This window comes from Neolamprologus brichardi, chromosome 12 (genome assembly GCF_056152115.1).
Source record: "Neolamprologus brichardi isolate AB-2024 chromosome 12, ASM5615211v1, whole genome shotgun sequence".
Classification (NCBI taxonomy): domain Eukaryota; kingdom Metazoa; phylum Chordata; class Actinopteri; order Cichliformes; family Cichlidae; genus Neolamprologus; species Neolamprologus brichardi.
The window spans coordinates 36,488,102-36,560,190 of NC_142115.1; the positions used below are offsets into that span (position 1 = coordinate 36,488,102).

Sequence of the window (72,089 nt, forward strand, 5' to 3'; positions counted from 1 at the left end):
ATTTTTTTTGTTGCTCAGCAGGTAACATGGAAAACTGAAAACACCACAAGATGGCAATCACAGTCCTCCACAAACGCCACACAAGCCTAAATCAATTTTAAAAGAAATACTATGATATTAAGATGAGGCAACATGTGCTAATAAACAGCTGACAAGTAGATCTGAGATCAAGACAAAACAGGAAAAGGAAAGAGAAAATATAACCAGCGTCCAATAAAAGCAAAAGTTTAAGAAAGTACAGCGAATTTGTAGCAAAGCAGCAGGAAGAAAAATCACAAGGGGCAAAACAGAGACACGAGGAGACCGACGGGGAGGTGCAGAACTATGATTGGCTAACAAGTCACAGGCGAGTTTACAGGAAGCAGAACCAACTGAGACACACGAGCACGTAGCAAACAAAATAAATAGTAAATAAGAACAAGAGTGACACAAAGCTCACACAGACAACAGGGAGGGAAACACAGGAGATATGGTTTAAAAACAAACGTGTTTCATGATGAATCCTCACATATCAATAAAAGACGCAGCAATAACTGTTTGACTACGACAATCGTCACAAAAATCATGATAACGTTTATCTCACTTAATTGGTCGCTTTGGGCTTCAAAGATAAAGAATCTAAGGGTAAGGCAGCCAGGAGGCCGCCACTAACGATGCTTCTGCAGGTTAGATCTTGTTGTTCAATAACTTTCTCAATGATTCAGACTCGAGCCAAATCAAACATGCCAGAGCCTGGGGAAGAAAGTTTGGGCTTTTAACTGCAACGCTTTCTCAGTGTGTACGCAGCAAAACAGCACTCTCTCCTGCCATCTACAGGGGAGCATGCTGTGTGCTGCACACGCTTCATCATCAGAGTCCAAAGAACAAAAAAGAAATAAAATACAATAAAGTGGGAATTTGCATTAATAGAAGCTGATTTAGAGACAGATTAATACTTTCTTAACATATTAGCACAATGAAAGGAACACATGCAGGAGAGGTCCACAGCAAGATTCAAACCAGTAATTTCATAGTTAAATTATTTGACCAACACATTAAACCCACAAGCCACAAAGAAGAGAAGTGACCCTGTTAGACTTAGTAGAACAATCCCTTGATGAGGCAACAGTGAAGCTGTTGGAGCTGAAGCAGTGCATGCAGGCACTTTTTATCACAGCTCCTGTCCAAATCCCGTTTCCACTCTCATATTCTCCCATTTTAAACCTGCTGTGGTGGTTTTAATGCAGCACAGCAGCTACCAAAGCAGAAATACAGGTTTTTAATGTTGGGCTATCAAGCCGACCGCATTTGGTTCAATTTGATCTCACGTGAGCCACACCAGTAAATTATAAATAAATCCATCTATACAAAAGCAATAAATGCTACTTTTCATTGTTACACACTTAATCTCTTTTTACATTTGCATTCAATTATATGGTTCACAAATAGACCTTTAAAAAAAGCATAACAACACATAAAAATCATAAGTTGTTAGTTCTTAATAATCCAAAACAACAAATGAAATACTGTATGTACATGGATTTCCACTCCACTTCCACAGGACTGCAAAGGCATTTTATTGATAAAATCTGAGGTTATTATTAATTCTCTGCAGGGAAGTTCGGCCTCAGTCACACAGGTTTAAAGATTAGATGACAACAAAAAATTGGGTGGCAAGTTTCACCTTTCAAAACATGTTGGCTGCAGCGTTAAGACACTTTTACTTTGAAATAAGTGTGCGTCACACTTTTTCTAGTTTCACTATTGCTCGTTGATTAGTTGGTGGGGGCAAGTTTCTGTCTTCAGTGCAAACTATGGGCAACCAAGTAAACTGCTAGCACCCAAAGCAATTGCAAGGTTTTGTTGTGCAGCACCCTAATTTTAGCTAGCATTCAGCAACAGACAGCAACCGCTCTCCAACTGGTTGGGGAATAGCCAATTTTCCTAGCGACCAGTGGTTGCTAGGGGAGTGCAGACTTAATAAATTCTGGCATCTCAGGGCTTCCATAAATTTGTTGACCGTCGCTTTCAACAGTTTTAGAAAACATCCACATGACTATATGGGGTATCCTCAGCAGTGTGCGTTGTGTGACGGTTCCTGAGGCTATGTTTTACTGCACAGACCATCTGTGTTCTGCCGCCACACTTCCACCATCACAGACAATGACATTTAAGAGTCAGCAGCTGGGCGAGATCAGGGCGATATCACTCAACCATTAGCCCGTTCATCCTCATCCTCTAATCCCACCCCTGCGCCCCCGACGTCACAGCATCAAACACGGCTGGATCCGCACAAATCCCACACTTGCGCTCTGAGCGGCCGGCAGAGCGCACCATGTGCCACAAGAAGCGCGCTTTCAGGCGACGCGCTTGAACGTGGATTGTTACGGAGCTGAGAGAGAGAGAGACTGGCTTCTTTGTTTTTTCTTCGGTTTCATACAAATATGTCTCATTCGGAGAAAAGTAGAAATTTTGACATTTTCTTTAAATGAACGCTGTCCGTTGAGGTGAAAGCAAACAAGGTAGGACAACATCATAAATAACGCAATGGTGAACTTTTTCAGTGTTTGGCAGGGCGACGTGAATCTGTAGAATTGATTTTCAGTAACTTTTACTTATCTTCAAACTGAGTCGTTAAAATTGGACCGTGTTTAAAGCTCGTTGGAGCGTGTAGAGGCAGGGAACAAGTGCGCATCCAACCATCATCACCGCGCTTTTGTCCACTGCCTGACAGGACCCTCTTTGTCCAGGAGCGGTCAGTCATTCAGCTCCTGAAGTCTGCATCCAAGTCCCTCTCGTGTGAGATTTACTGGGAATCTGAAGGAGCGACATTGTGTCCCGATTAACTTTAATGTTTCATTAAGTGATGTGCGCATAATGGTTGCACAGTGTGCTGTCTGCTCGCCTCGATGCATCAGGCAGAATGCTGCTGGATGGACGCGAACTTAACGAGCTCCTGTGTGCGTGTTATCATTAGTGCTGCAGGTGGGAATAAGGCTCATGCAGTCATCACTGAGGACCTTTGGAGCTCCATTAGAATTACATTTGAATTGTTTGATTAGTTAATTTAAAAAAAAAGGTAACTTCTTTTCACCTTTTTCATTAAAATATAAAACTTAATTGGGTTTGACTCTAATTAATTAACTTCTAAACACGTAATGAGCTCCTCTTGTCTCATGCAGACGAAGCTGGAGCATTAAAATCTGAATACAAACGTGCACAATGCAGCTCTATCAATGCCATTACAATGGCTGCTTTTAATGCATGCTTAATGAATGATGAGAAATGCAAAGTCTGGGGTTGGTGAAAGATGATGAAGGACTGGATCTGACATTTAAGTTCATTTTAAGCTGCGTGTTTGACAAACATTGGAGAAGGCAAAAGGATCGTATTGGTTTTTGAGCTACATTTCCAGTTACGCCCTGGATAAATGCACTGTGATCGCAAGTTCACCAAAAAATGATCAGTGGCACATTAGGCACATGAACACAGTCTGAAATTCCCTTGTGGCTCCCAGCTCATATTAGAGAGACCGAAGGCTGTGATAATGTCACATGCAAGTGAAGAGCATGTTTAATGACAGCAGGAGAACCTCCACTGTTTATTGTAATAACTTTATTGTTTAGTGAACATGAGTCAGAGGGGGAGCTGCTCTGAAAGTGGTCTCCTGCTAACGGAGAAGCAGTTACGGTTGGTTAGTGAGATTAGTGTTTAATTAAGAGGTCATGATTGGTTGATTGAATTTTAGAGGGTTTTTTAACATTAAGATGTAAATTTGTTTTTTCACAAAATGTAAATGTTTTAACATGATAAAATGTATTGTTGGGCTACTGTGGACCACTTGACACAGTACCTCCCCAGTGCAGTAATGTAATTAATAAAAACTAGGGATGCATCGGGGCCGATACTGTAAAATGTGTGTGTACTCATACTCGTAAAAGTTAACCGATACCATGAACCGATACTAACTTATTTCATTAATCAGAGGGTGGCTTGTCATTTTTGTTGTAGTTTTTTAGATTGGCCACTAGGGGGACATCCCCTAGAGACAGTGCCAATAGTTCAGTGATATTCTGTAAAATTACAATGTGGAGACTCTGCAATAATTTAACAGAAGTGCTTATTTTTCAATTGAAATTTTTTTGTGGTCATTTTTATTAAGATATTATTTATTATCGGCAGAGAATAAAATAAAACCTGTCTTCCAATTCATTGCATTTGTGTGTGTGTGTGTGTGTGTGTGTGTGGTAGAAGTATCGGTTTTTGTACTTTGTATCGGTATCGTATCGGTTTGAAAAAATTGGTATTGTTGCATCCCTAGTAAAAAACCTTTCAGGATCAGTGACTACAGCAAAGCCTTATTTTAACGCAGATCTTAGTCGACTGAGATGAGGCTCGTTTTGGTGGTCAGCTCTTCCCCTTTCATACTTGTGCTGCTGAAATACAGAGAATTACCCAGATAGAAGGATTGATACACTTTTATGTTGAAGTTGAAAAGCTTTTAGCACAAACCAGAACACAAAAAGTTATTACGTGATTCCTGAGATCTTTATTCCCAACATAACAGTGAAAGCATCTAAAACCATATATATATTTCCAGCTTACAAAATCCAACAATGTTTCTGACTGAAATTTCATATAGAGGTGCTTTCTTTTATCTGCAGTATATCTGCTGTGGAAGTAATTCACTGAAGGAGGAAGACACTTCAGTTGCACTTTATTTTACAGTTCCCTGGTGAAGTGTCACACAGTGTACCAGCTGCCTCAAACAGAGAAAAACACTCATATACTAACAGATTCAGACACTAATTAGAAACTGATCTCCAAAATGTACTTGACTTTGTTGGAGGGTGGGCTGCTTGGAGTGGCTGATATATCTCTGTCCACAGCACATGACTGTCCTGCAGAATTCAGTCGTTTTCACACTTTTCTCATCATTATAGGTAATTGGTGGTTGACATTGTCAACATAGTGTGAAAAGATGGCTTCATAGCTGCACAGTGAAGCTTTAAAGTGTAGTGTGCATTAGTATGTCCCCACCAATTATACTGAAGGCTCAGCTGCTGTGGGTTAGCACATTAGTACAGTGACACTGAAGTCCTTGAGTGCTTCTGTGTCATATTTTGCTTCTCATATGGAAATTGGCATCCAGGTCTACCATAGCTTGGAGCCTGTAACAAGCATTGTTGCCTCCTGGTCACAAACACTAGCCTGCTGAGTGCGGAAAAGCTCTTTTGCCCTTTTCGGCAACTTCCTTCTCAAAGGTTCCTTAGAGCAAGTGATGTCCTTTTAAGGTAACTGGGGTAACCTGGGGTAACTGTTGTTCTTGGAGCCAGTATGTGAGAGATTTGTGCAGACCAGTGCACAAGTCCACAGTGTGTAACATGCACAAGGCAACCAAAGGAGTTTTCTAAGAGTTTACAGGTGATAGAGCAGCCCTGATTACGCTGGAGCTTAGTGCTGCTGTTGATACTGTGGATCATAACCTTGCCCGAAACACTGGGTTAGCCCTAAGCAGCGAGTTCTTCTCAGTTCAGTTTCCATCTTAAGGATGAACGTTCTCTGTTTGTCAGATTTTCTCATCCTCTGCTCTCGTCCAGGTTTGTATCGGTTTCCATTTGGTAATATTATTAGGAGACACAGCATCTCCTTTCTTTTCTATGCTGATGACCTCCAGTTTTATCTTCCACTGGAACCTCAGGATTCCCTACAGCTTCTTATGAACTATTATGAAGATATTAAAGCCTGGGTGATTAATAACTTATAACTAAGTTATAACTCAGATCATCATCTTCAGTTCAGCTAAATCTAGACGTGCTTTTGCAGGCTATTTAAGTCATTTCACCTCATATTTAAAGCCTAATGCAAAAGACCTCGATGCAATTTTTTAAACCCATTTGTTCTCTTGTTAAAAATCATCTTTAAACTCAAATCTTTTTTGGCTTTTCATGATCTGGAAGTTCATCCATTTCTTTATCACTTTACGTCTGCTTTTTTGGAGATTCCTGTACCTTGGTGTCACCTGTGTCTTTTAAACACGTTCAGCTAGATTTTATTGCTGATTTCTTACATTTCCAATATCACATTTGGAGTAACAAGGTAACCATCTTTGCAGTCACTGCTCCACAGCTCTGGAATCAGTTAATGCTTGAGATAAAAGGAGAGTCTAGGCTCAAAACCCCCCTTTACTCTCTGGCCTTTCCAACCCACTAACCTCTCATTTGTTGTTATATCTGTAACCCTGCTGTCTTCTGGTTGTTGTAGTAGTTATGTATCTGCTACTGAAGGCCACTTAATTCTGTATTCATTGTATAAAAGCATCTCCACTGTTTACTTTACATTGCACAGTGGAACCCCGACTTACGTAATTAATTTGTTCCCGAGGGTCTTTCGTAAGTTGAAAATTTTCGTAAGTCGAAGCACCCATCGCGCCTTTTGAGTTGAACGATAGGCTATAGGCTAATTGCTAATTGCTAACTAGAACAACAAAACGTTGTTCAAGTGGAACAGCGAAGCGCAATTATGAAAGCCAAGGGGTTGTCACATGATTTGGAAGGCATTCTGGGCATTCTGGGCTCGGCCAATCAGAGCCAGTGGATTTCGTAACACGGGCAGAAATATTGCCGTTCAGTGCCTTCGTAACTTGAATTTTTTGTTTAACGGGGTATTCGTAAGTCGGGGTTCCACTGTATTTGTATGTATTTTTTAATGTAATTACATTTAATGTAATTGTAAATCTGATTTTGTTATACTAGTGAGAGGAAGTAAGAGATGGCCCCTTTTTAAACTTTCTTGGCTGATTACATTTTGCTTTTTAAAAGTTACATCTGCCTATTACAATTTTTTGAGGTTTCAATTTTCTGAGAACTATAATTCACAGCATACCTAAGATTTTTATAACAATCTGCAGCAGCTATTAGAACCTGGACTCAAACCTCAGAAAAACCTCAGGTTACTGGACTTTTCAATTAACTTTTGTTGATTGATCTAACTGAAAGTGTAGCCAGCTTGCATGAGTCTGTAACTATGTTGCAGTTTAGTTTGCACTGGGCTTTCTCTGCGGAGCTGGGCTTTTTTGTGCATTTCAAACAATGGCAACTAACACTGAGGTGATCCACCTGCTGTTGGGCTGATTAAATGTTTAATAAGACTTACCATTAAAAAAGGGTTAGAATCGACAGAGTATATACATGCATTGGAAAAGTGCAAAACAGAAATCAGGATGTGGCTACACTGGCAGATTAATGACTATTGCATTAGCATTATGATTTATTTGCAGGCTATTAAATCCTACACTTTTTTGAAAATAATATCTTTGCACAAATCACAGAAATGCAGAGACGGATGAAGAAGAGCTCGATACTTCTATCAAAAAGGTGTTACAGAAACCATCTGTCAACAACACCAAATGTGATACACTTAACTGAAGGGGAATTGTTGATCTTGGGTTCAATGATGCAATTGTAAAAACTGTGATGCATCATAAAGGAGACTCAGAAAATGATGGGAGGATGACGGTGATTGGAGGAATCAATTTAAGACATCAGCAAAGCACAGGAAGTCAGCTCCAAAGTAATATTGTGTTTTCTTCCATCTAGACTTTCATATTACTCCATGTACGTAACATCCAATCATGACCAAACAGTTCAAATCAGACTTAATGAGCAGGATTCTCAGCAGCTACCCTTATCTGATCCAAATCTCTTCTATATAATTTCTTGAGTAGACGCTATCACAGCTGTTAATTTGCTGTCTGCTTGAAGGCACACGAGTGTGACACTCAGACAGCTGAGAGGAGACCGACCTTTTCATTTGTTGTTCACATATAAACAGTAGTTATTTTATTTTTCTTCACGTGTGTCAAATTCAGGTGGACCTACTCTTAGAAAACAGATTAAGTTCTGTACGAGCAGACAGTAAAAAATGAAAGTGGATTGAAAGTGTTAAATTCATAGCTTTTCATTCTAACATCAAACATGATATGAGATAGCAGTACAAGGGAGGGAGGCTGTCAAAAGGTTTAAGAAACTGTCAGCCTGTCAGAGAGAGAGAAAAAATCAAAAAAAGCTGAAAGACTGCCGAAAGCGCCTCGATGAGACTGTTGTTGTGATTAAATAAAACTGAATTAAATAGAGGCCAACTAGAGTGGATGACATCTAACCAAGGCAAGACCCTTTTTGTGGGGGTAAGCGTGTCACTGTCAACATTTCCAAACCAAAGTTGGCTTAATGAATAGAAACAAATTCAGGGTTTATTACAAAGTATAAACCACTGGTTTCACTGAAAAACAGGAAGATTGCTTGAAACGCTCTAAAAGAGGCTTCACAGTTCAGACAAAAAAAAATATCTGGACAGATGAAACCAGGATGGAGAAAATCATGGCGGAGGAGTTGAACTGGCTCGTGATCCACAGCATACCTGTCCAACACGTTCTCACTCCCACAGCGTAACATTTTACGCTAGGTGACAAATCGCCAACATATTACGTTTTCGGCTACCCACCACGTTCCTAAATGACGACCTCGGAAAAATGAGGAAATATGAGAACCGTATGGACTCAATCTACACATGTTCGCTCTTTTTCTTCAAATCGCTTAGAAACACGCTATTTAACATCATTACAGTCATGGTTAAGGTCAGGAAAAAGGTTATGGTTAGGGCTAGGGATAAGGTTAGGTTTAGGGCTGGAATACAGGGCTGGAACGTCTATTACCGCAGGAGCGTCATTGCACTGGATTTCAGCCATAACCCGCCGCGTACCATAAGCACGCCGAAGGTCTCCTTTTGCGTTCATCAGGAACGCCGCGGGACGTGACAAAACGTCGGCATGTTACGCCTCGGGAGTGAGAACGGGCTGGCCTGTCAAATATGGTGGAGGTGTTATGGCATAAGTATGTATGGTTGCCAACTAAGAACGGATCATTTAACTGCTGATAAAGGTAACAGGATGAAGTGTGAAGTGTACAGGACTATATTCTTAGATAGACTTAGACAAGTGCTGCAGAAGAGTGCATCAGATAGTGCTCACAGCACAAATGGATAATGATCCGAAGTAAACTGCAAAAACAACCCAAGAGTTTCTCACAGCAAAGAAATGGCTTCAACCCAGCAGAGCAGGTTTTCAGTTACTGAAATGATTAGCCTCTACTTACAACACGTTCACCTTTGAAATGTTTTCGACAGCATACGAACATAAATTCACAATTGAGAGTTTGTTGACTTGGTGGGTAATTTTTTCTTTGGCATTTTCTTTTCCCCTCAACAACCAAACTCATCTCGTTTTATAAAACACAATCAGACAGCGACAGCAGGATCCCACAACAAGAGCTGCTCCAGTGTGGCAAAGCTCGGGCTGAAAAAGTGAAGGGGGAAGAAGTGCTCTTTTCAAGTAGCAACGCAGATGGAAAATAGGACAGTGAAGTAGCGCGCTGCCGCTGGCACGGGGCCGGTTTGACATGTATTGAAAGAGATGCTGATTTATTTATTTTTTTAAAAAGGCTTAAACAAAATGTTGAGGAAGGTCAGAGACTGAAAAGATGCACACAGCTTGGGGTCTGTAAAGTGAAACAAGTGGTTGTAAAACCAAGTCCAGCTGTTAAGAGGACGACTGGGAAAACTTAATCCATCAGCTTTTCCAATAACGAGTTTGATTGTTCAAAATGGAGTTTATCATCACCGCCATAAAATAACAAATAAAACACAGCGGGTAATCAGATAACCATCAGATATATCAGCCGACTCGAGCTTTTTTGATAAGAAATGATCAAAATCAAAATGCATCTGCTCACACTCAACATCTGGTATCATGCAAAAATGCAGCATTGTTGTAACACAATAAAAACCCAACACGCTGCACTGATGTGAGAGTGAAAGGAACGAGGTTTCAGCACAGATTTCGCTGAACTTTATCATTCAGCTACAAAGGCAGAAAACCTTTTCATGCATCTCTTTGAAGAGGTGAGGGTATTTCTTTTTATTTTTAGAGGAGCATTATCTTTCTTCATTTTGATTTCTTCCTTTTTTTGTGTAATGTTACTATAATCTGACAGGATGATATGCTTTTAATGTATTTTTGTACTCCTTAATGGGTGCTTTTTCAAAACTTTTTGATGAAGCTTATAGTTAAGGCTGGATCAGGTGACCTGAATCCTCCCTTAGTGATGCTGCAGTAGGTCTAGTCTGCTGGGGGATTCTTCTTCACTCACATCTTTTTTGTTCGTTTTTTTTAAATGCAGCTCTCTGCGTTTAATCATTAGTTACTATTAATCTCTGGCTCTCTTCCACAGTGTCTTTTTCCTTTCTTCCTCCCTAACCTCCAAGCAGTTGAGGCAGATGGTTGTCCCTCTCTGAGCCTGGTTCTGCTGGAGGTTTCTTCTTGTTTTTCCTTCCCACTGTCACCAAACTTCCTCATAGGGTCATCCGATTGTTGGGGTTTTCTTTCCAATATTGTAGGCTCATACAGTATGATTAGGGATGGGTATCGTTTAGGTTTTTTCCCGATACCGGTGCCAAACCGGTGCTTAAAGAATATAGAACACAAACTTTGTCCAAAAACCTCTCATGTTTTTATTTTTAGAAGTCTCTTTTTAAGTTAGCCTTTTCTGTTGATACAACATACCTCCTTTGGTTGGAACCGGTGCTTAAACAATGGAAAACACAAACTTTGTCCAAAACCCCCTCATGTTTAGCTGTTTTTTTTGTAAAAAGATACCAATGTTAGCCTTTTTTGCAGCTATAGGGCAGATATGGTATCACTCTATCAAACATTTTTTAATCTGTAGCTCTGCTCTAAAAGAATGTACGTACCTGGGCCCGCCTACTATCCTTGGAAAAGTAAAATGATTGGCTAGAATCCAAAGTGTATGACATCTCAGGAAACAAAAAGCACCGAAATGTGCGCTGCTTTTCGGTCTGGTTACTACTGTTTATGTCAGAACCGGTGCCATGATACCGGCACCCATCCCTAAGTATGATGCACATTCAGGTGACTGTGATTTGGTGCCATGTGAATAAAACTGAAATGATTTACAACATTAGAGAGGGATTCAGCAGTGGTCAACAAAGATTGGGCCACATGTTTTCACCAAAATTCCTTTAACAAACCTACGATTGCAGGATTTTACTTAATACAAAACTAATCTTAAAATAAATAAATAAATACTCCAGTACCTTCTCACTTTTCTAACGACTTTTCATGTTACAGGGTTAAAATGAACGAAGGACTTGAAAACAACTTGACTCAACTGAATGACAACTGGACCTTTTACAACTCCTCCCTGGAGTCTGTCATACCCAGGAGCAACATCACTTATGTTGGATTTTACCTGCACCAGCCATCCACGGCAGCCATCTTCATCGTGTCCTACCTGCTGATTTTCCTCGTGTGCATGGTGGGAAATGGAGTGGTGTGCTTCATCGTGCTGAGGAGCAAAAATATGCGGACTGTTACCAACTTGTTCATCCTAAACCTTGCCGTGAGTGACCTGCTGGTGGGGATTTTCTGCATGCCAACAACGCTTCTTGACAACATAATTACAGGTGAGCAGACAGTAATAGAGGTGTGTTGCTCTTTTGTGCTATGAGTGGCAATACTACCCAAAAACTACCTGGTGAAATTGCATCAAATTCGGTTGAGAGGTTGAGCATGGAGTAGGGAAGAAACTATTACCTTTTAGCACAGAGAGGAATCTCTGCATGTGGATTCTTATAAATTAGATGATTTATTGCTTCTTGCTTCCTGATAACCCAGATAGAGGACAAGCTTCTATTGTGATTAACATCCCAAAAGGTGTATTTAAGCTTCAGTGTGTAGCCCAAACAGCAATAATGGACAACAAAATAAAAGGTTGCCAACATGAAAGTTAAAGTCTAATTTCATTGATGAAGGTTCTGCAGATTATCTGCAGAACTCAGCAAATACTAATGAACATAATCATAACCAGCTACTTAACAGGTTCTGAAGCAGAAAATAACCACTTTTTGGTAGCGATAGAACATCTTAGAAATATCCAAGATTTGGTATACCCACTGCACACATAAACCTAAATTACAAATGAATGTTAAGGTTGTCAGAGTATGGTAAAATCCAGCCTGACCAGCAACAGCTGAGTCACCGCAGTGGAACCAGATCTGATTCCTGATATCCTGAAACGGCCACCGAGCAGAAGGGTTAGGGTTTTTCTGTCGTCTTCACTTTTGCCCTATTTTACCAAGACTTGCTTCACATTTCAGTGATCACAAAGAAAATGCTGTATGAAACTTTTCCAGAGTTCAACCAGCCATTTAGCTTTCTACTGTGAAATCACAGCGTCAGAGCTGCTAGCCTCATTAATCCTTTGATTAACCTTGAAATCAAATCCACAACAGTTTTTCCACTGACTGCAAAGCTGCCTTTGTATGTTGGCTTTGAGTTGTATTAATGTGGACTACCCGAGTTCTCTGTAGAGCCATCCCTTGCTAAATGAACCTTGTGAGCACTGAGACGTGACCCACCGTTTTCTTATCGCCTGTGGTGGTGAAAACCAGAGAAGGCTCGGCAGAGTTGAAATTGTGAGCTGAGATGGAGAAACCGGGGCTTTTTCCACATTGTGCTCCGATTCCGTTTGATGGTTGGTTGCTAATGACTAAATCACGCATGAGCAATTTTTAAGGCGAGGTGTAGTAGCTGGGGGTTCAGATACTGTCTACAGTTACACATTGAAATTAAATGACTAAAATCAGACAATGATTTTATGATAATTTACTCTTGGAAAGTGTTTTCAAATTCCTTTGATTCTGATATGAAATGACAGTTTCAAACTAAAGCCCACAAGCTTGTTTCTTTTGCTAACAATAAGAATGTCAACTGAGTGACAGCGAAATTGCTTTACTCATTTAGAGCAACAATTTTGGATGTATAACGAGAGCAAAATCTACAATTAGCGATTACAGTTACAGACCAATTATACACATCTTTCCTCTTTGTAAGAGCAGATATTTGGTATGAAAAAAACCCATCATGTCTGAATCAAGAGCCAAACCAGACATGTGAACGTCCAGCTGGCTGGAATTCTTTGTGTGATTAAATTCCTGCTGCGATGACATAACAATGAATTTAATCCAGAAATGTAAGAGACGGCTGCACCTACCAGCAGGAAGCATATTCCAGATTAGCTTTCCAGTAGATTATCGCATTAAAAATTATGCAGAGTTTTAGAAAAATCTCTTCCAGTGCGAACCTCTAACCTCAACAGTTCAAGAATACACCAGTGGGTAAACATTTGCTGCACTATGAATGGCACTGGAACAGCTAAAAATAATAAAAACATTTAATAAAATAAAGCGTGTATGCAATCCCAGTGTCATGCATTAATAAAAGAAACCTGGAGGGGAGACATATCGACGGAGTAGAAATTGAGCCCTGGAATCAACACCTGCCGAGCACAAAATAATAGAAATAACAGGATAATAGTAATAATAGAAAAAACATCAGTAAAAATTATTTTGTGATGTAGCTTATTGGAGAGAATGATGATTACATTTGGCTAATAATAGCAAGATTTTTGCACTTGTGCAACTTGGATATATCCATATCTGCAGGGGAACAAACTTCTTGCACAGAGGAAGCCTAATGTGTAAACACTGAACCCAGGAGATACGAGTATACCGACGCTTGCTCGCCACCTCTCACCGAGGACGACTTTACAGACCCTCTTTAGGACATAGGCTTCAAAACCTGAGCTGTGCGTTGAAGAAAGCATGACTATATACAACTGGCATCTCTCAACCTCGTGCAATAGCTCCAGCTGCTGCTGTTCGAAGTGCCAAGAACCAGTTTGGATCTGACTGCCCAGACCTCCCCCCTGACTGCTTCCCCATTCATATTGCATCAGACACCAGTGGACCCCCCAGCCAGTAGGAAGGGTGTTTGGCAGGGCTGGCCCATGTGGCTGTCTCTGGTTGAGGTCAAGTATGGACCAAAGGTCATCTGCAGAGCACGTCTCCATACAGAAATGTAAAATATTTGATTAGGCTTCATCAGATATGGATTTTAAAAAGATTACACTTGGGTGGGAGGTGCATGCTTATAACTCATAATTAAGTGGGGATCCTGATTGCTTTCCAGAATGCATTAGCCTTTGCAAAGGATGTACCAACCGAGAGCTTTACATTACCCGACTCTCTTATCAGCAAGATTATTGAAAAATTGAAATGTGGATATAGAGATTGACAGACCACGTGACTTTCGCGCATTGCATGCCGGTAACTCGTGGCAAAACAATCCAAGTACCGCATCAAATGCAAGCATTTGCAGCACCGCAAAACGTTCATTCTTTGGTTCCAATACCTTCTTGATTTTTCTTTGCCCCCCAAAAAAGTTATGTACAAAACGAAGGAGAACAATGCCGGTCCGTAAAAAGACAGACTTGATGAAAAGTCAAAGAAAAGATACGAGGAAAAAATCAAAGGAGTGAAAGGTTTATACCCTTACGAGCACACAGAGTGGACAAAATACGTTAGCGTGCTGCCCAACTTTCACCACGCTCATATTTATAATTATACGGTTCTTGGAGTGAGTGCATACACTCATGAAGTTTAGTAACTTCAGGTCGGATGGGTACAGGACCTTGAAATGCACCGTGTAGAACGAAAGACCATCGTACGTATCATAAGTTTACCAGTCTCACAAATCGTCTTCATAAATACACATTCGTTAATCGTTTATTAATAGGACCTTTGAGCTCAACGGTAATTAATTAGTAGTGGAAATAATTTCTGGTTCATTACAGAAATGTAGCAGTGACAATAATATTGTATGCTGTAATCGTACTGGGCAATTAGTGATACAAAAAAACTGTTTTACCCTGTGAATAAAAGTATATGTTTTTGTCAATGTACCATGGTAATAACAGAAGCGAAACGCAATATTGTGTCAGGACAATTCACTATTTATGCACAATAAACAAAGGAGCATAGCGCGACCATTTCTGTTCAGCGCCAGACTTGCTTGTAACCTATATCACCAATTATGTTAAGAAAAATGACGTATTAACTACAGCAGAAGACTGACCTTTGTGGAAATGCTTGGAGCAGACTAACATGTGAGCTGGATGTTCTGGGACGTTATATTTGGTCTTTGAATGGCTGCAATCCAGGCCATCCGTCGGCTATTTGTTACTTCAGAAACATGGCTTGAACAATTTCTCTTCAACGACGTAATCCGATAAAAAAACGATCTCTTTACCCGTCGGCTTCCCGTGGCTGTCATGCGACCGGCTATTGCAGTTAATAATACAACCGCTTCTTGACAGTTTTTTGTGTTTCTTTTTATCGCTGTGTAACTGATTTCAATTGAAAGCCTGCGTGCGCTAGTACCTCTTGCCACGAGTTCCCAGAATTCTTTGCGGTTTTACCCTTGAATGACGTCACATTTTCAATCTCTATACCATCTTATTATGTGACACCACCTGCAGCCATAACTGTTTTTGATCGCTCCAGAAGGTGATTATGTGAAGATTCTGTCAACATTAAGGTGTCATGGCCACGCAATTTCATGCAATCATGAAATGATAAAGCGGGATAGGAGACATCAGATTTATGGTTCAATAAAGGGAGGAACAAGTGATGACCCCGACCACTAGATGCCTGTTGCAACATTTTTATTTTTTGGGTTTGTTCTAAGAATTCATGAGTGAGTCAGCTTGTCACATTTCATGTTACACAAGATAGATAACACGAGATGTTTTAGAAGAGTATACTGCAGTAAATTCTCTGCAGTGTGTTATGTTGCATGACCTAGTGGAGAGGCCGTGTTAAGAGGGCAAGAAAGATTACCGTCGGCGTCTCCAGCAGATTTTTCGTGCCACTGAAGATCCAAACATTTGAGCGAGAAGGGAGCCCAAAGTGATGATCAGGCGAAACCTTCTATGTTTGCTGATCGACTGTTGAGATTTGAGTAAAATATCAGTGGACATAATGGTGAATGTGATGCCAGCAGACAACAAAAAAAGGGTTCAAGGTGAGTCAAGCTGCAGTTTGTATGAAGACAAAATGAAAGATTCATTCAGACGCCAGCAGGCCAGAGAGCTTCTGTCACAGAGATGAAAATTGAGCTCTCTCAGCTGGAACGCAAAGGGCTGTGTCAATCATAAAACGAGCAGAGCTCATCACCAGTCTGCCTGCACTCCATCTTTCAGTTCTTTCAGTGTCAGGAAGTAGGATACAGAGAAATTCAGTGGCATTTGGCCAATAAATCACTCCGACATCTCAATTCAGCTCTGCTTTCCATTATTGCGTCAGAACAGATTAGATGCCATCGTAATCTGTCTGTCTGCACAGTTTGCATGTTACTCAGGCTGCATGTAAAACATGACCTTATGCATCATTTTTTCTCCTTGTAGCATAATAATCATGTGTTTACAGTGATCGTGTACCGAGCTTCGAGTGCAGCCAAACATGGGCGACCTACAGCTGAACACTGATAATGCACGATGCATTCAGGCATCGGAGCCGCTGCTGCTGCTGATACTGCGCTCATGTGCTGCTCACACCTGTAAAGGCTCTGGGATGTGATGCATATCCTTTGTTGTATGTTAGTTTCGGTTGTCAATGAAAACTCTGGGTGTTTGATTTATATTTAAAATTTCACAAATACCAAAAAGATATATTTCTGTGATAAAATGTGTTGATGACAGATTGTGGACAAAAGAAAGGCACAATTTAATTTTGCAGGCAATAATTTCCAAATCAGGAGAATTAAGTTAGGACAGGGGCCACAAAAACATGTAAAGTGATAATAATACATTTAAAAAACACACAGTGGAACATCTGATAACTAAGGTGTTAATTAGTAGCATTATTTGGAATAAACAGACATTTCCTGAGAGGTTGCAAATTCCACTCTGAAGGACTGCGTGTGCAAACATCTCACCATTATGAAGAATTTTTGGTGCGTAAACAAATAAATGTGAGGTTCGGCCTCTCAGGAGCACTCTCTCTGCGATCAGGAAAACAAGTAAAAACTCTAAAATGCAAACAAACAGATGCATAAAGCACATTTTCGAAATGCTGATATCTCCTGGGTGCGCAGCACTCAAATCTGTTTCCAAACTACAGCTAAGCCCTCCGTGGCTGAAAACACCTAGAAATGCTGTTAAAATGAGAGGTGATGCAACCAGAGGTAACTTGCCCCTCATCTCACCTTTCCGAGACATGTTGCTGGCATGAATTTAAAAAGGAACGTACTAAAATGTGTTTCTGCATTTTTAACTCACATTTTTTCAGCTTTTTTGGAAACAAGACTGGACTTAATGTTAATGGAGGTCAGGGGTCAGGGCTTTAACACCGTACATGTACAGCTCTCCATTTGACTATGAGACTGTGAAGCTTCCCAACCCCAATGAAAAGCAGTGCGATGACGGTTATGTTCTTTCAGCTATAAGAGGCTCTTGTTTAGCCCGTGTGTGCTCTGAAAAGACTGGACTACTCGCAATCCGCCGCAGTTTCTAAGAAAGCTTTCATCTACAGCCCATGTGATGATGCTCTAGTTCACCGTGATTGATGGTATTGTCATCTGCATCGGTGCTTACTGCCAATTCAAACTATATGAAAGAGGCATCACAAGAAGATTAAAAAACGCCCAAAATCTGCTCGTCTGCTCAGCACTCGATTGTGAGATTTGGGAGATGCTGTGTAATTTTGGTTAATAACATATTGTGTGTAACAGAAGTGCATTGTCACACTGTATAATATAATTTTGTGAATAGAAATTATTGTAAAAAACAGTCACTGCAGACTCCAGCATGAAGAAATTGGTGTTTGAGGATATTTTTTATTATGGAAACAGTAATTAAAAATGACACCAGACCGTGTCTGCTGCTTCTAAATCCAGTATGCGGATGGATGGCAGCTCAGGATATCAGCATATTGTCTGCCTACACAGAAGAAATTTGATGAAAGTGGGTCTGTCTCTGCCTTATTTAGAGTTTTCTGTTCTGAAAGGGATTAAGAAGCTGGGCGTATTATGTAGACCGCTTGTTAATCTGTTTATTCCTTAAAAAATGAAATAAAGGAAGACAAGGAGGTAAACATATACACAGTGAAATAAAAATACGCTTTCAGTCCAGTTATTTCTACCATTATATTTATCTGACATCATCCATGTAAGAGAGCAAACTTCCAGATCGTTGTGCTCCCACCTGTGCGACGCTTAATCCTCAAATAATTTACATTAGGGATGCAACGATACCAATTTTTTCAAACCGATACGATACCGATACTTGGATCTGAGTACTTGCCGATACAGAGTACAAAAACCAATACTTCTACCACACACACACACATGCAATGAATTGGAAGACAGGTTTTATTTTATTCTCTGCCGATAAAAAATAAAATCTTAATAAAAATAACCACAAAAAAATTTCAAGTGAAAAATAAGCACTTCTGTTAAATTATTGCAGAGTTTCCACATTGTAATTTAACAAAATATCACTGAACTATTGGCACTGTCTCGAGCTTTCAGAATAATAAATAAACACTTCTGTTTGGAATAAAATAAATACAAATTAGGTTTGAGAATAAAATAAACTTTTAAATTGTTGCAGAGTGTCCATATTGTAAACAAACAAACAAAATAACGAAAGTATTTGGCATTGACGAACTCCCCATCTGCCCGTGGATCATCAGTCCACTGTGCACACACTGCTTGTCTTTACCTCTTCAGAAAGTTTTGGCTGGGAATTTCATATCGCAGCTCGAGTATGCTGAGAAGACGGTGCAATCCTATGTTTTCCATGGCCAGCATTGGCTGGTCATCCAGAGCAATAAAATGAGTCGAGCCTCTGTTATTTTAACTGTCCGTGGATTTTCTCTTGACATTTTTCTTCGCTTTTCCAAAACCTGAGTTAAAGTTGGCTGTTCCACACTGCTGACATTTTGTTTAGCCTAGCTACAGCAGCCTCCAGTTTCTCTTTTTTATCTGGAGCCGCCAGTCTGACTCGTCTAACCCTGTGCCTGTTTAGCGCGGGATGTCCCCCTAGTGGCCAATCTAAAAAACTACAACAGAAATGACAAGCCACCCTCTGATTAATGAAATAAGTTGGTATCGGTTCATGGTATCGGTTAACTTTTATGAGTATGAGTACACACACATTTTACAGTATCGGCCCCGATACCCGATACCAGTATCGGTATCGGTGCATCCCTAATTTACATAGTTCAAAAACAAGACTTGTGAAAAGGTGACTTCCAAATACTTTCCTCTTTCATATCCCTTATTCTGTTTCTTAGATATACATTTTAATATCTTAAACCAGTAACAGAGATATGCCTTATGTTATTATTAGAAACCAGTTGGGTTTCTGTCTACTGTAGCAGAAGGCTTTTTCCTTGCAGATGTGCTTTGATAATTTATGTAATACCAGGTTCATTTTCAAACTCAAAGAGCCCCATCAGGTCCCCCAAAATGTAGTAACACTGCTGGTGGGTGGAGATAGAAACACTATTATAAAGTTCCCTGAAAATCTCGTCCTATAAATGTTTTTCTCGTCACTGTTAAATGCCAATATTTTAAAACTCAGATTTCAACTTCACTAATAAGAACAACACGCTCTGCCAGGAACCCCACGAGGTTTGTTCATTCAGCCTTCATCTGGTATAACAATTAATTGCAAGTGCAGATAAATGGCTCATATCAACATCCTTCTAGCCTGCTGGCCTCTCGGGCACTTGTTTGTGCAGTGAAGCTCCTATATGAATGAACCGGAGACGGATCCACACGTTTACTGAATGGTTAAAAGCATTTTCTGCAGATTTTACTAAACTATTCTTGCACAAAGTCCTGACTGAGGATTCCTTGAGTATCGTGTTTCTTCTTCCTGTTCACTCTATACTGATGATTGTCTGCAGGCTACGCATATTAAACATCAACACTGTAGGTGTTACTGTTACCAGCATCACTGATTACATATTGTTCCCAATCCAAACACTTGCTTATGGCATTAAGACAAATCCCCTCAGCTTCAGCGTACACTGTGAGTTTGTGGGTGTAATCTTTGTTTTCTCGTTTCTTATTCTTTTCCAGAATTTATATAATAAGTACTGGAAATCACATAGAGAAGTCGTGCCTCTCAGGCCTTTGCATACATGTGGGTCACATAATTACATAAGTCCTTCCAGATTAACCGTGTGTTTAACACTATGTTCTGGATTATTAAAAGGTTGTTTTGAAAAGTGTTTCCTAAATGGCCTTCTGGCTTTTTCAGAACTCTTAGAGGAACTGATGGTTCCCTCTGTGTCCCAGTAGTATGCCATTACATGAGTCACAGCCTGGGGCTACAGTCATCGCCAACTGTCACAGTTTGTTGTCTCAGTAGTAAATCAGCTGAGTGCATCTCTCTTGTCAACAGGATGGCCTTTCGGAAGCTTGGTCTGCAAAATGAGCGGCATGGTTCAAGGCATCTCTGTGTCAGCTTCTGTCTTCACGCTCGTTGCTATTGCTGTTGACAGGTAACGTAGATGTATTTTATCTTTTAAGCTGCTTTTGAAAAATATATAAAGGTCGCAGCATCTTTTATGCAATTTGTTCAGTATGTGCTTTCCATGAATTTGTGTAATTAAGTACTTTGAAGTCCTGTCATGATCCTGGGTTTGTGTGAGCTTGTGATTCCTTTTAGTTGTAAGAGTCTCTCGTTTGGAATCTGTTTGTACTGTTTTTATATTCTCTTCCTCCTTTGTCATCTCTGTCTCCTCAGTCATGTCTGTTTGCATTTCTTTTTCTATGTCAATTCGGTGTTTCTTGTTTCGTGTCAAGTTTGTATATATCAGTCTGTCACCTGTTCACTTAGTTCCTGTTTAATTTGCCCTTGTCTCATGTGCTTTGCGTGTAGCTTTGTTTCACTCTGTCATGCTGTGTTTCCCCAGATTACCTCTTGTGTACTTAAGCCTTCAGTTCTCCTGCAGTTCCACCCCCAGCTTTATTTAAAACAGTCTTTTAGAGTGAATGATATCATTAAGCTTATGACAAAGCTCCGATGGGTAATAATAATAATAATGGGGTGCCGAGAGAAGAACTGTGGTACTGCATGAGTAGGGCTGGGTATCGTCACTGATTTCTAGAATCGATTCAATTCCGATTCACAAGGTCCCGAATCGATTCGATTTAATTCGATACATTTACATATTTTTGTATCTATAAATATGAGACAAAATTTTTAGGAGTAATTATTGATGATAAACTTTGTTGGAAGCCCCACATAGAACATGTGAAACGGAAATTATCCAAGTCTATTTCTATTCTTTATAAAACAAGAGATTTTTTGAATAAAAACTGCCTTTATTTATTGTATACTTCCCTTTGTTTGCCTTATATGACCTACTGTGCAGAAATTTGGGGGAACACATACAAAACATATTTGGATTCAATATCTAAATTGCAAAAAAGAGCTATTAGAATAATAAATAAAGTTGGATATAGGGAGTCAACCAACCAGTTTTTTGTAGGATCATCTATGTTAAAATTCATGGACATTATATATTCTAAAACTTTAGAAATTATATATCGTGTGATTAAAAAGAATGTTCCAATTTGTATTTTAAGTATGTTTCAACTAAGAGATGGAAAATATGATTTGAGGGGGTCTTATAAGTTTGAAATGCCTAAAGTGAGAACCAATGTTAAGTATAGATGTGTGTCAGTTTTGGGAGTGAAATTATGGGATGGACTTAATGATGAACTGAAGATGTGTTTTTCTTTGTCATTCTTCAGGAAGATTTTAAAAATTAGTATTATACAAGGTTATAGAAATTTGGTTTGTTAAAAAAGGTTTGTGTTGATTTAATTTCTTAATTTCTTGATTTATCATTGATTTCTTTTCAAACTGTTATACAACTTATTTATCAATGCTATTTATTTTCTTGGTTAAGGATTTGATTATTTCTATGGGGGTAAGGGATAGGATAAGTATAAGCCATAAGGCTTCAGCCTATTCCTTTTTCGGTTACTGTTTGAGTACTTTTATGTAAAATTATAATCTGTTGTTGTTGACTGAAATAAACATTTCAAATTCAAAAAATTCAAATTCAAAAAAGGAAGCTGACACTTTCGAGACTTTATCAAAGGTGTGAGCGTCACAGCAGAGGCCTTTGTGTCAAAGTAGCTGAAGATAAAACACAGAAAAACATGAAGGTGATTTTCCTGTTCTGGGATTTTATAAAAATAATCTGCAGTAGATCAAAAACAAAAGAAAACCATTAATCAACATATGAACATTACCTCTGAAGTTACAGCGGCACAGCGTTTTGCATTTTGCATAATTTTAAAAAGTTGAAATTTGTTCAGTATTGAACAGCAGAAATTAGGTTTTCTTTTCGGAAGTAAGTAAAACAAAAAAAAAACGTCGGCCGACAGCCTGTAAATAATGGGAGTCTTGTGCGTAACAAGCAAGCGAATAATGCAGAAAACAGACAGAGAGAGAGAGCTGTGCATGAAGTGTGATTTTATTGTGGTTGAAGCAAAACAGCAAAAGTCAGAGGGCGATGACGATGTTTATTTGAAGCGTAGTTTGGATCTTCTTTTGCTGCTGGTTTGGTCAATATTGTTTGGAGAGACATCAAACTAACAACTTTATGATCAGCGCAAAAAGGGCGTGAACACAAAGCGTGGAGCTGCCGACAGATCAGAATCAGCGAGCTGTCGGCTTTCAGCCCCGACTGTGAGAAAGGCGACATCTCACTGATTCTGATCCGCGGGTCGCGCTGTGTGTTTAAGTCTTTGTGCAGAATCTGTGTTCCTGCTCTCATTTACTGTCTTAGCTGTTTGGTGGTTGTTGAAATTTTGATCTTTCACCTGAGATTCTGGCATTTCGGGCAAAATAAATTTATATTAAAAAATCGATTCAGGATTTTAATGAAACGATTTTACGTTATCCAAGCCAGAATCGATTTTAATCGATAAATCGATTATAAAAACCCACCCCTGTGCATGAGGAAGTCAGAGGTATGTGAGGGGGGCGTAGGAAAGACAGTGGTAAGGTGTGACAGATGGGTTTAAGTTGAGCGTGGGATCGTTTGCAGTAGTGATGGACAGGAGTTTCTGTGGACTATGATGTTTGCAGACAACTTTGAGATCTGCAGTGAGAGTTGGAAGCAGATGGAGGAGAATCTGTAGCGGGGAGGTATGCTCTGGAGAGAAGGGGGAGGAGGGTCTGTAGAAGCAAAACAATACATGTGTGTGAATGGATGAAATTAAATACCTGGGGTCAAGCATCCAAAACGATGGGCAGTGAACAAGAGAGGCGAAGAAGAGTGCACAGGCTGGGTGGAGCAGGTGGAGATGAGTGTCAGGGGTGATTAGCTGCTACCTTTCTATCACAAGAGTGAAAGGGAAGGTTTATAACATGGTAGGATAATTGGCTGTGGTGATGGCACTGATAAAAAGACAAGAGGTCGAGCTGAAGATAGTAAAACTTAATTTGGAGAGACCAGGAAGGACAGGATTAGAGGGACAGAGGGCTAGCTCAGGTTAAAAAGCATGGAGACAAAGGTAGAGAGGCACGGGTAAGATGGTTTAGGGATGCTGGAGATACGGGACAAAAGATTTTGAACATGAAGCTGCCAGGCAGGAGGGAAAGAGTGAGACTCTAAGAGCAGCAGCCCAAACAAGAAGACGTTGATGACAGTAGGCAAGGAAATGGTAGTGCTCTGATGCAAAGAAACAGGAAACTGCAGTTCTGAGAGAATTTTATGGGGATTATCAAAATTCCCATAAAATCCCCTTGTTTCTATACTTTCTGCGGCCCATCTGGCCTGAGTCGGGCTCCCTGCTGGCCCCAAACACCACAGATAGCTGACATACATCTATTTGTGTCCTCTAATCGAGGATTACACGCATGTCAGTGATGGAAACAGTGGATCCTGTCTCCTCTTATCTCGTGTGTGCAGAAATGCACCTAAGCCATCACCGTTAGTTACGTCCCGGCCTCTTGGTGAGTGTTACAGGAGATTTGTACCGTTACAGTAACAGAGTGCATGAGCTGAACAACTGCTGAGCAAACAGAGAACCTTTGTCTTCATCCAGTCGTCCTTTACTCACCAGTCAGGGCAGATGGCCCCGCCCCTCCCTGAGCCTGGTTCTGCTGGAGGTTTCTTCCTGTTAAAAGGGAGTTTTTCCTTCCCACTGTCGCCAAAGTGCTCATAGGGGGTCATATGATTGTTGAGTTTGTCTCTGTATCTATTATTGTACGATCTATCTTACAATATATATAAAGCACCTTGAGGCGACTGTTGTTGTGATTTGGCGCTGTAGAAATAAAACTGAATTAAAAATTGAATCGAACCAGAGAATCGTCTTAATCTACAGCTTCTCTCAGCCTTTGGGTATTTAATAGTTGAGCTATTATACCAATATTTTTTTTTCATTCTCAGACTGTTGCTGTTTTTGCCTCAGCAGGAAATGAAAATGCTACGGCAGCGTTTCCCAACCTTTTGGAGCCGCGGCACATATTTCACATTAGAAAAATCACACGGCACCAAACAAAAGTGTCACAAGAAGCATAGATAATTTTTCACCAGGCACAGTGGAATTTGCTCAGTTTGTCCCCAGTATACCTTTTTTGCTTTCTTCTGACCACTCCTGCCTTCATCTGGGTGAGAATTTTCTCTAGGACCCAGGTCGGATTGACCACTTTTCCTTTTCAAATATGCATCTGTTGCTATTACACGCTGCGTTATCTCACTCACAGCATGACATTATGTAATTTCTTCTTTGTCTTCTGTTTTACTGGCGGTTGGCAACCCATTTAATAAGAGCAGGTAGTTGTGCTGCCCTCTAGTGGAAGAGAATGTAGTTGTTACTCACACCGATCGCTTAGAGCACTAATCAGGTGGAACCGGATAATCTTCCACGGCACATATGCGCCGTAGCTACGGAGCATCTGTCAGCTAAAGGAGGAAAGATTTTCTCTTGGGTGAAAAAGGAGACCAAAAACAATCCTTAAAATTGCCTGTAGTGCAGGGTTCTTCATAATGCATGAAGTTGGAGAATATTGGACTGCAGGCTTAGATCGCAGAGACACGCCTCTAAAACACTGCCAGTCTTACTTAGCTATAAGTGGCGGCTGTGTAAAGAAGCATTTATATTCAAATTTTATCTGCTTGTTTCCCTCAAGTGGCAAAAAAATAAATTAAAAAACAAAACAACTACCCTGCCCCTTTTTTCAAATTCAACAAATGTCAGTGGAATCTGTTTTGTGATGTCTTGTTGAGAAAGCCGGACAGGCTTGTGCAGCTTTATTATCTTTAACTGGCACATGTCTTCATTGCCGTCCACAAAGATGTCAACAGTCGGATGTTAATCCTGCTTAATCGCTTTACAAACAAAGCAAGAGGCTTTAGAGTCCAGTCTGTCGCCAGCACTCGAGCCCCACATCCTAAGTGGAGTTAGATGGTGTAAATATGAGGGTGACAAAAGCTCTGCATGGTGTAAAATGACAGCGCTGTATATCATCTCTCTGTCCTCAGACTCTAGACATGCAGCGATATCACTCTATCACTATTTGATATCACTACAGGCTGTCTGTGCCTCTGGGATGGACAGATTTTGAAATGCTCTGACATACAGAATTGAAAGTCACCTTCAATATCCATCAGCTACATACTTAGAATTAAATTTGAAAGGACAAGGAGACAGAGCTCTGTGTTGTCACCTTTGTTGTCATTGTTCAGTGAGCCAGTAATCACTCAGTCTCATTTTCTGTGCCTTCACCTTACTGCTGTCACATTACACTGCACTGTGTCATCATGACTAATTTAATACCAAAATATCTTTTCAGCCTACGAGCAACTCATTTTAAACTCCGAGAGTCATGCAGGTTGAATGTTTGCACAGCATCCCCAGTTGGATTGAAGCTTTTGATTACATGTTGTTGTGTTACTGTGAAGTCAGTGGACGTCTCAGACAATGGCTGGAGAAAAAGGCACAGAAGAAGAAGCAGTGACATTATAAACACCGAAAAAGCAGACTGGCCCGGGGGAACTTATTTAGTCACTCGTTTTTCCAGCGCTGCACAGTGACAGGCATCAAGAAAAAAAGGGCTTTACTTCACAGTGACATCCACGAAGCAAATTAGCTGCAACAAAATAAGTCCAACTGAAACTTTTGAAACACAGTTTGCATGCTTAGACACAATGCAGCTGACATGACCGTCAGATACTGCAAACAAATGGAAAGTGATGGTGTAATGTTTGCATGGAGAGGTGAGAACACGACCATAGACCATATATGCAGCATATAACCAGTCAGTGGTTGCTGGAGTACTTTTCTATGCTGTGGTGTGCAGCAAAGGACTCATCCAGGCTGGAGAAACTAATCAGGAAGGCTGGCTCTGTGGTCGGCATGAAGCTGGACACTCTGGTGACAGTGGCAGAGAAAAGGACACTAAAGAAACTGCTGGACATTATGGACGATGCTGGGCATCCTCTGCACACGGCCATAAACAACCAGAAGAGTCTGTTCAGTGACAGGTTGCTTCTCCCAAAGACAAGAACCAACAGACTTAAAAACTCCTTTGTCCCACACGCCATCAAACTGTTTAACGCCTCTCTGGAGGGGAGAGGGAGGGGAGACAGGAGGACAAAGGAGGGGGAACAACTAAGCTGTAGTGCCTCTTCACTTCACTGTGCAATTACCTTTGTTAATAGTCAACGGTGCAATAGACCTCAATACTTTAAATGTGCAATTTCACTTGTATTTTTATTTTTATTCCTATTTATTCTATTTATCCCCTTCGTATATTTTATTTATATATGTCTCTGTATTTATATATATATATATATATATATATATATATATATATATATATATATATATATATATAATATTCTGCTCACGCTCTGTAACTTCTGTTGGTGCTGTGCTTTTGGAAACCAAATTTCCCAGAGGAACCCACCAGAGGGATTAATAAAGTTTTATCTTATCTTATCTTATATAAGCTGATTTCTAAATGAATTGTACAAGTGCTCACTTAAAGAACACATTTGTGCTTCTTAAGGCTTTGAAAACAAAGGGAAATGACACAAAAAGTCCTCGTAAACCTTAATGTCCTAATGAGCTAATCAGCAGCATTTATTCAAACAGCATGCCAGGTGCACAGTGACCTTCAGTGCAATGATGTGAACGCCATGTAGCTTTTCAGACACACATGCTCACGTAGTCAGTTGCTATAAAAGTAAAAATGAGTTATTTAACACAAAAGATCCTCAATATGATTACAATAAGTCTAATATCACGAGGTTCCTACATGCATCTTAACCATCACCTTTTGTACCCTCTTGCAGGTTCAGATGCATCGTCTACCCATTCAAGCAAAAGCTGACCATCTCCACAGCCACGCTGATAATAGTGATCATCTGGGTTCTGGCCGTATCCATCATGTGTCCCTCTGGCGTGATGCTACAAGTGACCAAGGAGCAAACCATCCGGGTGTTGCTGGGATACGATAACAAAACGATTCCTTTTTATTGGTGCAGAGAGAACTGGCCGAACCAAGACATGAGAAAGATTTACACCACAGTCCTGTTCGCCAACATCTATCTCGCCCCTCTTTCCCTCATCGTGATCATGTACGCCCGGATTGGGATTACGCTTTTCAAAACAGCCGTTCCGACGGGAGGAAAGCCGGGCCACGAGAACCGCCACACGGTGTCCAAGAAAAAGCAACGCGTCATTAAAATGCTTCTCATAGTTGCTTTGCTCTTCATCCTGTCCTGGCTGCCTCTGTGGACTCTCATGATGTTGAGCGACTACGCCAGGCTGACTGAGCAGCAGTACAGGATCATCAACATTTACATCTACCCCTTTGCCCACTGGCTGGCCTTCTTCAACAGCAGCGTCAACCCCATCATCTACGGTTTCTTCAACGAGAATTTCCGCAGAGGCTTTCAAGCCGTGTTCAAGTTCAGCCTGTGCACAGCCGACGGCCAGCGGAGGAAAACCTACTCGCACAGGCTGCAGGGAAACTCTGTCCTCCCTGCGAATAATGCACAGACCTGCCTGGAACCCATCTCTCTCAACAGCTTGGAAAAGAACACGTCCAGGCGAATCCACCATGTCACCGAGCAGGATTTGGTCATGGAGGACCTGGAAAAGGCATCTTGCAGCAGTGGGGGTGTGACTGCAGTGTCTATTTGAGGACGCACACACTTTGTTGTAGGTGGTGAGGAAAGATATTTGAATCTTAAATCATGCTGTGCTGTGCCTAAGAAAACCACGAGGCTCCCTTAAATAGATTTTACAAGCGGATGGTGAGCTGGAAAATGTCCAAGATTTCAATACAATAAAAGATTTCAAGGCAAGAAAATAAATAAAAATAATAAATACACATCTTTAAGTGACTAGTGTTGAGGGGAACACAGCCTTTGGTTGTAATCTTATCACTTCAGATGCACACGATGTGACACACGTGCTGGTTTGTAGCCATCAAGGACGGGACTTAATATTCCTGCTGTTGGTCAATTAGACTTGTCAATATTGTTTTGATAACAAGCTGCTGCACACTTGACACACAGATGGTGTCAAATTAAAGGGGAAAAAGCAGCCAACAACATCATGTAAGATTTCTGGCCCAAAACTGTGGTGGAGGGATGAGCGCCATCCTTTCAAAATGCATTTCTAGTCTTTTAATGATTCATAACTGTTTAAGGAGCCCCTGTCAAACTTGAAGAAACGGCCCTGATCACGACAGAAACGTTTCGTTATAGGAGACAAAAATAGACGTAAAAATCTGATAAAAGTCCCTGAAAGCATAAAAGAGCCCCCAGAAGTGTTCTGGTGTTCCTTTAATCTTTAATCTGCACCATATAAAGTTTCTATGTATAAATGTATAAAGATGCATCAAACATGACAGCACTTGCAGAGAAGATTTCAAGATTCATGTATACAAATAAAATTTCTGCTCCCATGTCTTTGTAGTGTGGCAAACTACACAAACAAAAATCCTCCCAACATCTGTCTCGTATTATTTGCTTCTGCTGAAACCTTATGCCAGGCTCACACTGTGCGATTTTTGGCCCATTTTGAGCCGATTTTTGAGTCGTGCGACCGTTTTGGCGATCGGCCCGATTTTGGCCTTAATCGTGCATCGTGCATCGTGTAGTATACGTGGGGTAACGAGAAGCGATTAACACCTCACGACCAGCTCCCGATCATCAATCGCTTGGTCACGAGGATTTCAAACCTGTTTGAAATCCTCACGACTGTCGTGAGGGTGTCACCGCAGTTTCTCACACTGTCACACACAAAATGATCACGACCACAACAACCGTGAAAATAGTTGGATGGACATTGCTGCTCAATCACAGCTGCCTGATCATGTTTTTCATTAGTGATTTAGCAAAGTTGATGGTGGTGGTGCGTGTCTGTGTGAGTGAAAGACAGAGAGGGAGAACCTTCATTTTATGGACGCACAGTGTGAGCACTCGGGTCGCATCAGAGCATCGGGTCGTATAGTGTGAGACCTGCATCGTGACCTATGAACTTCTAACCCCTGCGAGTCAATCGTGCAGTTTGAGCAGGAGCTGAATCGCGCGACTGAAAAACATCGCACAGTGTGAGCCCGGCATTAAGCAACTTTCAGATCACGAGGAGAAATCCCACGTTGTGTGTTTGTGTCGCCTAATGTTTGAACTGCTTTATTAAGTCAAACAACATAAACAAGTTATAAAAGTCAAAGGGCTCAAATGAGGAATAAAGGAGTTGAGAAAAGAAGTTGATGTAGCAACTATTAGCAAGTATTAGTCGTCACGATCTTTTATATTCACAGATGCATTAATACATGAGATCGGTTCTTATTTAAAGCGAGGCATGTTTTTATGCTCCGCTATCACAGCCACAGCATGTCACACTCACTGCAGAGATCAACTAACAATTTCAGTAAATATGAAATCTTTTTCTATGATTCCTATTAGGGCTGCATGATTAATCGTTAGAAAATCGCGATCTCGATTCATACTTATGTGCGATCTCATTTCCAAATGACAACGATTTAAAAAAAAGAAAAAGAAAAAAAAAAGACGACGATTGCACCGCATTTTGATCCGGGACGTAATCTGCATGAAAACAAGTGCTCACTCTTCCTGCTCAACAAATGACAAGGGCGGAGCCTTATACCATGTGATACAGAAGCCAAGATATGGCTCCATCAACACTGTGCAAAACGAGGGATTTAGGAAAATGATCAACACCCTAGACAAACGCTACACAGTGCCGTCCCGCAACTATTTTTCTATTGTTGCACTACCTGCTCTATACACGCAGTGTCGAGCAACGGTGGAGACGGAAGTTCAAGCAGTACAACATTTTGCAGCAACGACAAAATGTGAGACATTTGTTGTTTTTATGTTTATTTATTGTTTTTATGTTCAGTCTCAACTGTTACGAAGTTGATGTGCAGTTAATAAGTGCAATAAATATTTATACTGGAAAAGAAAATCGTGAGAGAATCGTGATCTCAATTCTAAGCAAAAAAATAATGATTCTCATTTTATGCAAAATCGTGCAGCCCTAATTCCTTTGCCATTAATCTAGAGGCTTACAACAAGCTGTTTTGTAACTCAGTTTGTAGCTGCTGCTATAAAAATGGTGCAGAAAGGCGACATCTTTACACTAAGAAAGGCAAGTTTGTGTGAATCAACTCAAAGGAAAAAAAGTAGTAGACTGTAAAGCAGGAGCAATCAGCCTTTGTTATGAAAGTAGCCATAATTAAGCAGTTTTTGATCTAACGTGCATATGGAGACATGAACGGACTTTAGGTGTAGCTACGGATGGTTGTCTTTCTGTGTCAGCCCTGAGATCAGGGTAGCCTCGTCTATGACAGTCGGATAAGCAGCTAAGAAAATGGATCGCCTTCTTTGAAACTGAGTAACTCCAAAACCACAAAGACAGAAAAAACCTGTTTGTGCAAAAGTGACATTTAAAGGTTGTAAAACTTAAAAAATGAAGGTTTCAACTTGATTTTGATTAAAGTCCAGCAGCAGAGCAAACACACCAGTGGTTAGGAGTGTTTGTGTTCTGTTCTCCAGTCCGACACTGGAGATGGACACAGAGGCTGAGGTTTGAGAGCCCTGCTATAGAGATTGAATTAACAATGATAAACATGTACTTTGCTTATGATAACTAAAATAACGTCACCTAATAAATGTGCTAATGATGTGTTGACATTAAAACATTAGAATCATTATTTGTGAGGATGTTGCTTTGAGCTGAAGACAGTTTGTGTCTTTTTATTGACAGAAAGACATTCAGCAGGAAAGATGATACTTGCCAACAGATATTCTGCAGGTGACACATTTACTTGCTTTTTTATTCGGGCATAAAGCCCAAATAAATCATGAAATCTATGATTATCCATTTACAAAATGTTCATTCAGGATTTTACCCTAAAATCTGCTCTGTAAACATCCACACATCAACATGCAATTATGCACATTATTTATACAGAAACCTTCAATGAGCCCTTTATGAATGTGCCGTGTAAACACATCAAATCTTTTCCTGTCATTTTATTTGATTTTATAAAATCTCTCTTTGAACCCTGTTGTGCTGTCGTCACAATGTAAATATGATCCGATGACTTCAGTCGCTTTTTGTACTAAATGTCCTTTTTCAAGCAATTTTGAAAATATTGATAGAAAAGATTATAAATCACAGAAAAAGCAAAGCTGTAATCATCAAAAACATCATGATTTTACATTATTTACATTGTATACTCTGGCAGCTGTGAGATCTAAACTAGAACAACTTCAAGGGGCACCTCGATTGCAACACTTAAATGCTTTGGTCTTGTTGACATCTTTATATGTGTCGATTTAAACAAAGGTTAAAATTTAACATTGCTTTATGTAGTTTACCCTTTCAGTAAGCAACACATCTCGTGTTTGCATCTCTCTCCTGCTACAAAACCCCTCAAGTAAGCCTGAACAGTGCAGCAAAGGCAAACCAAGCCAGCCATCGCTAAATAAAATCACCCAAAAACTCGACTAATTTTAGTCGCTGCTTTTGGCAAAACCACCGCGGGGTAAACTAGAATGTGGGAAGGCAAATAATTACTGCAAATAGCATCAGAGCAACTTCATATCAGGCTGTAATGAGTTTGCGTGCAGTTGGAGTTTACAGTGACTTGCAGTCAGTGATCCATTTTGGAAACACTGTCAGCGTTCTCTAACGATGAATGCCTGCAGTGAAATGTGCAGGACAGCTGCTTTTAGGGACAAGGCAGTCACCCACGAAGTCATGAACCCGCTAAGCCGAATCACTAATATAGCTCAGTGCAGCTGAACCACGTATGGTTGCTGAGACTGCAAGAAAAAAATTAAAAGAATACCAATACATCCAGGATGAGGCGTGTGGTGTCAGTTAAGGTAGGCAGTATTTACCTCTCAGATAAAACATGTTCACAGTCCAATGATTTCCACGTTTTAGATAAAAACTGCTGAGTCTTTACAGTTAGCACAGATATATACACACTGATAATACGCCATGTAATGTGATACAATTCAGTTTTAAAGTTGAGCTCTACAACCTAAAATTTCTTCATATCGCTCCAACATTTAGCTTTAGTGTGAGTAGGGATGGGTATCGAAACCCGGTTCTTGTTGAGAACCGGTTCCCACTGTTTCAATTCCTTGGAATTGTTTGCCATTTTTGCAAACGATTTCCTTATCGATTCCAGTCACCCCGAATGACGTCACCCCGAATGACGTCACCACGTTGCGGAGCGTCATTTACCTGGCAGGAAACACGGCGCCTAAGCGGCTCAAACGCTCAAAAGTTTGATTATACTTTACGAGAACAGATGACAACAGGGCAACTTGCAATACTTGCAAAGTAGATATTTCATTTAAGGGAGGAAACACTACGAATATGCAAAAGCATTTGCTCACAAACACACGATGACCTTAAATGAATGTCGTGTTTTTAATTCGGCTCCGGACTCGTGAATCTCAACTCAGCAGCAGCGGTAACGTTTGCACGTCCTCTCCCGTTAATACGGCAGGTAAATAATCAACTAACAGTGCAGATTATGTTAGCGTGATCTGCCTTATTACAAACCTGCCATTACTGTGCATTTAGGTGACCATGATGAGAGACAGAGTCTGGCTCAGATGCTGGCAGTTCTCGCTGCAGTCTACCGTAGCGTCTCCTTTCAGGCCAGGATAGACGAATGTCACCGAGCAGTGACTCAGTTTGTGGTCAAAGGCTTGAACCCATTTGCCACAGCAGATGATTTTCAGTAAGTGAATGTGTTTAATTGTAGGCAGGGACATTACTGGATATTCTTGTGTAATTGCTACAGAATAATTTATGTTATACTTTGTTATTGCTACAGAAGAATATTTATTTTATTATTTTACATTTACATTTTTTTCCTGGGGACCCTGTGACACCCCATTGAAGAGCCGTAGGCTGTGGATCTCTTAAGATCTCACTGTTGGGTTTGTAAGGCCATGTTACTCCTAAATTTCTATCTTGTTCAAAGAGACAATATAAAACAAAGTTCTAAGCTAATCAACCTTAGTGTTCTCCTTTTTTACAAAGAATCGATAAAGAATCGAATCGTTAAACAGAATCGAAAATGGAATCGGAATCGTGAAAATCTTATCAATACCCATCCCTAAGTGTGAATATGTCATGTTTTTAAAAACCAAAACATCAAATTATTGCAAAATCAGCAGAAGCCTTTCAGCGCAGCAGCTCTTTGCCTGCTGTGAGTAAGTGCACAGTGATCACTTACTCACAGCAGGGGGGAATAAATAAATGGATCAGCTAACGCTAAAAAACTCGGACACTTCTCACGGGCAGGCAAACTTACGCTTGACAAGTTGTCCACATCAACCAGTTCAGTAAACAGATATCCACGTGCACGTAGAAACTAGCTGAACTTATAAGAGACAAACACATTTAGCCTCGTTTGCAAGTGGCTGCTTCCCTGCAGTTGACCGGTGCGCGGTCTCAGCACGATGAATGAATAAATGCAAGGCTCAGAGGTGACATCCATCCGCCACTTTTTTGTGTGCACTGGGCACAATGTACTGGACTCGATGTCATCAATTATTGCTATATGAGAGTCATTGTCCCAAAACATTAAGTTTTCAAAGATTAGATGAAGAACAAGTCTCTGTCTTGTTTAGAAATATCAAAAACAAACTGCCATCTTTACACTGTTTTATTATGGTGGCAGAAATGGTTTCCAGGCATTTTATAACTCCCGCTAACCTTTACACTGCAGTCACACCCTTGGTCTTTGTGGTCATAACGTACTCTGCCATTTAATGTAACTGCTAACACCCTTGGCATGTCTGGTGAAGAGGGTGCATGTCTCCCTTTAGACCCTGATTTGACCCCAAACAGCCTGCTCACTTCTTCACTTCATACTGCTACTCAAATTCAACTTTGTGCCATATTGATTATACATGCCAAAAGAATCCTTAATTTACTGTAGAGAGAGAAAAAATGCAGCGTGAATGTGGGCAAAGAAACATATACTCAGTATAGCTGAGTGGTTTTTAAGTTAGAGCATCGGGTGCCACTGGTCCTTTGAATCAAATCAGTACTTCAAATATGAATTCTCATGAAATAATAATAAAATTTACAGTACTGTGCAAAAGTCTTGAGCCACCACTCATTTCTTCATATTTTGCTGGGGAAACCGGTGCAGGGGAGCCCGTTCTCACTCCCGAGGCGTAACATGGCGACGTTTTGTCACGTCCCGCGGCATTCCTTAGGAACGCGAAAGGAGACTTTCGGCATTCTTATGGTACGCGGCGGGTTATGGCCGAAATCCAGTGCAATGACGCTCCTGCGGTAATCAACGTTCCAGCCCTGTATTCCAGCCCTAAACCTAACCTTATCCCTAGCCCTAACCATAACCTTTTTCCTGATCTTAACTAGGACTTAAATGATGTTAAATAGCGTGTTTCTAAGCGATTTGAGTCCATACGGTTCTCATATTTCCTCATTTTCCTCATTTTTCCGAGGTCGTCATTTAGGAACGTGGTGGGTAGCCGAAAACGTAATATGTTGACGATTTGTCACCTAGCGTAAAATGTTACGCTTTGGGAGTGAGAACGTGTTGTGCAGGGATTTATGGACAGCATAAACTGAAATACAGTGTATAAGGCAAGCTTTATTTATTCTTGTTATTTCTTTAAGTAGTCTTCAGGAATAGTTCTCCAGGCTCCCAGAAGGACATTCAAAGCTCTTCTCTGAATGTTTCTGCCTTTTATTCCGGTCTCCATCAAGACGTTCCCAGTCTGCTTTAATATATTGTTCCAGTGTGCGTTTTTCTATCCAGGTATGCTTTTACTGCATAGGCACTGTGTTTGGGATCACTGTCATGCTGAAAAATGTAGCGATTGCTAATCCACGTGCTTTTCAGATGGTGGTTCAATTTTCCGTGCTCGTAATTCATCAATTCTGAGAAGATCTCCAACACCACTGCTTGAAATGCAGCCTCAAACATGACAGCGCTCCTAAACCATCACAGTTATAACGTTTAGGCTTAGGTTCATCACGCCATCAGACCTGTTGCCACTGATTCATGTGTAATTTCCCACTGTTTCCCTTCAAAAATGGCTTCCAGCCAGCCAACGTGTCCACTGAGACCATTTGTGACGACTAGTGAACAGTATATGGATGGAGGGCCAGATGGATCTGAAGTCCTGAAGAGACGCATCTCTTTCTAAGAACCTGACTTTTAGATACTGTGCAGCTGCTGCAGATATTTCATCCCTCGAGTAAACTGCAGTTTTTACTCTTAACACTGACCTATGAGTCATTGAAGTGGCTTAACAAAACAACAAAAGCATTGCTCTAAAAATAATCAGAGGATTGAAATATGAAAAAGCTGTCAATGTCCAAAGAAAAGCTTTGAAAGACCTTCAGAAAGCCTGGAGAAGGTTTGCTCAAGACCCCTTTAAAAGAATGAGGAGAAAATCTGGCTTCTTGGAAGCAAAAATAAAGAACTGAGGAGTGGCTCAAGAGCGCTTAAAAAAAGTTAAGACTGGGGAATCTGGGCACTTACGAGATCTAAACTTGGATCCAAAGTGCATGTAGCAGCCTCTCTTATCCAAGCAGCATGGATACATCATAGCCACAACAAGGTTGTTTTTTTTAAATATTAATGCTAATATAAAGAACAAGTTTCACTACAGAGTCCAAATAACATATTTTATAGCATCATTCCTGGTTTGACTTCTTAAACAAACGAACAAAAATACCTGCAGAAAAAGAAACACTGTAAATATTAAATGAACAAAACCAAGATCCAGATCATGCATTTGATAATTAATACTAAGACATCGGACAATACTCACATATTTTTGTTTTTCAGCTTCAAAGTACTAGTTGTACCATTAGTTAAGCCAAAAATAGATATCCGTCCCACATTTTGGTGCGTTTCTCATTTTGTTATGTAGCCGTTACACTTTTCTCTGATTCAAGCAGTGAGCTGTTTTGATTTTACCACCAAAGACGTCATCAACAACACTGCTGAGGTACACAACACTTTTAGCACAAACATGTGTGAAGGTCCAGTTTTGAATGTAATGAATTTGTACTTTTTGGTGCCTGTGGTGAAAAAATAATAATCACGTTGGGATGAATTACTGTGAAATACTTTTTGTGATCTCTTGGTACCTTTGTGTAGCTTGCATGTGACTATTTTGTGTAGTAGCATGTGTGTTCTTTTGTGTTTGCACCTACATGTTCTTAAATATTGCTTATTTAATGGGACACAAATGTGGACTTTTTTTTAATAGAATGGAGATTGTAGGTTTTTACTGAAAGCGAGGAAGCGAACGGTGTCCTACTTTAAATTGTGAAGGGCTATTCATCAGATTATCTATTACCTCTGTGATTGTCAGCACAAAATTTAGGCAAGGTTTATAATCAAGTTTCTAATGAAATGTCTTAATGCCTCTAATTCATGCCACTAGTGGTAAAATAACAATTCCTTGACACGTTTGTTATATATTAGGGAGACCAGAAGTTTAATTGCCAGATTTAAACAGATGTGCCTCTGAAAAAGCCTGATGACATTAAAACAGACAGACCTGCGACAAATCGTAGACACTTTATTGGGTACACCTGTTCAGCTTGTTAACAGAGATATCTAAGCATCCAGGTGTGCAGACATGTTCGGAGTGACCACCTGAAGGTTGTTGGTGCCAGATGGGCTGGTCTATTTGAAAACACCCCCCCGGATTTTCCCCACAAACCATTTCTACGGTTTACAGAGAACCTGGAAGCAGATCCGGCAGTACACCAAGGCGTTCCCAGGCCAGCCTTGGGGGATCTGCCCCAGGGACTCGTCCAGGTGGGACATGTCCGGAACACCTCACCCACGAGGTTCCCAGGAGGCATCCTTATCAGACCTGATCCACCTCAGTTGGCTCCTTTCGATGTGGCGGAGCAGCGGCTCTAATCTGAGCCCCTCCCAGATGTCTGAGCTCCTTACACTATCTCTAAGGGAGAGGTCGGCCACCCTTCAGAGGAAGCTCATTTCCACCACTTGTATCCGCGATCTCGTTCTTTTGGTCACTACCGACAGCTCGTGGCCATTGGTGAGGGTAGGGACGTAGGTCGAATGGTAAATTGAGAGATTTGCTTTTACACTCAGCTCTCTCTTCACCACCATGGACCAGTACAACGCCAGCATCACTGCAGCCCCAATCCGTCTATCAATCTCCCGCTCCCTTCTCCCGTCACTCGTGAACAAGACATTGAGATACTTAAAGTCCTCCACTTGGGGCTTGAGCTCATCCCTGACCCAGAGTGGGCACTCCACCCTTTTCCAGCTGAGGACCATGGCCTCAGCTTTGGAGGTGCTGATTCTCATTTCCACCGCTTCACACTCGACTGAACCGTTCCAGTGCGAGCTGGAAGCCATCACCCGATGAAGCCAACAGAACCACATCATCTGCGAAAAGCAGAGATGAGATTCTGAGACCACCCAAGTGAAAGCCTTCTGACACTTGGCTACACCTTGAGTACAACAGAATTGGTGACAAAGAGCAGCCCTGCCAGAGCCATCACCCACTGGGAAAAAGTCCGACTCGGATTCATGATATTAAGATGGAAAGGATATTTCCTTGGTCCACTTTGGGGCCATTATCACCAGCTGACCATTGTTTAAACACCTCATGCCTACCTGTGGCAAAATGAGGTTCAGCCTAGTACTCCAAGGTGTAGCTAATAAAGTGGCCTAGTGACATCATTTACAAAAGGAAAAAAAGGGAGGGGGCATTTGTGACCTGGTGTGGCACACATGGCAATCTAACCCATGATGACTTATGCACTGCCTTATTGGAGATAATGAATAAGAGAAGCATCTTCTTACGCAGACCAGTCTGAACGTGGTCTCAAACTGGTTGCTAGTGACTTTATGGCAGCCACTTTGTGTTCTCATATGATTTGCTACCTGTGATATGACGTACTTGTAGCTTAACGCTTAGCTATGTAGACTGAGACGAACAGTCTGTGTTGTTGTTGCTGACGGGAAGGATGGTGAGAATTCGTGAGTGCAAAGCGTACGCTCTGAATTCATCCCATCCTGAAAGGAGCTAGATGTGTCTTCAAGGTCTGTGAACGCTGCTCCGTTGTACGACGCACACGCTGTACTATTTATTTTTAAAAACAAATACAGGATTACTCTGGTCTATTTTTTGATAGTGTCTTTGAGAAAAGATGCATATTTGTCCAAAATGGTTCATTATTTCTCTTTTAGTCTACAAATTTCTGTTCTCCCTTTTTTTTTCCTCTAATGTCGTCCAGCTGTCTAGTGAGAATTAATGTCTATGTACAGTGATCAAAAATTATCAAGTATGTTAAAATGACTCATTAACATGACCTGAAAACTATAGCTGGTCACGACTTCTAGTTTTTCTTGTAGTTAAATGATTAAAAATGAATTCATTTATGTGACTGCCTTAGAAGAATGTGTAAGTGGTGTCCAGTGAACATCGGAAAGCAATTTCCCAACTAAGCTCATTCCTGCTTTTTAAGCTAGTCTGGAATAGTGAGTGATTTTGGACAGAATCTCTGTTTAATACTTTTCTGATTTCTTTTTGTTCTACTTTGCAAAGCTGATACTTGCCTTCCATCTCTGTGTTTTATATGCTCAGTGACCAGAACAATAGAGTCTCTGCTTAGTGCCACCTTGAACCACCACTGGCTCGAGGGGAGTTCAGAGACAATAAGTATTCTGGCTATGCACAAAAGCAGAAGTACAGTTCTATATTAATATGCTCCCGAGTCTAATGGCAAACGAATTTCCTTGAACATTCCTACAACTATTCTTTGTTTATCTTCTTATAATGACAGGATAAAGTGGCTTTTCAGTGTCTACTATTAAACTGCTTAATGTGTTGAAACCAAGGCAGCTTTATATGTTCAGCACATGCCCCATTTTCTTAATTTATTATGTGCCTCTGATGTTTTGCTGCTTTTTGCAAAAATTCTGCAGGGCATGACTCAAGCTAATCATTTCCATGATTAGATGAACCAAAGCTGTGCCAAGTGAAAGCCCTCCATCTCCAGCGTTCATTCCACATTGACAGAAAACACCTTCTTTCACAGACCAGTAGTTTCATTGTTCTGATCACTGAGTGTATATTCCCTTAAGGACCCTAATTGTGTTAGTGTTGAATCAGTGGGGAAAAGTGGTGGTTGTGTGTATGCTTTTAAAATTGTTGAGTTTTTTTTTCTTTTCTGTCTTTTTTTCCTTTTTAAATCAAGAGATATTTCAACATGCCCAGACTGTGTGAGGGTATATCTGTGTTTTTGTGAGCAACAAACCATCCAAATGGTCATGAATAAAGATAATATTGTACAAACGTCTCGTGCAAATCTGTTGCCAGCTGCACATACAGAAATTCCCATTATCATTCAGAGTCCAGCCGGAACCTCAGACTGGAAGAAATGACTTCACAAATAGTGACAACGTTGCTGCAGGAATGAGTTCAAATATGAAAACGATGCTTGGCGGCCCTGCATCTGTGTCAGAATACAACCAGCTGAGTGAAGTCTAACCACAAAGAGATGCATCGCAGATGACTTCAGCATAGATGGACTCTTCTGAATATAAAGAGTTTTTATATATTTGATGGCAATTATGTCTGTTGAGAGTGATTGCAATCAGTCTGAGTTGGAGCACAATGAGGTTGCCTCCCACCAGGTGACCCGTGCAATTCCCTTGCAATTGAATGTAGGAATTTTGGCAACCAAGTGGTCACCGAGAGGTTGAGCCTGCAACATCCTCAACCTCTGGTTAGTTGCTGCAACTACTTCAACTTAATTCAGGGAAGAAAAAATTGTTGTCTCAAGTACCATTAAGCACTATTGGCAGTTCGTCTTGTAACCGGAAGGTCGCCGGTTCGAGCCCCGGTTCAAACAGTCTCGGTCGTTGTGTCCTTGGGCAAGACACTTCACCTGCCGCCTACTGGTGTTGGCCAGAGGGGCCGATGGCGCGATATGGCAGCCTCGCCTCTGTCAGGCTGCCCCAGGGCAGCTGTGGCTACAACTGTAGCTGCCTCCACCAGTGTGTGAATGTGAGAGTGAATGAATAGTGGAATTGTAAAGCGCTTTGAGGGCCCTGAAAAGCGCTATATAAATGCAATCCATTAATAATAATAATAATAAGTATAGAAGAATTTGTCAATACACATAATTTAACTTAACTTCAGTTTCTCTTTATATTTTTTTCATGTGCTGTATCCAAGGCTTCTAAAGGTTTTGTTTTGTCTTAGGTTTCAGTGTCCATGAAAAACATCTAACATCACCAATAAAACTACACATAGGGCTGCTCAATTAATCGAATTTTAATCTCGATTACGATCTGGGCTTTCAACGATCATTAAAAATGACTGAGCCGATTATTAGCCCCTCCCTCGTGGTTTACTCTCGCACTGCTCCGTGTGGCAAATCGAGCGCACCTCTCTGCATTTCGAACACGTGTCACAACAATTAAGAGGACCAGAGGGAAGCTCGGAAAGCTAAGCAGAAGTTATTTGGAGAGGAGAGTGACTGCCGTTGGTTGAAAAGAGAAGTAAAAAAACTTCAGTGGTGTGGAAACATTATGGTTTCATGAGTCAGACGTGGATCAAGTAGACATAGTGTTCACTAAACATAGATGTTTACATTTTTCATTTATTTCTTATATTGCAAACATTTGCACTGTTATCAGTATTTGCACACTATTTTATATTATTTTTTGACAATCTTTAAAGTCATTATTCAACACATTGTTATTGTTAAATAAATATCGTCAAATAATCGAGATCTCAATTTCTGTGAAAATAATCGTGATTATAATTTTTGCCATAATCGAGCAGCCCTAACTATACAGGTGCAAAAGATTCTATAAAAATACAAATATAATACAAAAAATACTGGCCACATTTTCTTGAGGTAATGTGAATCACTCTACAGATGATGCACTGCTTAGTTAACATTTCTTAGATAAATGAGGACTGAACCTAATTTAATCTTGCAGATCGTCACAAGCAGCCGCTGCAATGTCGGCATGTGAGGAAACTTCAAAGATGGACGGATGCAGGTCGACCACTCATTCAAAACTTTATTTTCACTGAAACTCTGTGAAACAGCATTGGTGACGATTTTTAAAAGTTCAAGTTTAAAATTCAAAGTTTAAAAAACAGCCATGTCTTGTTCATAACAACAATATGAGCCACCTATTTTTAACAGTGCGAACAAACAAAACTAAAAATTGCCAACATTATATTGAGCTACATTGTTCAAAACATTTGGAAGTTATTCTTCAGTCTACTTGAAACAGTGCTTGGTGCATCACCTCTCCTTGTTAACAGCCTGAAAATCAAGCGCATCCAACAGTGTTGACTGTCCTTCAGTGCTGGCCCCCCACGGGGGCTGTGTGTTGACTTCACAGCAGTGAGGCTTATCGTGTGGGGGGAAATATATAGAGATGAAGAGATGCTGTTCAGAGAACACATCCACCTCTGAACAGCTCAAAGAAGTCACCATCGACTGTAGTGGAAGAAACTCTTTATAGGAACTGTGTGCTGCAGGTTTCTAAGTGTGCAAACAGTTGACTATATTACTGCAGCCCTGCAGGGAGGACTGGCTGTTCCTTAGCAGACAGGAGAGTGCACTAGAAGGTCATTTTCTCCACCCAGAAAATTACTGCCTGCCTTCTTCCCTTCCTTGAATTTATCCACACCATCTCGCTGCCTCAAAAGACCCAGGAATATATTACAAAAAAAAAGAAACAAAAAGAGCATTCGGGACTTCTGCTCTCATGAAAGTGCTACAGACAAAAATCTAAACAAGAACAAATAAAAGTTTTTAATCCTGAAGTGGAGTGCAGTGACCTTTACAGCGAGGCAACCAGAGACAGTGAACGAGCTGCTGAGCCTGCACCCGTTCAACTTGCCCAGATCTGCCGTCTCCTCTAAAATAAGGCGTTCTTTGCTAATCTGCTAACAGAGTTATTCAAAGTTTCTTCGCTCTGCACCCCATCTTCTCTCAAAATAGCCAAGGTGCTCAGTAAGAGAAAGCGTATCTGCTGTGATGATAAATCACAGAAGCTCATCTTATACTAACGATAGTTGTGTTCTCACACAAAGCACGACTCGCAACTGATCTCAGAGCAGTGAAAGCAGAGCCAGAGGCAACTCGTGTGGCATGCTAATCTCCCATCAGTCTCCACTCCACCACAAGTTCATCCATAATGTGTATGCAAAAACAAATTAGCTGAATTTGCTGACCTGTCAGCTTGAGAAGTTCAACGTAGCATTAATTAGACAGATCGCCTGTCAAACAGCAAACCACTGGTCTAATCTCAATAATTTTTCAATGTGACCCTAAAAAAAAACAACAACAACCCAAAGAAACCCAAAACAAATGTGCAACATCTTTCTTGGATTCTTTACAGAAGTATAAAATACAAACTTCGCATTAAGTGGCATTTTTAAATGTTTCTGTTTTTCACATTAATAATCTGAGGTATGCAGACAACGTCAACATCTGAAGAAAACGTGACCGGAAAACATCGTAAACGAGAAGAGCGAAGAAGTGCGACTGACAACCCAACATGTAACATCAGACTACAAAAACTCAACAAGTTCAGTTTTTTGGGTAAGACTGTGAGCAGTGACACTAGATCGTTGCATGAAATTAAGATTCGGATTGCAGCAGCAAAGCTGGCTTTCACTGACAAGAGTTTAATCAACCAACAAATTTCTTCTGAGACAAGACAGAGTTCTAGATGCATACATTACACCAGTCCTCATGCATGGAAGTGAAGAAAAAAAGTGTAAAAACCATCAGTGCAGCAGAAATGTGGTTCATCAGACTGACTAATGAGTTTTAGAAAAGAGCAAACACCCAAAGATCATTATGTAAAAACAGCAGAGGGAGTCTTTGGATGAATTATGAGAGGAGGAGGATCGTAATATGATGTCACCTTGGGAAAAATGAAAGGGAAAAGAAGCGGAGGCATAAGGAGAGAAGCCATCACTGAATGAATGAAAGAGTAGATGAAGAAAACACCAATAAGTGCTGCACTGTGTGAGAGGGCATCTTGGACCACGATCACCAGCACCATTTGGCAAGACATTTAAAGAGAAGTTTTTCTGGATCAAAATTAAGGAAACATTGTTCCTATGTATCGTAAGCCTGTTAACCCTTTAAGACCTACCATAGAACCAAGTCCGCCAGAGCTTATATTATATGTTTACATGCTGTGGAGCCATTTTTGGGAGCATTTCAAGTTGCTATACATCAATACAACCATTACAGCCTAAATTTTAATAATATGTATGAATTAAGTGCATAGTAATTACATAAATTGCAAAAAAGTGCAATAAACTACAAAACAAAATTAAAATCATTTTTGTTTTTTTAACATATATTTCTAGTTAGAGAAATTTAAGAGGCTTATCCCTCAAAACTGTAAATACAAAAAAGTTGCACAAAATAGTTTCCCACCACAGGAAATTTATTTTAAGTGTCTTCATAGTTTTATTTTTGAACTACACCAATTTTTATAATTTTTATAAACTGCAGGAAAAACAAAAATAAATATTATACTGCAAATTTGCAAAAAAGCAGCATATGCATCAAAATAAACTATTTCCAGCAGTGCAATATGAGTCCTAAGCATCCCAGAAACGACAAAGAAAGTCATAAAGTCAAAGATAACTTTTAAAAACACCAGTATAGGCTCATGAGGCCCTGATGGTAAAAAAAAAAAAACTACATTTCCGCGAAAATGACGTCACATCCGGTTTCGGGCAGGTCATGGCGGACATGCAAAAGTTTGCGCTGACGTCTATTCCAACGTAGGAAGTGTTATGAACAGCTGATCGGATCGGCAAAGTGTGTTTCTGGAATATTATGTTTTTGTTGCTGCAAGCGCTTTTTATGCAGTTTTTGCAAAGCTATATGTGGAAGGAAGAGCTACCGGGATTTAAAAATAGTTACGCAAACCAGAGCGTGCCCGCTCCGACTGGCTTTAAAGGGTTAAAGTACTCATTAACTAGTGAGAGAGAGTAGTGGTTTACACATTCATCTAACAAGCAGAAGATCTCTGGTTTGATCCCAGCAGAGACACCAATACCATTACATCAGGCGTCCAAATCAAACACGTTGAGCTACTCACTGTGGCACCGTGTGAATAAGGAAATGTCCAAAAGTAATGCTCAATTAACTTCAAATAAACATGTTCAGAACTACTTCTCGCTCTTCTTCGGGTACACTGTGTCTGCAGAGAAGTAACATCATCTACACCTACGCAGCGTTGCGGTTCTGTCTGTGCCACAGAGTATGCTTTACAGCAGGCAGGATATGGACCTGAATCATGATGACACCCACAGCTCATCAGAGCTACCAGCTACTGTTATTGTAGGCGTCAAAGAGACTGTAGGCTTTTTGTTGCCATCCAGCTTTCATGCAGCGCAGCATAATCAAAATTACAGCAAGCAGAGTTTTGCAGTTGCACAGATAAATATTCCTTTGATTGGAAATTTTAGGGTTGTGCCTGCTTTTCAGGGAATAAAGGCGACATAATGGGCAGTTTTCATGAGAGACTAAAACTAAATTGCTGAGCAATGATTTCATTTTTTTTTCCTCCCACTTTTCCTCATGTCAAAAAGCTTCCTGCCGGGCGAGGTAGCAGTGAGCTTTTACACTTCAATTACCACAACAGTCTGACGGTAACAACGTCCTTCTGCCTCAGAGTCTTAAAAATTGTGTGCCATTGAGAATCCAGCGATGATGTCACAGCTTTTTGAGTTGTTACGTTTTGGTTTATTTTTGAATGAAGGATTATTCTTTGTTTCTCTGGTGCTTTGTGTTTCAGTTATCTTGGTGTTATGGATTGTTTTCTCAGTCTCTTGTGGTGGTGGATATGATGATGATAGATTATTATTAGTTTAATGTTTCTGTGGATATTTAAGGATTTGTTGTTTCATGTATAGTTCAGTCCCATGTGTCATTTTCTGTCTCTCTGTGTCGGGTCTGCGTCTTTGTTTAGTGTTTTCTTGTTTCCTGTTTTATTGTCAAGGTCTATGTCTTATGTCAGTGTGTGCAGCTTTGCTCTCCCTGTCTCGTTAGTCAAATCCCTCCCAGCTGTGTCTCCCTCCTGTTGCCCGTTCCCTGATTACCACCCTGTGTATATAGCCCTGTGTTTTCCTGTGTTCCCTGTCGCGTCGTACCTTCGGATTATGCCTGTGCATTTTCATATTCAGTATTTTCGTATTCAGTACCATTGCTCAGTTTATGTTTTGTTTTCTGCCAGCAAATAAAGCTGAGGTTTTTCTGAGTTACTATTCAGTGTTCGAGTCCTGCTCTCCACACACAGAGCCCTGACAGATGACGGCTTTACACACCAGTGCCTGACAGCTGCCATTGTCAGCAGGAGGAGACTACAGTAAAAGCAACATGTTGTTATCATAGTCTGTCTGCACAGGCTCTGGGTGTTTGTTTCTGTCACGACGTTCAGAGCTGAGCTCTACAAGCAGAGTGTCCGATTCTTCCAGTTGTTTAAACAGCAGTATTTCATCTGAATTTTACAAAAAAAACGTCCACTCTTTCTGGGTTGTCCTGCAACATTAGCTTCTCCCCCGAGCATCATAAAGCTGTAGTGTATTCCCATTTCCCATTTGTACAAAGAAGCAGTTTACTGTATTATTTTAATCAATATTTGATACAAATGTATCATTTCTCCCTGTATTCCCACATCCCATCTGTATAGAAACTGTCGAGGTACAGCTGTGTGGCAGGCAGGATGTAGGACCCTAACGCAAAACAGTCAACGTAGGAATAAACGTAAAGAGGCGGTTTTATTGCAGTTGCATGCTTGTCACAAAAATAAACTTGCAAAAACTAAACTAGAAACTGGGAACTAATAACAAAAACACTGGGAAACCTGGAAACTAGAGACAGAGATCTCAGGGAGAACGGAAGGAGACACACAACATGGTGAGGGGACGACGCAACACTGCCAGAGAGAAACACAGGGCTAAAATACACTGAGGGATAACGAGGGAATGGGACACAGGGGGAGAGCTGTGGGAGCAATCAACCACAAGACAAGGGGAAAGCAAAACTAGGCTGTGTCCAAATTCAGGAGAAGGACGCTTCAAATGCCATATTTGGAGGCAATGATGTCACAGCGACGCAACGAAGGCTGTCCAAATTAGAAGAGTCCTCGAATGTGACGTCCAGACGGTGTTCCTCTGGTGTTCTGCTGTGAAAACTCATCATAGTTGCCGTGGTTTTTTCTCGTCTCTTATATTTTGTGTGTGATCAGGACAATTCTGGAGAAGATGGGCTGCAGGGGAAAGTCGCCCCCTTGCAGGCCAGAAAGAAATGAGATAACTTAAAAAAATACAAAGTATGTAAGTGTGTTATCAACAAGATATTTGTCTACTGACATTTTTGAATACCTTTGCCTTTAGGATTGCAAGTATCCAGGGTCAGGAGAGGGAGTCAGTGGGAAGCCCACTGCTGCTACCTGGCCCTGGTTTGCCCTCATGGATGAGGATGAGGCCTTCCATTAGGCCTCCTGTCCTAATTTTCTCTGTCCCTGAGGACACTCCAGGGCCAAGCACAGCAGTGGGTGACCAAAATGAAAGCGATGACGAAGAGAATCAGCCACCCACAACAGGGAGAAAGAGGATAAGACACCGGGATGATGAGCTGCTAGACTCATCAGAGAGCACACGAGGCAGCAAAGAGAGGCTGGTGTGTCGCACGCGCCTGCTAGGACAGCTCTCGTGACAAAAGAAAACAGTGCATGCTATTAGAAAAAAATACTGCAGCTAGTCCTTTCACCTGCCGCTAACCAGTCTAACTCGGCATGCCCCGTCCTCCAGGGCATGAAGCAGGTATGGAGGAGATCCAGGCTCCAGACATCCAGAGGCCCCCAGAGCAAAGGAGACCAAGGAAGACCAACAGAGGGGCAACCGCGCCACTATCCAAGAAAGAGCTGAGGAGAGTCCCAGATGAGGGGTCACTCAGCAGCCACGGAGCAGAAGCCAGGGGGGGTTGCAGTGACGTGCCCATGAGCTCCGCCGGCAGCCAGCTGCGCCAGAGTGACCGAGCCCCAGGCCAAGAGGCCGAGGGCACCCCACCACCGAAGGAGCCCGAGCGAGCCCCAGGCTCCAGGCCCCGATAAGCAGCCGCCAAGGAGTGAGCCGGTGTGTACCTGGACGCCGAACCCCGGACACAAAGAACCACCAACGCACCGACGTCTGAGGGCGTCTGCCACTGGCAGGGGAGTGGTGGGGGGAGATAGGCCTCCAAACCTTGGAGGACCTGAGATGTCCCCAGAGAGGTGGCGTCTGATACCCGACCTGACATATGGACACAGACAAACAGGCACACACAGATACAAACATCCATTCCCCCCCTCATGCTCTCATATGCAATAACTCAACACTCACCCAACGTGGAGACAGACATAAAGACACACTGTACACACAATCACACTCCCCAAGCGTACTCTAAGCCCCAGGTCTAGGTACCCTTGCCCCTGGAGGGGGAAACTGCACCCAGACCCAGGTAGTGTTACCCTTTTCCCTGCGGTGGAGAGAAGCAGACCGCCCCGACTCCGCAGCAGCAGGGAGGCCCCACACTCCAGACCCACATGCTGTTTAACCTTATGAGGAAGAGACCGAAAATATATTCAGACAGTGGATGAACTGAGGGACAAAATATAGATTATACTGCATAACTAAAAGTTTAGGTAAAATACTTTATTCTGAAGTTTTAGTTCTATATGATTTCACAGTGGCTAATGTCAAATACTAAATTCACCCGAGTGAGTGCACTTGTTGCTAAATATGCTCTTATTTTTATCTTACATTATTTCATGAGTGGAGATCGAGTTTTTTCATAGTTTACTGAATTTATGTTCCATCATCTGGTCTTCAAGCAATCATAAATAACATCTAAATGTAGAGATTTCTGTCAAATCAGCTACACAGCATCCGGTTTAAAATATACAGACCCGTCCTGCTGCAGTAAACCGCAGCTTTCGGCATCTTAAACCACGCTGCAGTTCACAGTTAGCTATTCCTAGTTGAAGTAGGAAACAAACAGCCCTGCTGAGGTGGAAGCACAGCTGCTGTTAACCAGCTTCACTGAGACGAGAGTGCCAGGACAGATGGAGGAGCTGAAGAGGCAGCAGCAAATATTGTCCAGCCAAGCCAACAGAAACCACACGAGATGCCTCAAGAAAAGGGACAATTTTCAGCTGCAATCATGCATTAATAAATTTTCTGGATCCCCCTCACAAACAAAATTTCACATAACACATGTTCTCCTAGCGCCCACACTCCTTGACTTTAGGCCACCACAAAAGTCTGAGATTGCAGTTTGGAAATGATGACAGACACGCAGATGTACTACCTGATCAGGTCTAGGTCATCAAGTAGCATTCTTTTATTTATTATACTTTTTTCATGAGAAAAAAAAAGGAGATGAAATATGTACATTAAAAAAAATGTAGAGTGACATCAAATAAAATACTCGCATGACCAGCAAACATGACATTTACACGGTTTTATTTAAGAAAAACTCAAAGTTAATCTGCAGAAAACATCCTTACAGCTTCCATATGAATTGGTAGGTAAGTACTGTAGCAGCCACGTACTGCTAATCAAATGTACTTGAATAATTGATCAACGGTGGGTGTTAGCACCTCCACAAAAGCAGAGGTTTTATCAATTTGCTGGTCTGGCGCATTCAGCCGTGAGAGATTATTCACTTATTCACAAGACAAAAACAGCTGCAAATGTTCCTGCATCCAAACAAATTCACCCCGAGGTCAGAGAAACTCTGAGAAAGTGCAAAAAACCCAGAGCTATATCTAAGACTCTACAGGCCTCAGTTAGTTAGGATGTTAAATGCTGAACTTCCTGACAGTAAAATTAGAAAAACACTGAACAAGTATGGCTTGTTTAGAAGGTCTGCGAGGGGAAACTCTCCTCTCTCTGAGAAGAACAAGCGTGGGTTGAGTTTAAGCAAAGCTGGATCTGATCAGGACTCGAGACGTCTGGAACAATGTTGTTCGGACCGACGAGCCCAAAGTATGTCTGATGTAATGCACAGTGCCATGTTTAGTGAAGCAGACATCACATCAGCACAAACACCATGACGTGATGATCTCGGCCTGTTTTGGCACCTCGCGGTCACAGAGCTGAGCATGAAATCCTCTGAATATCAAAGTATTTGTAGAGTCAAATGTGAGGTTGGCTCTCTGACAGATCAAACTGACAACAGGACAATCATCCCAAAAAAACAAAACAAGGTTCAAGGTGCTGCAAGGTCCCGTTGACATGCAGACCAAATCTGGAGCTCAAGAGAGCCGTGCATAAAGAAATGCTGCAAACCTAAACTGAAGCAGTGGTGTAAAGAACCCAAACCCACTTCCTCCACAGCGTGCGACTGATAAATTCATAAAGAAATTGATTTCTGTTAAATAAATACTTTTACAGTTTAAAACATGTTCAATTTTATCCTTCAGGGTTTGTATATTCATCTAATTTTTGGACCTGGTAAGGACCGATCCGATATACAGTATCGGTCCGATCCTGACCTAAATTACTGGATCGGATATCAGAGAGAAACAAAAAATGTAATCGTTCCATTAAATATCACAAAAGCACCTCACAAACCTTGCGACATGGCGTAACCCAGGTAACCTGAGCACGTCTGAGCAGTATGCGTAACATGATAGAGCGGCTGTTGTGCGTGAAATCTATCGGCACTCTGGAGCTGCTTCACACTGAAAGCATCCGGAGCCTCGCTACATGCTTCCAAACCAGGTGTTGTGCCAAGGTAGGCATCCCGACAAAACCCGCTCCCCCAGCGCCGAGAGCACCTGCTGGGCACGGAGTGTGGATCTGGTTTACTCCGCCTCCATTACAGACAGTTAGATGTGGCAGTAGTGATGTTTTAGTTTTTGAAAAGTTTAAAAGTGAGTGTCATTACATTACCATTCAGTTTACAACAAAAAAGTATATATTTATTGTTCTCGCGTGGTATTGGACAAGATCATTTTAACAAACAGGACATTTATTTTTATCTTCCTGTAACTTTACTGTATAAAGAGCTAAAACCTCCAAAGTTTCAGGAATAGTTCGTTGTTATAAGAAGTTTTTGTGAACTAAAAAAAAAAAAAATCACGACTGTGGGATATCGTTTGTCCGTGATTTGGACAGCCCAGCGTGTGCTCCCAACGCAGGGGAAACAAATTCCACCAGCACGACACGACCAAAACACTTTTTCATACTTTTGTTACATTTTGTATAGAAATGACACAAAATTTCGCGTCAGGTTAAATGTGATAGAAACAGTTTACACTGACATCCATCTTGATAAAAGATGAGACTCATGAAGCTGTGTTTGCATCTATTTGAACTGCTTTCCCATATGGAAAAGAAATAAGAAAAACTTATATGATTTACTCATGAAAGTGGCCACTTTCTCATTACTTTCATATATTGTTTTAGTAAGTATCCAAAACATACAAGTTTCATTATATAATTCTTCAAGGGATCTTATATCTGTTTTCACTCTTGTATGCTTTTCATACAAGTTTCACACAAGACAGATACAAACTTTATAAGATTTATATATATCTTTTCCATATGGGTTCCACTCCAGATGTCTATTTATGTTATAAAAGGGTCCTTTCTACAAATTGTTGTTGGTTATAAACATTATTTTGTGCAGATATTGCACTTATTTTTTTCAGAACCAAAGAGTTTTTGAAATCTGCATAAAATTACATATTAATAACTTTTTGAGTATTACTTTAAATACTTAATTTAAAGTTCTGCTACAAATTTAAAAGATCAGTATTGTTGAACTGCGAGAAATATTGTGAGTGCAGTGTATGTTTTGCATACAAGTATAATAGAATAGCTTTAGTGTTTTGTTTTTTTAAATTTCAGTCTGAACTTGTACAAAATGCAGCAAGACATTAAAAAACAGTTTTATTTGTTATATAATTGACTATATCGATTCATATCAGTATCGGCAGAAATCCAAATTTATGGTATCGGACATTTAAAAAATGGTATCGTGCCATCTCTAGTAAGGACGGGATAATTTCTTTTACCAGGACTCAGTACTAAACTTTATGCTAATACAACTGGCATTCCCAGTGTACGTCCTCCGATACACATCAGCATGTTTGTATGAAAGCAGCTTATTTTTGAACAAGTATCAAAAAACTCAAGGTTGCATCCTCATTTGTATTAAATAATGCTTGTAGCAAGCAGATTTATCCCGCGCTAAATCACATAATGAGGAAGTAAATCCAGCTAATGAGTGAGCCTGTGTAGTTATTGTTCCCTATGCAGCTCAACAATTCAGTTTCCTGAGATTTCTGGCTTCCTTTCAGTCGTTCAGGGGACACACATTAGCAGCGTGCGTCATCATATAGCACATACTAGGCTTCAGTCAGGGGTGATATTACCTCCTCAGTAGGAATACAGACAGCTCAAAAAGTCACCATTATCCTCTCTTACAGACCCCATCATGCTTTCAAGATCAAAGAGGAGCAAGCTTTTATTTAAGATAAAAGCTACTTATTTATACTGCTGCTGCTTTCCTCTCTTTTGGGCCAGTCCTCAGAAAGTTCATCCAGTCCTAAGAAATAAAAATGTGTACGTTTTGTATGTTTTCTCGTGTTATTGTATGAAGTCAAAGTGATTTATAAAATCAGGTTACTTTAAACGCACAGGTTTTGTTCATTCCACACATTTTTCTAGAAATGAAACCCAGGAAAAATATCTGAAAATGATTAATTCAGTTCTATTAATTCAGTTTTATAAAGCAACAAGTCAAAATAACAGTTGGTAACTGTTTTCCTAACAAAAGATGTGCATTTGTGTGCGTCTCAACCCTGTGCCTTTTAAAAAAAGAAAGAAAAAAAAAAGGCTGTAATAAATGTTCACAGTATGCATGTGCAAATCTACACCTAACTGAGCACTTAAATACAAACACTTCTCATAAACACTTAATTTTCTGTTGATGAAAAGAAAGAAAAATATTAAATTTTACTGCATCATTAAACAAATTTTAACTTCCTCTCATTAAGCTTTTTTTCCTTGGGTAGCGATGAGGAGATAAACAACAATGATTCATTAAATGAGGAAAACTTCCACAAAAGCAGTTAACCTCCTACAGATACACAGAATAACACGTGAATTTGCTGTTTTTTACCTTCAAACACTGGAGATTCTATATAGAAAAGTCTTTTTTTGTAAACATGTGGTCCGCCAAAACGGAGTTCCAGTTTGTAATGAATTGGCAACGACTGTAAGAGAGGAAGAAATGTGTTGGTGAGTGCTGCACCATTTAAGCACTAACTTACGGCTCTCTGGTGTAGAAGAACAAACGATGAAGTATAAAAGAGGTCGTGTCTTCCTAAAACAGATATGATGAAGTCCCTATGCTCCAGCACACCGTGTAACATTATTCCTAAAAAATGTTGCCAAAGCTTTTTAGTTTTGCTTTGTTTTAGAATTCTGGAATACTCCATGTGAGTTTATGAACTATGCACTAAGAAATTCATGTTTGCTGTAATTGACCAACTTTTGCCAACGAAGTAAACTTGACCAGAATTCTCAAGCAGGAAATTAATTAACTGTCCTTGTAATCCTTTGAACACGGTGCTGCTTTACTGTGAACGGTTTCCGCTCGTCGTTCAGGAAAGAGTGTTGTTGTTTTGGACAGGAAATAAAAACAAAGCTTCAGCTTTTACTGTTAAAGTGGGTTAAGAATGCAAACTTATGCCTTGCTGTTACACTTTAACTCTTAGCAGAAGCGAGTGGCAGCAGGTCACTAACAGGATCGGGTATAAAAAGAGCATCTTAGAGAGGCAGAGTTTCTCAGATGTCAAGCTGGGCAGAGGTTCGCCAATCTGTCTACTAACTGTGGAACAACTGTTTTAAATATCTCAACGTTTATAGAATCTGGAGAAATGTCTGTGCAAGCAATAAGGCTGAAAACCAGCGCTGGATGCTGCGATCTTCAGGACTTCAGGGGGCACTGCATCAAAAACAGGCACGATTCTGTCATGAAAATCACTGAAGGCTCAGGAACCCTTCCAGAAATCACTGAGCACATTTCCCCAAACCACCCAGGTAAAGAATAAAACTCTATCATGCAAAGGAGAAGCTATATGTATATAACTATATGATTCAGAAATGCTTTGCTACAGTTGGTGGGAATCACAATACATCCCACGATACGATGTTATTGCAATTTTTAAAAAATATTTTGCGATATTCAGATTCTGTACATAAAGGTAAACTTTATCAATATTCATTTGATCTAATATCAAAGTCTCACACTCAGTCTTTCTCTCATTTCAGTTTTATTGTTGACAAACTGAACGGTTTGTATTACAGTCTAGTCCAACTTAACTGAATCAACCATCTGGTACAATTATAGCTATTCTGAACTATGCAGTTTATGAAAACTATGCAGCCCCTTCAGCAACTGAAGAATTTGAAAGTAAATTAAAACAAAATATAATTTTACATTAAATAAAAAAGTTTTAAACTTAATTAAAATAAAACATGTCTTAAATTAAAATAAGTAAACTGTCATGTTTATTGCTGCCAAAAAAAAGTTAAACACATTTGGACAGTGAAGGAATGTCAGGATTCTTGCTCAGAAAAAGGATCAACATGCTCTGAAGTCAGAGCACAAAAACCTTTTTTGTAACAAAATATCGATTTCTGCTGTCCCTGTATCCATACATTATTAGCAAACAAAATATCACCATGCTACACAGTATCCATTTTTTCCCCACCCCTACTTTGCTACAGTCTTCCCTGCAGGCAAAGCTCGTTTAAAACAGACTGAGGCAAGATGGAAAACTGTTCTGTGGTCGAAATCTGAAATTAGTTTTGGAAAACACGGCATGACATACGTGGAACTAAGTCATGGAATTGACAGCTTGCACACTGAAAGGTTTGTCTAGGTGTGGCTTGGTGCCGTCTGTGGCACAGCGGGTTCAGGGGCAGTCAGAGGATACCAAAAAATGTGATTTCTACAATACAACAACACAAAAGGTCTTTTCCATCTTTCACAACATGTAACCACTCTTGGTTTCACACTCACATGATTAACACATGACACGTTTCTGATTTGGACACTGACACCCGTTCAGAAATAACACTCACAGCAGCACTGAAAACTGGCTGACTGGACTGAACAGCTGAATTTTAAAACATGAATAAATATTGTAATTAAGAGGGAAAGAATTTTTTCTAAATTCAAAGGAGCTTTAAATACTAAATAATTTTAGAGAACACTAGGGGCATTGTAAGTCAAATCATTGGGGTACAACACTAGCTTGGCTTTTAAAATGTGGCCTGCTATGAGGTTGGTGCCAAATAATTAGTAAATTAACAAATTAATAGAAAGTAAATGCAGATTTCCACTGTGGCAGCACAAAAAAATACAGTTGTGTATGTGCTGGCCTGTAAGGAAGCTTCAGTGTAGACTGACATGCTTTCATGTGTAGAGTGACTTTAAAGTGCACTGTAATACAGGTTTGAATATCCAATTATTCACTTACAGTATGATAACACCTCTGAGTTGCTTCCTACAGCCTCTTGCGAGCATCTTGACCGGATGTCTGCTCGAGTCTGTGAAGATGAAACGAACAGTAAGAACAGTAACAGCCTCATTATCATTTTCCTGACACTCACCGAGTGACAGACGAGGAGAGCCTGCAGAGTGCACTGAACAGGCTAACAAGCTGTCAGGCTAACGCGCAGCACTGAAACTGATGTGGTGAAGTGCACAGTCACAAAATGAGGGAGGTTTTTTTATGCTTTTCTTTGTCTTGTCACTTTGTGTCATTAGCGTCATTTACAGAAATAGTTCTCTAGTCCATCTCGAGGCACATGCCCATGAAAGTCACACACTAGAATTAGCAATCTAGTGTGAACGCCAGAAAACTTTGTCAGGGTTCTGAACAAAGCTAGAATTTCATGTGCTGACAGGAAACAGCTAACAGGCTCATTTCTTTTAGTTGAAAACTTTTCTAAGACAAAAGTAGCACATTTTGAAACGTCGACTTTGAAAGAAAGAAAAGACAAACAACACCAGTTTCACACAGCATGTAATAAATAATACAGCTACAAAACAGACAGGAGAACATAACGAGAAGACAAAACAACAACAAAAGAAAAGACAGGAAATACAAAGAAGAAGCTTTCTATGCAGAAGACAGCAATAACATTTAGGGTGCACAGTACATGTACTGGTTCTTTTCTGTAAACCATTATACAATGCTTCATATCATGGTTTAACATATAGAGACTAGAGATAGACCGATCCGATACTGACCTAAATTACTGGATTGGATATCGGAGAGAAATAAAAATTGTAATCCGATCCGAAGTATCACGAAATCACCTCACAAAACGCGTTACTTGGTGTAACCCAGCCCGGCGCATCGGAGCGGTATGTGTCAGGTGACAGAGCGGCTGTTGTTGGAGCATTTGGAGCCTCCTACATGCTTCCTAACTGCAGCGTTTCATCTCCGCGAAAACTATCCCAGAGAAGTAAAGCAAGTGTGTAAGTTCATCCCTGAATGTTTGCATAGGTTTTCCACGTTAAGCTTAACAACTGATATATTGAGCCACAGCTGGACTGGCCATCGGAGTTCCATATTGAGGTGAAAAGGAAGCGATTTATGTTATTACTTCAAACATGAAACTGATCAATGATCAGCTGATCGGCTTTTCTGCAGCAAGTCCTGTCTGTCTTGTTTGTTTATGGCCCACTTTGCGCTAGAAAGAGAAGGCCAGCGGATAAACAACAGCAGCATGTTTAAGCTTGATCAGCTGTTGTTAGAATGTATTTAATATTACTTTCCAGTATCAGCTGAGGTTTGCTGGAGCCACGGCTGTAAAGCTGCTGGTCATGATTGGATATGTCACGTGTCCAGTGTTGGGAAGGTTACTTTTAAAATGTATTCCATTACAGAATACAGAATACATGCCCCAAAATGTATTCTGTAACGTATTCAGTTACGTTACTCAATGAGAGTAAGGTATTCTGAATACTTTGGATTACTTATCATGCTGTTTACAACTACATGAATGTACTATTGCTGTGATTTATTACTGTTACTGAAGGTCCGCGGCTCCGAACCGTAGTAAAGGGACCTCTGGCTAATACGGTGGGTTCTGTGTCGGGCTCGTAGCCGAAAACTAGCTTTACTTTGTTGTCTGGGTCAACTTTGCTAGCGAGAGACAGAGAGAGGCGTTGAAAGGCTGCTCCAACAGAACTTATTGTTTCCGAGGAAAACACGAACACGGTGTACAGTCGAGTCTTAATAGCTTACTTACAACTGGGCTCATCAGGCTCTCTTCTTGGCTGCAGTGGTTATTATTATATTTACATGCTTCCAGCTCCTGTTTTTGCTCGATGACAACTCATACTTTTCCTTTTTCTCCCTCCCTCGCTCACAGACACATAACGTGTATGGCAGTCCATTCTCCCTGCAGCACGGACTACACTGCCCATGATGCTACATTCTTTAGAGCTATACCTGTAGCATTCTGCCTGTTAGCTTAGCACAACAACAACAAAAAGGCCTCTCTCACCCAGGAAACACGCAGAGAGAGCGTCACCCTGTAACCATGGCAACCGTAACGCTGCCGCCTGGAACAACAGAACGTAGCTGTCAAACAAAACCCAAACAGTCCTGACCCGCCACAATATGAAACAGGGAAGTACTGCCTGTAATCCATTTATTTCAACAAAGTAACTGTATTCTAAATACCACCTTTTTAAACGGTAACTGTAACGGAATACAGTTACTCATATTTTGTATTTTAAATACGTAACGGCGGTACATGTATTCCGTTACTCCCCAACACTGCACATATCCAAAGCTCGACACAGCTGCTGTAACATAACATGTGCTGTAACCACAGCTAAAAAGATATTTAGAGAAAACTTACCGTTTCCTCAGGTTACACGAGTTGAGTTGTTTCACGCTGAAAAGTTGTTGTTTTGGCTCTCACTGAAGACACCGACGCTGAACACACAGCTGTTCTTTTGTTCTGTTTTTAAGCGAAACATCCTTTGTATGTGAGGAAAATGCTGTACATCCTCTTCAGCTCTAGCGTAGACTCTGCCATGTTTTCATGTTTCTTCTTTCCGGGTGTCGCTACTTTGAAACGCTTGGGCCGCTTTGTCGGCCACAGTTTCAAACTGGTCATGTGACTGCATGGCCGCATCTGATTGGTAAAAAAAGTTACGGGAAACTCCACTGGCGGCATGTTATCTAATGTGTTAAACTAATTATTTTTTTAAAAAGTCGAATTTTGCCAATGTAGCGGAGTAAAAGTACCGTTTCTTCTTCACAAATGTACTCAAGTAAAAAGTATCGTGCAAAAAGGTACTTTAAAAGTACATTTTTTTTCAAAAACTTACTCAAGTAAATGTAACGGATTAAATGTAACTCGTTACTACCCACCTCTGGATATATGAGAGGGAAACATGAAGATGAAACCAGGAGATGTCCTTACTGAATCATCACTGCTGAGCAGGTGATGGAGAAACAGGTTTACCTTTTAGGTGACAGGAATGAGTTGAAGTTATGAACTGTTTCTGAGAGACGAATAACACCAGGATCCTTTTCTACATAGCTGACAGCTGGTAGCTGTGCAGGGGCGGGTCTAGCAAAGTTTTGTCGGGGGGCCAGGTTGGGCATTAACAGGGAAAGGGGGGCACAAAGAAATATTTTTCTTTGTTATGTCATTTAAAAACTTTGAATAAATAATTATCTGAATCTTGCAACAAAACTGGTCATCTGATTAAATGTATAGAAATCCATTACTGTATATAGTAACTATTAAGTCTAATATACACCCTAGTAAGCTATAGTACTTTTTCCTTTGGGAAGGTACCATCTGTGCAGTCTGCAACTCTGTTAAAGAAAGATGTTGAATCTATTTACATATTGTAGAAAAAAAAATGATTTCTGTGCATTTGTTTTATACTTGCATTAAATTAAAGTTGATTACATCGATTAAGGGTGGGGGTTGGTTCCCTAATATTTTTGCTGGGAGTTGGCAACCCTGTTAGTTAGGTAGGTAAGTACTCTTTAAAATACCAGAATAGGGAGGATGGTGTAGGTTTAAATTTATTAGATTGATCAGTGTTGCTGAACATAAAATGTTTTGGGTGGATTTTATGCATACAGGTATAGCAGAATAGCCCCAGTCTCTTGTTTTTTAAAACTACCCGAGTGGGGTTCCAGCTACGACGGGTTTTACTGAGGTTTCATAATGTGAGTTATGTTGTGGCTTTGAGTTACTTGGAAACTGGTCAAATAGATTGTTCGGGGTTTTGAGCCAGTGGTTTGGCTTTTCAGATGAAAGACGACAGGGAGATCTTGGCCAAAGAGGCACCATTACCTCCAACCAAAGCTGTCCAAAGGCCAAAGACAACTACTTCCATGCACTTGGGTTTGTAGCTGAGGTGATGATGTCTATCCAGCTCATACAGTGGCTTGCAAAAGTATTCAGCCCCCTTGAACTTTCCCACATTTGGTCACATTACAGCCACAAACATGAATCAATTTTATTGGAATTCCACGTGAAAGACCAACACAAAGTGGTGAACACGTGGAACGAAAATCAGACATGATTCCAAACATTTTTTACAAATAAATAACTGCAAAGTGGGGTGTGCGTAATTATTCAGCCCCCTGAGTCAATACTTTGTAGAACCACCTTTTGCTGCAGTTACAGCTGCCAGTCTTTTAGGGTCTGTCTCTACCAGCTTTGCACATCTACAGACTGAAATTCACTGTATATGACATTTTGCGGGTGGTAAACACAGGCTGTTGTCGACTCAAAATGAAAGGTCCTTTGATCCTCGCATTCACAACCACAGCAAGAACAGACCCAAAGAAATTACAGGATGTCACGCAGAGCTTCAGGGGAGGAACAAAGCCACGAGGGGAAACAGGCGGGTCCAGATAGACGGAGATGTAAGCTGTATATCTCCGGTATTATCTCACACCGTCCTGAACAGTGTGAGAAAAATTGACAGTGGAGAAGCTTGCGGCCCTTCTGAGAAATTGAGGAGACTTCAGTGTAATACTGTCATGATTCACAGACATGGCAGCAGGTTTAACTCTGGATCCCATCATTATCATCAAGGCTTTCAGGCAGTTCGGGCAAAGCGGAACAAACTGAAAGTGGCGAGGGAAGACTCAGATGGGTTGTCACTTTTATTAACAACAAATTGTGCTGCAATGATCATATAACCGTGAAAGAAAGGCAGGTACTGAACAGTTAAGGGACGCACACAGGCGGAGAGAAACACCGCAACGCAGCAATCAGGCTGTGAAAAACCAATGAAATCTGACAGAACCCCAGCTACAGAGGAGTAGGCAGGTGCCCAGTTACATTCATCTCAACCTTGATGGGGCATGATTGAAGCGACTGCTATTAGGAGCAAGGGTCCTCCTGGCCTAACAAGCAACTACACAACTACTACAACTACAGCCTGTGCTATTCACCAGCAAGTCAACAGAATGACGCATGACAAGCAACTTGCTTTTCCTTTGGCTGTGGGGTAACATTCACACTGCACACCCGCCGGCGCTCTCACATGCCACTTTAGTTCTTGTTTACACTCCCCTCCCAGCTAACCAGACAACCACGTGTGACCACATCTGCTTTCTCTGCCTCCATACTCCACTCTTGTATAATAGTATAATACTCTTCTACTCTGTTTCTTGTAATTTTGTGTAATTTCACACACGAATAACCCAGTGAGGAGCGAAACTATTCCCCCCTTAAGGAATAGTCTAAAACTATTGGAGCAAGCACTGAATTCTCTGTCATCTTAAGCTGAGTTGGCTATTTTACCAGGAGTGTAGGCTGCATTTTAGAGGTACAGGAGAATAAGCTTGCCCACAGCAAGCCTGTAGGCTTGTGTCAAAGACAGTATTTACAATCATGGAACAACACATGACCCGTCTCCATCCTTCTTAAATCATAGGCAGGAAAGGAAGCAGATAATCAACTCAGGCATTTATTACATTTTTTATATTATGTTAAATGTCATTAACTAAACATTTCCAGCTGTGGAAGTAATTGATTAATTTATGGTGCACAGTCTCCTTATGTGCCCTCCTAAATGGAGCTTAAGGGAGATTAAAACCAGAATACATTAGAATACATTAGCCAGCAATGAGGAAAGATTGTTAGTGAAATAAAATTAGAATTGTGTTTTTTTTAAATAGAAAATCAAGAATTTTTTTCAATATTTTATTGTTTTCACCTTTTACACATTTGAATCTCAAGCTACTAAACTTATTAATATAAATAATACAGCGAGCATTCGTCCGCAGTCAGACGCCAAAAGTTTGAGTCGCCCTCTGACATGCGCAGTAGCGTTATCTTAAAATTTCTTAATTCCATCCAGTGTGCAACGACACTCGCTCGAATATGCGCAATTAGTAATCTAGCCCCACCTCGACACAAATAATAATAATAATTATTATTATTATTATATTTTGCATAAGACTGTTAAATATTTTGGCTAGATAGATAGATAGATAAAACTTTATTAATCCCTCGGGTGGGTTCCTCTGGGAAATTTGGTTTCCATAAAAGCACAGCACCGACAGAAGTTACAGAGTTAGAATATTATATATATATATATATATATATATATATATATATATATACATGTGTGTATATATATATATATATATATATACACATATATAAATACAAAGACATATATAGATAAAATATACAAAGGGGATAAATAGAATAAATAGGAATAAAAATAAAAATAAAAATACAAGTGAATTGCACATTTCACATTTCAAGTATGGAGTCTATTGCACCGCTGACTATTAACAAAAAGTATTGCACAAAAGGTAATTGCACAGTGAAGTGAAGAGGCTCTACAGCTTAGTTGTTCCCCCCTCCTTTGTCCTCCTGTTTCCCCTCCCTCTCCCCTCCAGAGAGGAGAGCTAAACATGAGATGCGGTCATTTTCATCAATGGCCGGAAAAATGAATGAATAAAACAAACACACCTGAACGAGTGATGAAGATGATCCCCACAGACGCCTCTGCTGTTGTCAGTGATGCCACGATGAAAATCTCTTATTTTTAGAATAGAAATGACAGAAACAATTAGTTGTGTAATCGAGCTCTATATATTTATTTATTTACAATCCAGCTGAGCTAATCAGCATTTTAAACTTTTAACATATATGTTTAATATTTAATATATACATTCTAATAATTATTATTTATAATTAATAATTATAATTTTTAAGTTTCTGGGGTTTTTTGGGGGGGGTATTCTGTTTTTGAAGGTTATCTTTATTTATTTATTTATTTATTTTTATTTATTTATTTATCATTCATGCATCATGTATGTTTATATGTTGCAATTTGAATCTAAAAACATGAGAAGTATTATATAGTTTTCTAATTTTGACAACCGAGGTCACGTTGCATCATCATTAGCATTATTTCTGAAGAATTGGATCATGTACAGATAATATTTTATGAAATCCCCCTGCAGAAAATTTGCATCAATACTTTTTTAGAATTTAAAATTTAAAAAAGTGTGGTCATCGGGTCATTGGGATACAAACAGGCTGTACTCTCTCTGCATTTAATCATTAGTTATCATTAATCTCTGGTTCTCTTCTACTCTTTGTCCCCTCACCCCAACAGCTCGCCCCTCCCTGAGCCTGGTTCTGCTGGATGTTTCTTCCTGTTAAAAGGGAGTTTTTCCTTCCCATTGTCACCAAGCCTGGCTCATAGGGGGTCATATGATTGTTGCGGTTTCTGTGTTGTTGTAGGGTCTTCACTTTACAGTATAACTGTGACTGTTGTTGAGATTTGGTGCCACATAAATAAAATAGAATTGAACCGTTGCAAGAGCTTGGTTCGCAATACCGGCAATAAGTCGGACTCGTTCCCGGTGGGTGATGGGCTCCGCCAGGGCTGCCCTTTGTCACCGATTCTGTTCATAATTTTTATGGACAGGATTTCTAGGCGCAGCCAAGTGGCGGAGGGCTTTCGCTTAGGTGGCCTCAGAATCTCATCTCTGCTTTTCACAGATGATGTGGTTCTGTTGGCTTCATCAGGTGATGGCCTCCAGCTCGCACTGGAGCGGTTCGCAGCCGAGTGTGAAGCAGCAGGAATGAGGATCAGCACCTCCAAATCTGAGGCCATGGTTCTCAGCCGGAAAAGGGTGGAGTGCCCACTCCAAGTGGAGGAGTTCAAGTATCTCGGGGTCTTGTTCGCAAGTGATGGGAGAAAGGAGCCGGAGATCGACAGACGGATTGGGGCTGCAGCTGCAGTAATGCAGACGCTGCACCGGTCCGTCGTGGTGAAGAGGGAGCTGAGTGTAAAAGCGAAGCTCTCAATTTACCGGTCGATCTACGTCCCTACCCTCACCTATGGCCACGAGCTGTGGGTAGTGACCGAAAGAACGAGATCGCGGATACGAGCGGCGGAAATGAGCTTCCTCCGAAGGGTGAGAAGTTCGGCCATCCGGGAGGGGCTCAGAGTAGAGCCGCTGCTGCTCCACATCAAAAGGAGCCAGCTGAGGTGGTTCGGGCATCTGACAAGGATGCCTCCTGGGCGCCTCCTGGGTGAGGTGTTCCGGGCATGTCCCACCAGGAGGAGGCCCCGGGGCAGACCCAGGACACGCTGGAGAGATTATATCTCTCGGCTGGCCTGGGAACGCCTTGGTGTTCCCCCGGATAAGCTGGAGGAGGTGGCTGGGGAGAGGGAGCGCGACAAAGCGGATGAAGAATTGAATTGAGTTTATTTTCTTCTGACAAACTTGGTCTTAAAAAGAAAACCGAATGAACTGAGAAACAACACATTATCAGGTTTCCCCGGATCTGTTATTATAGATGTTAAGCTGCTCAGAGACGCTTTTCTTTGTAGAACTACAAAGATGTAAATGTGCTGGGTCTTTTATCACATGCATTTCTTTTTGTTATTCTCTTTGCCACTTATCACAAATGCTTGATTGTAGTTATTGCTGCCAACGTAATTTAAATTCCATCTTGCATTTTCTCAGGTTTTCTTAGTCTAATATTAAGAATTCATAAAATATTGAATTATAAAATTGGATCAGGTACTGTGCTGTCACAGTACTGTACATAAAAGCATCTGACTTTTTATGAAATATGTTCTTTTAATGTTCAGGTCTGACTGTACTGTAGAGTCCCAAACATGCTGATAACAAAAAACCTCTCCTTGGAGCTCAGAGGAAGGCTTGGCTGAGTCTGTAAGTATATCAAGCATGAACACATCACAGATTTAGTCTGAATACTTGTGTAAATGTTATTCTCTCCTTGCAGGCATTTGTATAAAGACAGCAAATTATGCAGAAGCTCTTTTCTTTGTCCCATTTTTAATTTCTGAACAGAAGGACTTTCCATATAAAAATCAGGTTGGCACACCAGCACGATCAGTCCATTTTCACCTGAGGAAAACCTCCCCCTCTTTTACTTTGTATGAGAATGTCACGTTTAACGCACAAAAAAGGGAAAAGAATAAAAAAATAAAGAGCTGTCAGCCTTCTCATTCAGCAAACAAAGAAGAATCAGCCGTCGGTCAAATCACAGATGTTCTACCGCACAAAAATGATCGTTATTGTGCCAAGATTTTGTCAGACTTCCTTGCATGCTTCCAAAGGGAGCTGTGTCACAAAAGCTTTGGCAAGCTTGTCCCTCAATTAGACAAACACACACAATGAGAGCCTGTGTCAGTGCTCAGGCTGTGCCCACGTGGTGGCCTTCCCCTGGGATGGACGCTGCAAAATCTGTCAATACAAAACCATCCATCTGTTCTCTGAGCGGATCTATGGAATTACAGCACAGACGCTGTTAAAATGCCTTTCTCTCTGTGAGGCGGCTCCTCTCTGCGCATCTGATTTCAGACCAGTTTGTTACCCCGTGGGCCTGTGACAAAATCTGATTACAAACCATTTTCACAGCAGCCGTGTCGATACAAGAAGAGTAAATACGCACAGGCGTCAATAATCACATTACTCAACGTGAATGAAAATTCACTCATTTCAGTCCTAACACAGTGTTTACCTGTTATTGCATTTCAAAATGACTGCTGGGTTGTTTCGGGCCTTAATTGTTATTTCATCATCGTCTCAGTCCCACGTGGAACTACAGGACACTGCCGTGTCACAAACCACAAATCATCCAGTAATAAATATATTCAAAAAAAACAAAGAGAGAAAAAACAAAAGCACTGAAGGTTTCAGGATGTTTTTAAGATGCTAAATTTGGGCTAATACGCTAAAATAATCGGTTTCCTATGTTTTATTATATAATTTTATAACCCAGAAAACACTGAAAGCGTTTCCTTGAAAGCACAATACACTCAAATTTAAGAAACTACAGCTTTTTTGTTCCTTCTTTTCCAATGATTGTGAAGGAGGATTCTTCAGCAGTCTATAATCTAGACTCCTCACTGACGAGTCGAAGGTGCAGCCGGTGAGAATAAAGCCTGAAAAAAGTTTGTGATGAAAAGAAGAAGTCAGGCACGGGTGGCTTTTCTGTAGCAGACTCATTACACGCTCCTGCAGCACCGCCAAGAGCAGCCACCCAAATCCACAGCGGTTCATAGTGCGTCAGTCAAGAGGACGTGCACTGTCATCACTCGTGCACAGTTGCTATTGTTGCTGTTGTTCGCACAAAAAAAACAAAACAATTATGCTGCTCTTTGTGGAGATCTCCTCACAAAACATATTAATTAGATGAGAGAAATCATGACAAAAAGCTGTTATTAATTTAATATATGCGTCTATTCAGTGTGCCATGACAGAGTAATTAACTTGTATTGGCTCTTGTGTTCTCTGAATTAATACACGCAACCCCCTCAACTTCCCAGCTGCTCATCTTTTTCTCATTTTGCCATGCGGCACTGTGACACCTTCTATCCTTTCTGCTCTTGTATTTGTGGGGCAGAGCTCAGAGGCTCACATGCACTGCTGACTCCACCTGCAGTAATTTGCTTTACCTTGAATTCTTTTATCTGAGTCCTTTTGCTTCAGCCTCTCGATGCAGTGCTGAGCAAAGAGCTGAATTTGTATATTTTTAGTATTTGGAAAGGAAAGGTGTAAACTGAACAACTTCAGTTCATCTTGGCACTGATTCTCTACGTTTCTGGAACTCTGCTGAAGCCCGTTGTTCATGTGTAAAATCCTCCCAGGGTGTTTTTGGGATTGAGATGCGCCAACAATCATTTTCAGCTGACCCCTCGTGACCTATGGACGGGGTCTTTAACATCCTGGAAGAGACTACTTCCAGCACAATAGGAAGTTTTCATCTTAGGATGATTGTGGTCACTCAGCAGTGATTGCAGTGATTTTTCAGAGGCCCTCTTCTTTAAGGTGAGTGCTCATAACAGAACTGCGCCACTCCCTCATCGCCAGGACAATAGATCAGGTTTTTCCTACACCAGCGTGTGGGCAAAGCAATTTTAGGAAGTGTCAAAGGATATTAACACCAGTGAGATACTGGCTTCTGTCAAGCAAGCAGCCACACGCAGCTATTGTTGCTGCTGTCACACTTATTAAAAGCAAGACCAGAATCCTGCTGCACAGAATTTATTTAAGGAAAACACAGTACAAGGTGCACGCACTGATTTTTATTTTTTGAGGACATTTTTGTTAAATCTAGGAGGAAATTCGGTGTAAGGATGAAAAAGGTTTTGCTGCACATTATGTAATACAACATAATAGCTGGTTTACAAAGGAGGGCGTTCATCAGCAAGGGTGGAGCGTGGTGAGAACATGAAATCTACAGTGGGATGCAAAAGGTCGGGCAACCTTGTTAATAGTCATTATTTTCCTGTATAAATCGTTGGTTGGTACAATAAAAAATATCAGTTAAATATATCATATAGGAGACACAGACAGTGATGTTTGAGAAGTGAAATGAAGTTTATTGGATTTATAGAAAGTGTGCAATCATTGTTTAAACATTGGTGCTTAAATTTGGACACTGTTGTCATTTTATTGATTCCAAAACCTTTAGAACTAATTATTGGAACTCAAATTGGCTTGTTAAGCTCAGTGACCCCTGACCTACATACACAGGTCAATCCAATAACGAGAAAGAGTATTTAAGAGGGTCAATTAAGTTTCCCTCCTCTTTTAATTTTCTCTGAGTAGCAACACGGGGGTCGCAAAACAACTCTCACATGACCTGAAGACAAAGCTTGTTCACCATCATGGTTTAGGGGAAGGACACAGAAAGCAGCAGCAAAAACCTACAACAACTGCCTCCAAAGATCATACTGTACATGTAAAAGAAGACATCTATCAATCTCCTGCCAGCATAACTCAAAACATTAAACAATCGCTTAATTGTGATACAAGAAAAAGGCAGGAAGCTGTGATCAATGAGTAATTGGTTGGCTTTTAATTTGAAGGAGATGAAGACTTTGGAGTGCAGGAAAATGGCTTTAGTGTCGTTGTATGTGAAAAGGAAAAGTGATACAATCTTATGTTTTTAGTCTGGATTTCATTAAAAAAGCCAAAAGCAGGGAACCATCGCTGACACATGATTGGTCTTTTAGTTAATAAAAGAAATTAAGCATGATGATCAAAATCTCTGAATATGCGTTCGTGGTTTTGTGTGTGTATGTCGTGTTCTGAACAATCCAAAGATATCCAAAGAGACAGGATGTTATACAGACTGCAGGAGCTCTGGGATTATTTTACATTACTGTTATTACTACATACCAAGAATATCTCTTTTCTGCATCAATTCACTTCCCAGAAGAAAAAGCAATGGTGGAACGAGCCGAAGGCAAGAACACAGACTAGATAATTATTTCTTTTATTGCTATGTGCTCCCCATTACAACAAACAGCATCAGTAGTGTACACTTCAATCTACACAAATACATAGTAAAGCAAATAGAACAGAGAGTGACTTGCGTTCATGACAATCCAATACTTCAATGCATGGACAGCACAGGGGTATTGATACAGTACATGGAAAATCCTATGCAATAACAGCTGTCTGAGGCTCAGGGATTGTCAAAGTAACATCTACGGCTACTCTATTTATCATTACAAGCTCTCTATAGCATTAGCAGCAGTGTTTATAGGCAGCAAGTAAATGATGTGAAAAGAACTGGGGAGAAAAATGAAAATACTGTCAACTACAAACAGCATAAAACAGCTTTACTGGTACTACGCTACTCATGTTTTATCGGTTAAAATAAAGCATCTGTCTGGTCAGTTCACGCTGCTGTGTTGCAACGACTCGGATAAAGACTTCTACAAAACAGCTGTGAAAAAACAGCTTTCTGACAAGTAAAACATCTCAAAAATGAGCATGTATATTTACATCTAATTGTTTGCAAAAACAATGTCATTTCTAGTCTACTGTGTTTGTTAACAAGCACAAATCTTCTTCCAATGTGAAAATATGACCGGAGAAAGAGGTGATCAGTTTTCAATGGTTTATCCAATGCAGCTTATCGGCCGGCTGCTGCGCACGCTGTGACAACAAAGCAGAACCCTTTAACTTTCAATAAATATTTATGCACTCAATGCTATATACATGTTCTATACATTGGCACACAGGACTGAGTGTGGATAGTTGCAAGCTATTTCTTTGCTGAAAACACAAATCTGTGCCTTTTGCTATTGCAGTCAGATGCATGGTGGTTGCAAGGAAATCCACTTATAAATAAATAGCTTTCTCTCTCCAAAACCTTTTTCCACCTTAATAAAAAAGCCATTTAGAGAATACTTTGGAAAGAAAGATGTTCCACATACAGTAAGTCTTTTTTTAAAATTCCAGCTTATTGTACTTACAACAAAGCTTTGTTCCTGCAAACATAAAACGTACCAGAGAACCTTGTTCAGGCTAATGATGAAGGGATCTAATGAGCTCCAAGGGCCATTAAGCAATTTTTAAATTGGCAGACTGTGAAAGGGTTGCTCAATTTTCCAAGCTCAGTACTGACAGATTACATTGTTTTAGCTCTTCATAAAAAAGCTAAAAGCACAGCTGGAACAAACAGCTGGGTGGTGAAGACAGTGAGAGATGGCGGGGACTCCTGAGCTAAAGTTGGACTTCATTGCACGGGGAGAATATTTAATGTGTCTAAAAGTTAAAGATAATGTCTGCATCGCTGTATTTGTTTTTTTGAGTTTGTCTGGTCCCTAGTGTACGGAAGAGAATTAGGGCCAGTGGAAAAAAGAATCTGAGAAAAAAGTCAGAATTCTGAGATTAAAGTCAAAATTCTGAGATTAAAGTCAGAAGTCTCAGATTAAAGTCGGAATTCTGAGAAAAAAGTCAGAAGTCTGAGAAAAAAGTCAGAAGTCTGAGATTAAAGTCGGAATTCTGATATTAAAGTCGGAATTCTGAGATTAAAGTCGGAATTCTGAGATTAAAGTCGGAATTCTGAGAAAAAAGTCGGAAGTCTGAGAAAAAAGTCAGAAGTCTGAGATTAAAGTCGGAAGTCTGAGATTAAAGTCGGAATTCTGAGATTAAATTCGGAATTCTGAGAAAAAAGTCGGAATTCTGAGAAAAAAAGTCGGAATTCTGAGATTAAAGTCGGAATTCTGAGATTAAAGTCAGAAGTCTCAGATTAAAGTCAGAATTCTGAGAAAAAAGTCAGACATCTGAGAAAAAAGTCAGAATTCTGAGATTAAAGTCGGAATTCTGAGATTAAAGTCAGAAGTCTGAGATTAAAGTCAGAATTCTGAGAAAAAAGTCAGAATTCTGAGATTAAAGTCAGAAGTATGACTTTTTTTCCTCAGAATTCAGGAATAGATGAAAAAAAAAAGACGTGCCCACTCTTTCCCAGTGGCCCTAATCCTCTACCGTACTAGTGGTCAAAGGTCAACTAATGCAGCTTTAGTTATTAGGCTCACCTGTGAATGCAAACACAATCTAACACAGCAGTTCTGCTAACAATTCATCGTTTTCACTCTTTGCTGACATTCCTTAAAGGTTCTTATATTTTACCTGATTATGGAGGTTTCAGGCAGCGAGGATGTGTAGGCTACATAGGCTGCCTCCCTTCCTTCCCACATCACTGCCCTCTACGACCTCAATAACCAACACAAACAGAAAGCTTCATAGCTCACGAAGGATTTATAGCGGTGTGCTGACATTGGATTGCATTTCTTTTCACAGGTTAACAAAAAGTCACGGTAAAAGTGAGGCTAAAGTAAAAACACATTTTACATGTATTATGAATAATTTTGATCCTTTGACCTGAGTGTTGTATGGTCTATTTTATATGACATACAACGCTGAGAGGAGCATGCTCTTTAGTTAGTTCTCTTCTTTGCCCTTAAGTCTTTCTGAGAAGAAGAGAAAAAACATGGAACAAAGCTAAATATGAAAGGCAGCCAGCTTGGTGCAGCGAAGCGACTGTTAGCAAAAAGTGAGCTCTGTCTAACAAAGCTGTTTCTGTACTAAACACAGAAACAGGATGAACGCTTCGGTGCTGATAGGTGGTGCTTTCTTTGGACAGAGCCGGTTAGCTTTTCCCCATGTTTTCAGTGTTTATGAAAAACTAACTTAATTGTATCATACAGAGGGTATCAAACATCTCATCTCTCTGCACTTTGACTTTTCTTTAAGTTAACAGAAACCTTCATGGCATTCTGAAAGGAAAGCTATATCAATAATCAGTCAATAATCCCTTTGTGAACAGTCCCTGGAAGGGCAAACACTGGCACCAACATCTGTCAGAACTGGTTAAAAATGTATTTGAAAGCATCCCACTTTCTTAAAATAATACTGATATTTTCATGTACAGCATTTACAGGAAGCTTTATAAATAGTGCGTTGGGGAAATTCATCTCTGTTCATGTTTTATATTCACTTAAAGTACGGTAAATCATTTTTCACTGAATACTTTGACGGCTGAACTTTCTGTGAGTCGAGCTTCAAAGTTGGATTTCTGGCAAGAAAACTGGCAGTTTGTAACATTCAAGTAGTGGGAACTCTCAGCTGTATCAGATGATCTTTGACTATTATTAATTTTAAAATGACACCGAACTCTGACATCTACCTCAAAGGTCACAATGTGGCAGGATACGGATGCAATCAATTAAAACACATTGTAAAGCTGAGATTTATCCAAAAAGAACCAACGTGGTAGTTCTACTCAATCTACACAGCTGAATTAGCTCTGGTCTCTGCACCTGCTCACACTTTCTCTCTGGATCTCTGCAGCAGCGTAGCTGCTCTGCAGGCAGCAGGGTCTGCTTTATTCAGTAACGAGACCAGGCGACAGCTCGTCCGGAGGGGGAACGCAGACACCTTCCTCCACCTGCTCTCTCAGTTTTCACTGTGCAGGTGACGTTAGAGAAATTTTGCCTGAACAAGTGAACAAGGTGATAAAATGAAATAAATGTCAGACATCGGGAATGTATGAGTCAGAGCAACAAACATCTTTTGAATACTGAACTGTCCTTTGGCTGTTTTGTATCCCTGAAAGTATTCACTGTGAACGTAATTTAGCTTTTCATTTGACACGGTTGAAAACTCTGTGTGGCCTCTACACCTTAAATTATTTCATATTTGTTTCATATTAATATAGAAGTATTAGGGCAAAGTAGCACGGCTGTTTCAGCCTCAGTGATCTGGAAGCTGCAGGTGGTTAAAGAGATATTTAGAGTCCGTATCAGGGTCAAATTCTTACAAAGTGAACCAGCACTTTTCTTTCTCTGTGTTTCTGGTGTGAGAAGACTCAGGATGAAGCTGGATTATCTACTGTACATTACGAGTCCTAAAGGCAAAAGCTACGACTTTCATCGCTCCACTTCAGAATATGCCACAGGCTGCCGACTGTCCACCAAACTGCTTGACCTTTGACCCTGAGTAGGACCAGCCCGAGTGGACAGCTTCCTGTCAGTGAGGTCCGCATGTCGTGGAACCCGCCTTGGTGCTGTAGTGATCTTTGATGGGGTTTTCTTGACCGGAGCAGGAGTGGTGATGTGTTTCGCTGCACCGCCCGATGTGGCGGATCCTTTGCCCGCGCCTTGTTTCCCACTGCGTGTGCCGTTGGCCGCTACTGCAGCCGTTAATGTCTCGAGGAGCTGCGAGGCTGATCCGAAGCGAACGTGTTCCTCGGTCTCGGCCGCCTCCGCGAACATAGACAGGGCTCCGGTGCGCTTAGTGCAGGAGTCGCAGCACAGCTTGTTGTAGCCTGGAATAGAGCAGTATCTCGCTAACACCTCCATTTGGCAGAAGATGGATTTGTCCCCATTACACGGCTCATCTGTAAGTCAAAGAGCACACAGTGTAAGCTCGCCGCAGTGTCAAAACTCTGCAAAGTTTAAATGGCCTTGGAAAGAGATCAAAAAAGCAGAAAGGGATGCCTCACAAAGCGCAGAGGCGTTGCTTTTAATTAGAGACTGACAGCAAAGACAGTGTGCACATTCTCACATTACACACAGTTACAATTACACATCACAGTACATTCAGCAGAACGATGCTCATTTTGTTCTGCCTGGGTGGAGATGTGACCCAGTTTCTTTCACTACTGTA

At 40.6% G+C, this 72,089-nt stretch overlaps 2 protein-coding genes across 3 annotated transcripts in view; one reads left to right on the top strand and one right to left on the bottom strand.

Annotated features, from left to right (window-relative positions):
- The first annotated feature begins 2,301 nt into the window (after positions 1–2,301).
- npffr2a (neuropeptide FF receptor 2a) lies at positions 2,302–37,263 on the top strand. 2 transcript variants are annotated; one of them, XR_015719870.1, is made up of 6 exons: positions 2,302–2,501; positions 11,183–11,517; positions 20,367–20,466; positions 27,292–28,162; positions 31,244–31,291; positions 37,246–37,263. XR_015719870.1 is itself a non-coding variant. In XM_006797727.2 (4 exons), exons 2-4 carry the CDS (start codon positions 11,190–11,192, stop codon positions 28,142–28,144), a joined length of 1,281 nt encoding a protein of 426 aa, XP_006797790.1. In that variant the 5' UTR covers positions 2,302–2,501; positions 11,183–11,189; the 3' UTR covers positions 28,145–28,992. The 2 variants fall into 2 exon arrangements, 1 of the variants encoding a protein (XP_006797790.1); XM_006797727.2 differs by lacking the exons at positions 31,244–31,291; positions 37,246–37,263 and having other exon boundaries at positions 27,292–28,992.
- A 30,140-nt stretch (positions 37,264–67,403) lies between these two features.
- adamts3 (ADAM metallopeptidase with thrombospondin type 1 motif, 3) overlaps positions 67,404–72,089 on the bottom strand; it is a 170,481-nt gene continuing 165,795 nt past the window's right edge. Inside the window, exon 22 of the mRNA XM_087849509.1 lies at positions 67,404–71,820. Coding sequence (XP_087705635.1) covers positions 71,351–71,820 — 470 coding nt within the window. The 3' untranslated portion in view covers positions 67,404–71,350. The remainder of the gene's footprint in view (positions 71,821–72,089) is intronic.

Excerpts from the sequence above, each read along its gene's own strand:
- npffr2a (XM_006797727.2), top strand. The coding sequence starts at position 11,190 with ATGAACGAAGGACTTGAAAACAACTTGACTCAACTGAATGACAACTGG. Across the intron at positions 11,518-20,366 it reads TCTTGACAACATAATTACAG|GATGGCCTTTCGGAAGCTTG; the intron begins GTGAGCAGACAG and ends TCTTGTCAACAG. Across the intron at positions 20,467-27,291 it reads GTTGCTATTGCTGTTGACAG|GTTCAGATGCATCGTCTACC; the intron begins GTAACGTAGATG and ends ACCCTCTTGCAG.